This window comes from Cibotium barometz, chromosome 14, assembly GCF_041138505.1.
Source record: "Cibotium barometz isolate CiBa-2024 chromosome 14, ASM4113850v1, whole genome shotgun sequence".
Lineage (NCBI taxonomy): Eukaryota > Viridiplantae > Streptophyta > Polypodiopsida > Cyatheales > Cibotiaceae > Cibotium > Cibotium barometz.
The window spans coordinates 26,776,650-26,837,597 of record NC_141059.1 but is presented as its reverse complement, the minus strand read 5'-3'; the positions used below and the strand labels follow the sequence as shown (position 1 = coordinate 26,837,597).

Genomic DNA, 60,948 nt, shown 5'->3' with positions numbered 1-60,948 from the left:
ATATCTCTCATAAAAAGCAGGGGAAGAAGAAGCTAATCAAAGAGGGAAACCTATTTAAGTATGCATACATCAAGCAAGCGTGAATTCAAAAGTATAGCGACGAGAAAAGGGAAGAAGGAGAGCTCGCAAGAAAATTATTGCAAGGGAATAATTGTGTATTTCTTATTGGAGCTCATAATAGAAATAAAGGTATTGTAGGGGGAAGAAAGTAAGTAACATAGCATGAGAATCCCATCACACAAATCAAACTCATTTATTTGTGGTACTATGTTGACAAAAACAAAAGTATTTTTCCAAGAAAGGACATGTTCCTTGGGTCTTGAAATATTTTTGGAGAGGAAGTGTTCCAACTATATCATATATATAAATAGTTATATTTATGTGTGTCACACATACATTAACTATGTGTTTACAAGAAAGTGTGTGTGCACTTTTGTTCCTACCACCATTAATGAAAGACATATTATAAAGCTTTAAAATCAATTTGTTGAAAAAAACAATTGTAAATTTACAAAATTCGAGCTTACACTCCACTAAACTCAATTGTTGACTGATCATTTCTTGTTTAGTATACTTTTTGTTTGATTTGAGAGAGAATCACAACTATTAAAAAATATCCAAAAAGCCTAAAAACGTGCAAGCAAAAAAGCAAGTGTATTAAGACCTCTTGCTCAAGAGTTCAATGAACTATCAGCTCTGGGACTCCAACCTACAACCCTTAGTCATGCTCTAAGAAAAAAAGAGGCAAGTCCAGCTTCAAAATTTGAGGTAAGTCCAACTTCAAAACTTGAAAAAAGCTAACTTGGAAGTCTCAAAATCCGGAAGTTGCAAAGAAAAACCTCAAAAGAAGTGTCGGAATTGGAAAACCTTTTACTTAGGAAATTTCTCCAAATTTTACACAAACATACATAATGTGAAGGCCGGAACGATTCGGATTACCAATTGTTGTTATTATTATTTTGGTGGGGTGCGCGTGCGCCGCGCGTGTGGATTTCGAGAAAAGCTGCGAAAGTCTCGACTCTCGAGGTAGAGTTTGCCTCAGAATTCATTCCGTGCAAAGCAGCATCAATTTTGATGAATGCGAAAGCACAGAAAAAAAGAAATAAGTAAGAAATTACCCTACGAAAACAGAAATTTAATTCAGATTGTTCCCGCTTGTGATGATGAGCTCGCTACATTTTGTAAAATAGGAGAAAAATGAACATTATTCAACCATAAAGAGAGAGAAAAAAGGCTCTTTTTTTTTGTGTAAGAGGAGTCTGCTTGTCCTTCACGAGAAAAAAAATCAGAAATTAGAGTTACAATGGTGCCCCAAAAACAAGAAAAATTAGAAAAGTATGCTTTTGATCTTGCTCATGATGATGGGCTAATGAAGATGGGTACATGATGATGTGCTCATAACGGTGCGTAGATGATGATGGTTCAACTTTCAAGACTATGGGCTCATCTCTCATTTGAGTATGAGAGGGTGTCTGTGCATGTCCAAACTGTTGAGCAAGAGGAGCTCTTCCAGGGTGTTTGTCTTGCGGTTGCGGTCACGGCCGGCCTCCCTCAGCAGCTGCATCAGCCTGTGCCTCTCCTCTTCCACCTCGGGATGCACTGTGCCCAGCCTCTCCTCTTTCACCTCCAATATGTTCTCCAGTAGATCAATGGCCTCCCCTGATCTGCACATTGAAGGAATAAAAACGGATCACTATCACACATTTAAGGACTAAACCAATGTCCTCCACAGCTCTTAGGAATATGACCCCAAGGAGGACCATGTTTGTGAAGATGATTTACCTGCCCAACGCGTCATAAACACCAGCTAGATTGCTCGAGACAGCCAGAGTATCAGCATGCTGGGTGCCCCAAATCTCCTCAAAAATGCTCTTGGCCTCCTCAAATAGGTCCGCGGAATGCCAAATTTCATTCAATCCGACACATGCCAGCCCCATCTGGTTAAGCAAGATCCCCAATAGGGCCGATCGCCGCTCTCCGGCTGCCCTCAGCGTGGATACAGCATTCTTAAAAGCCATAAAAGCTTCCTCATGTTTGCCCAAAATGTAATACAAAACACCCATTTGCCCTTCTATACCTGCAACAGCACTCTGATGCCCTGGGAGGCCTTCCAGGATGTCACGGGCCCTCTGGAGAAGCATAAGTGCTTGCTCTCTCTCATTCATACTCTCATAGACTGAAGCAACCTCTGTCAGCCCAGTTGCAAGATCCTCTTTTGAGTGACCTGCATTCTGCCGCCCATATATCCTCAGTGCACTCTCACAATGTGACTTGGCCTCCCTATGCTTCCCTGTCTTCATGTATTGCTCTGCAAGACTGACATACACAGAGGCCACCTTCGTATGGCCTTCCCCATACGTGGATTTGAAGAGGCTTAAGGCCTTTTGGTACGAGAACACGGCCTCATCATACCTTCCCAGAGCCACATACATGTCCCCAATGCTGGAATCTACAGCTGCCACATCAGCATCCCTAGAATTTGCCATCAATGCTACATTGGCCAGAACTAGGTGCTCTAATGCTTGTTCATAATCACCATTGCCACTCAGAATGAGGGCCATGAGCCATCTGTCCATGGCTTCTTCAACTGAGCCTGGCTGTCTATGTTCCCCATGTGTGACTAGGGCCCGCTTGCAGAATTCAGCTGCTTCTTCAAACTGCAATGCCTGCAAGGAGAAAGAAATGTGAGGTATTGAGGATTGGATTTTCAAGTGCAATCATAAACACCCGCCGACAAAGGGATTGATTCCAGGCTGCCGACTTGTAGACACAAAACATACCAACCAACACACAGCTATATAGGAACACATCAAAGATGATAAACATCCTATGGTAATACCTGCAAGTGTGCTTCTGCCAAATAGCTGCAAGTCTCTCCAACTTGTGCATCCATCTCTCCAAGAGCCCTTTTTTGAATATCATACGCTTTGTGATAGGATGCCAAGGCGCTGCCCTGTTGGCCAAGCATTGCCAAGACGTCCCCAAGCTGCATATTGCCAGCAAAAGCAGCGAGGGCATGGTCGACATTGTCCACGGGGAATGGAACACTGATGGCTCGCTGCAGAACAGGTACCGCCTCTTCCCACTGTCCCAACCTGCAGTGAATGGCTGCTAGTATGTGCAAGCTCATCACAAGCTCTAGGCTCGGATTGCCACCTGATGCCCTTTCAAGAAACTTTGCAGCTCTGGAAGCACACTCTAATGCTTTGAGGGGATTCTCGCCAGACAAGTGCATGGCACTCGCTAGCTTGAGAAGCAGAGGGCCAATATCTAAACTGCTGGCAATGGACAATGCATCTTCTTCAACATAGGGCAAGTAATCAGTTCCTACCATTCCACTCTCATTGCTGTTGCTTTTCCTATGTTGTTGAGAAGTTCGCGTCTTGGTTTTCCTGCTTTTATCAGAGGTTGAGCTTCTTGGAGGCTTCTCAAAGCTCCTTCGGTCGCCCCCCGACCGGTCCTCATCTAGCCCTCTGCTGTCCACACTTCTCGGGGAGAACTCATTTGCATTCTTGGAGCTGATAATCTTGTTTCTGCTTGTGCTTGGTTGTGGTGAGGCAGCCTGTTGCCTGGCTGGGCTGCTTGGTGCTGTTCTGAATGAAGCTCTCCCAAGCGAAGGGGGCGAAAATCTTTTCACAGGTGTTGCTGCTGTTTGCTGCTTCTTGTTATTGTTGATGTTTTGTAAAGGGGAGTCTCTCCCGAGCCTCGAGGAAGATTTTGAGAAAGGGCTTCCGGCATGTTTTCGGGGGCTCTGAGGTGCACTCGCTGCTCCTTCGCGTGGGTTTGCTTGTTCCATATCTTCCTCTTGCTTCTCAGACAGATACACTCATACACCTGAGGTACTACAAGAGAAGATCACCCTTTCCCAACGTTGCCAGGAGACAATACAGTGATTTATAACCACCTTACTCCACTGCTTGTTATTGAAGGGCACACACCCACCAGCAACACAAGCACACGCACACGCACATGCACACACACACACACACACACACATGCATACACAAGCACCTTAGTTTCAAATGCTTAGAGTCACCCCTAAATACAAAAGGGGATACTGCAATACCATCTTGACTACATGCCAGAAGTGTACCACACCTGATACATAACAAAGGGGGTACTACTGCCCTTTCAAATATTTGTCAACAAAGGCAACAAGAGTGGAGCTTCTTTGTGCTGTATCGTGTCGGAGCTGCTAGTTGCTTCGAAAATTTGCTACAGACCACAATGCAGACTCACTCATCAGCTTGTTACCATTCACAATGCAGACTCACTCATAAGCTTGTTACCATGTCTAGCCATATTTATGAGCTCCTGTTGTGCATTCCCTTGGCTTTACCTTTGCGTCTTTAACAGAGAGCCCCTCCCTGGACCACCGTTGCTACTGCTGCGGTGACCTGTCTGTATCTGAGCTATCCTTATCAATTGTATAGATCCACACCATAAAACGAAGGCTGTCACATGTGCCACAAAAGGCCAAAGTTGAAGCTTTCCTTCGAAAGGCTCTGCTATGCCATGTGGAGAAACCTGGCCATTAGGGGGGACTCAGATTTAGGAAGGACGAATTGATAAGCAAAGCTCTCAACACAATGCATGGTAATTCATCAAGACACCATAGCCAGGAAGCTCAACGTTCAAAGATCAGAACACCATAGCCAGGAAGCTCACAGAATTAATCAAGACATTCATCGAGAATACCATAGCATAGCCAGGACCTTGGATATCACACATCTAAAGGGAGGTGCGGTGCGGGAGTGTACAGTGTACTGTGAGATTAAGCGGGCGGTCACATGCTGGCTTGCGTGTGACGCGGTAACTTCCAAAAACGGACGCTGCAACCCATAATTGCTGCGCTCATTGGCCTCCATAAAAGCTCGAGCTTGTCGCTAGCGTGGCACACTCGTGCCAGCTCCCTTTCTGTCCGTGCTTCTACATGACACACGTCAGCCAGTAGATAATGACTCGCCGCTCCAGGCTGCCCCACTAGCCCACGTGGCAGACTCCCCAAACCTAGCAGCTTGGGTTTTTTTTTTCCTGGGAAGTTCTGCATATAATTCTACATTATTTATACGGCTAAATTCTTTTCTGAGTTCATATTAGTTGATGGTTTTTGAAATTTCAACCAGCCCTAGTATAAGAAACTTAGACACCTAGCCAATGGAGAGGTGCTGGGTTCAAAACCTACTCGTTGTTGACGGCGGCATGGAAGCACACATGCACACGAGCACAAAAGATCCCCCCAAAAAAAAAACTTAGACACCTTTCCTCCATCACTAGCCCTAGCCTCTAGGTAGTTCGAACTTATGGTGCTTGATGGGAGTTTTAGAGTGACAAAGATTAACTAGTGAGGAGCACAATTGCTCTAGGCTCTACATATGGAAGGGAGAGGTGAAACTTTTGGGGGGGGGGTGTGCATGCACGTGGGGGGGTGGGTTAAAGGGGGAACGTAGAACACAAGCAAGAGAGAGTGAATAAAGGAGGGAAAAGGCCCATTTCTAGAGATGTTAATACTAGGTGAACACATAGCCTACTAGAGGGTATGCCAAAAAGTAAGTCCATGGTTGATAATACTCCTAGCAAAACATTGATACGCAGGCAATTTGCCCATCAAGGAACTCTTCTCACGTAAAGGGGGTGGACAATTGGTAGCCTATTAATGTTATTTGAACCAAGTTGGTTCAAATAACACTGGAGACCTTTCTTTTGGATTGTGATGTGTGGATGAGCGCCTCTTCTAAAGCTCTATCTTGCATTTACTCCCACTGTTGTATACCATCGGTGGTAGATTTTTTATGAGTATGAGAATAGGCTCAGACATGGATTGGGTACTTGGAAAAGCAAGAAGCATTTACACGTGTAAAGGGTTTGTGAGGATTTTTCTCGATGGAAGTACAATATGCCTAAGTTTCCCAAAATTTTGATAGCAAAAGTATGGGTGGACATATGTGTGAGACCTCTTATTCCTCTTATGATGTGTAAAAGGCTTGTTATAGAACATGCTCTCCTTTGGCATACGAGTAATTCCAAGAATTATCTTTATTTAATCTCATTAGGAAAAAGGTTTTAGTGAGTACCAAAGCTTTCTGCATGCCAACCAATCTTGTGGTTTTTAATGGTTTTGCAACTTGAGCAATTCTTCATGGTAGGATGTACAACCATACTCATCTTTTACAAAGACCTCATAATGAGCCTAATTTATTGATAGTTTTGGCATGATGTAAGTTATAACCAAAGAAACTATTACTATTGGTTTACTAGCATGTGTATGGCAACTTGAAAGGCAAAAACAACCACCTCCTATAAAGTGGAAGATTCATAAATTCTAGACGACCCCATCTATGTGCACACTTTTTAATAAAGTGGAAGATCCTTGAGTTCTAGAAGACCCCATTTATGTGCACACTCATCAATAAAAGCTCCCTCATGGTAGGCCCCAAAAGAAAACAATGCTCTTAAAGTAAAGCACCAAATCATTACATATGTAGTGTAGGACTCACATAACGTAATAAGCCACCCCCTTTCCTAATGCAAGAAAGGTTTGCACTCATAATGGAGTACACACAACTTCTCAAGAGGGAGAGCTCACCATGAAAGCTTGCTCCAGGCAAGAAGATGACCAAAAATGGTAATATGTCAAAAAGGTATAAAATATTAGGGCTAGTGCCTTTTATAGCCCCAAGGCTCCCATATGCCCTACACAACACATGTGCAAATGTCCCTAAGCCCCATGTGACTAGACCCATCCCCCATATGTATGTTGTAACGTATGCATATGTACATATTTTTAGATCCATTTGATTCGGTGATTTTTAGCATCTATATTCAATGTCGAATAGTAGGAAATACTGAGACGACATAAAAGATTAAGTTTGGTCATAAATTTAGTAATTTAGATATGTCGATTTTGGGTCAATTTTGGGACTTTTTATGCATGTTTTGGAGTGTCATTTGTATGTGATTTCTATTCTATACTTAACCATGTTAGATAATGTACGAGAGGATCATAGTGAGTGGTTTAGCCTAAAGGAAACTCATATGGGGATTTACATGATAAATATAACCGCACAACGAGCGCCCGAAACGAGACCCCGGACACCAATTTGATCCTTAATTTTCAGTAATGGTTTCGTATGAGGGTGTAGATAACTTTATTTGTCAGAGAGGCGAATTAAAGAAAGTTAGTTCATCACAGGACGAATAAAGTCCATGTTGAGATAATTGGGAGATTTCGCATGGGGGGCCAGTATTCGCGAAACGAATCTGACACCACTTTCTAGTGTTTAAAAAAAAGCGTATCTTCTCTAATTTGGTTCGAACGCATGTTTTTAGAAAAGATTTTCTATCTTTGATGATTTCGTGCATCATAATCTACTAATTCTCGTGGGCTATTTTTTTGCGGCTTCTTCGAGAGCCTTGAGGATTTTCTGTGCAGAGGAGAGAGAGAGAGAGAGAGAGAGAGAGAGAGAGAGAGAGAGAGAGAGAGAGAGAGATTTGAGCCAGTCGTCCTTAGATAGGGAACGCCGGACAGAGATTGTGATTCATGCCCTCTGGGAGCCATTTGGTAGAACCCAGAGTGGACGAGATTTACTAGAGGCATACCCGGGATAGCGCGATGTCGAGAGTGGTGGTTGGGTGGATGGGCATCGATGGGCATCGATTTCCACTCTAGCAATTGGTATCATAGCAGGTTCTCTTGGCCCTCACCCCCTTGTTATCGCCCCCTCGAGTTGCTTTTATAATTTTCTAAGATTGAGCTATCCTCTTACATTAGGGAAAATTTGGACTCGAATTGGCCCCTTTAAGGATTGTTACACATTCTCTCTCTACCAAAATGGGCTCATGGTGAAATTTTTACAAATCCACTTAGAAGTGAGTGAAGTTTGGACATTTGGAATCTCCTCTTCGAGACCATTCCGATTATATATAGCATGATGGGCAATTTTTCATATTTAAGAAGTCCCCAAATTTGGTGATTACGTGCCACATCATTACCAAATTCGGGGACTTCTTGAATATGCAAAATTGCCCATCATGCTACATATCATGGGAAGGGTCTCAAAGAGGAGATTTCAAATGTCCAAACTCTGCTCACTTTTAAGTTGATTTGTAAGAATTTCACCATGAGCCCATTTTTGTAGAGAGAGAATGTGTAGCAATCCTTAAAGGGCCTAAGTTGAGTCCAAATTTTTCCTAATGGGTGGAGAAGGTATACCCTCTAGAACGTATATACCGTTCTAGCCATTTTGGGGCTCATTTTACACATTATAAGGTTTTGCATATTTCAGGGAGTGTCAGTTCAAATGTGGTTTTCTACAATGTAGAAGCATACATTTGGTGTGTACGTAGGCGGCCGTCATCTCACCGCTTCTTTATCATCATTGACATCGTATCCTCAAGTTCATCATACAACTTCGTCAGCATTGTCATTGTTATCATCGACTTTTGCATCATCCCTGCTGCTGCCAATAATATTTCTACACTATACTCTGCCAGTGACATTTCTACACTCTACAATCTGCACTCTGCACACTGCACTCTATTGCTTCTCATACACTTTGCAAGTTTCTTCATCACCAGTGATCTATTGGTATAGCCATCCAGTGGGCATTGAAGATATTTGAAATTTATGTCAGAGAATTATTATTTGCAGGCTAAAATGATAGGTAATGATGATGATTTGCAATGCTTTCTGCCTCGTTGAGGATAAGCTTGATGGGACCAAATACCCATTGTGGTCTTATATGATATGTCATGTATTCATTTGCCAAAGGGCTTTGGAATTTTGTTATTGGCATTGAGGCGATCCTTGTCTTGCTAGCATGGGACAATATGGATACTTTGGATTGTGATGCTAGTTTAGATATAACTATGGCATCAATTGCCTCTACACCTCCCACATCAGAACACACCAAGTGGGATAGTAGGGATGCACATGCACATGTCATATTTTCCATGTAAAACTGCCAAGTAGGCTTGGGAAGCACTTTTATGCAAAATAAGCCTTTTGTCTATTGCATTACAGTCGGCTTCTAAGTAGCAAGGTGAAAGTTATCACTGTTTAGGCAATCCACACTTTTTTCCTTCACATGTTTGTAAATTAGCACAATTCATTTGCACATAGTTCCACTTGCAAGATTCAATGGAGAGCTTTAACTTTACTTGCCAAGGGAAAGGTTTGTTCAACTCACCTCTTGCAAGCTTCAATGCAGTTCAACTTTGATTGCTTTGGCTTATAATCCACAAGGGAAATATTTGCTGAACTCACCTCTTGGCCAAGCTCTATGATTTGCTTTTGATTTCCAGATTTCCACTCCAATGGTGCTTTTATAGCTTCAATGGACCTTCACAGCTTCAATATCCAACCACTTGAAGTTTAGGGTTTCCACTTAATGTGAGAGCAACCTAAGCTATGATACCATGTAAATAGAAGGGGGATGTACAAATAACACTTGCATAAACCTAATTACCTCTCACTCAACGCGATAGACAAGAATAGAAGAAGCCATTATTGCCTTCCATTCTCCTTCATACACTCTCCATCTTTAAAATCCACACACAAATAATGATATGTTCACACCATACTAACACCAAATGTCCACAAACTTGGCCATGGGGCATGACCAATTATTGTCCACACACTCCTAATGCACACCAACGTTATCCGAACGACCTTGCTATCTCAACAGACGAGTGGCATACAAGCAGCGTACCACCTTACGTGGCTTGGCCTACCAAGAGGTGGACAAGATCCTTGGTGTTAGAGATTCCATTTTAGATCTATTTAGAGATGGCCAAGGAGCCCGTCTTGTGGTTGGGAGACCGCTTCTTATGTCTATATGCTCCTACCCCGGCTCTGGCGGCACATATCTATAGTGGCTAATATGTAGCCGCTTATGGGAGGATGCAACAGACAATGTAAAGAAAATCCTCAGAGGTAGAGCATATGAGGTTGGAGATGTAGTAGATGCGAGCACAAATAGGGGACCAGAGATGGAGGCTCCATGAGAAGGTTATGAGGCAGCACATATAGCAGAGTATAGAGTCAAGCATTTCTTCCAATAGACTTGATAGATATCTCGTAGTCGAGGAGTGCGTAATGATCCATATCTTGCTCTACATCCTCGACTTCCTTCCAAGATTCTAGCATGATGACCATTTGCTGCACAAGCCCTGCACATTATTTCACACAAGGAAAAGTGCTCAGTTTGTTTTCAACCCTTGGATGTGGCATGGGCATATACATTGGGATGTGACATTTCTTCCACCTCTCCTACATCTCCCTCTTGTTGTTGGTAGGGATGGGCTAGGTGCCTAGTGTTGTGAGACAATATGACATTGACTTGGTGTTGACCTATTGAGTGTTGGGCATTAAAGATCTCTTCTCTGGCACATCAAAGATTGATCCTCAGACATGGAGGCCACTCTCTCACACGATGCAAGAGGACTTGATGGCTATTGCTTGTTAGTAGGTCGAGCATTAAGAGGGCTTTGAGGAGCCAATAGAGATAGAGTGGGGTGAGGTAGAGTTTCAATAATTACAGGTTGTTCTAGAGAAGAGCAAGCACATACATGGCCAACACTTAAGCGTGTTGGTGATGTTGGTCCTAGAGACACATCGACTAAGTCTTATCATCTCCACAGAGAGTGTTGACTACTAAAAGAAGATTACATGTGTTGTGAGTGGGAAACACGTGTTGAGTGGGAGACATGTGTTTGCGTTGACTTTACTCTCTAGCTAGAGAAACATGCTAGATTGTGGGTAGCACGAGATGTAAAGACCGAGAGAGGGCTCTTGAGGTGGAGCAATTAGGCATATTACCACATGCACCCATGGTGTAGTCTCTATGGGTGTGGGAGGTTATTGTTGCCCAGTGAATCATACATGCTCCTCGATAGAAGCAAGGTCCTTTTAGAGACAATGATTGGTTAGATTGGATAGTGATAGTGACTAAACCCAAAGTAGCTGGGTTAGTACTTGTGTTGTAGTCATTATAGGATATTTTTTACTATTGTCTAGTGGCTAAGCCTAGTGTTATGGCTCACCCTTACCCTCCGTAAAACACATCCAATAAGAGATTACCTGGTGAACTGCAACTGTCGTGAGAGGATCTTTCCAATGGCCGAGCTTGTAACCCTTGAGGTCTCCAAGCTCTACAACTCCTTGAGAAGCAATTCCACCGCGCCTCCTGAGAGCATTGTCACATTGCCACGTTGCACTACGGGTACTTGTCTCTCCTCTCACCTCACATCACTCACACACACTTACTAGCATGCATTTGGGAGAGATTAGCAAGAGGATTAGCAAGAATCTATTGTACAATGGGAGAGCGTCCTTGTATTATGAGAGATATTTACTTATTATATATTCGTGAGTTTGGGAATTTCCTAACTCCCATTTTTTGAATACTAAAAAGGTGGGACCTGGATAACATGCCTATAAGTTTTTCAAAACCATATCATGTGACCTATTGTTGGAAAGCGCTTGGAAAATGGAATCTAGTGAGCTATAGAGCGCTCAATTTGGAGTAACGGTGTTCAAGTTATGATTAATCCAAAGATTTGACCACATGTCCCAAACTTATGGGAAATTCCCATATTCCCCAATATGGTGTATAATACATGGCCATAAGTGTTCACACTCACTTAAACTGTGGCCGGCCGAGCACTTTAGGCTCATAAGAGGCATAATGCTATTACAATGACTACTCTCATAATATATCCATGAAGTACATCACTTAGGACTTCATCCTAAGTTACTACCACATGCCCTTGAAGCGGGAATTGCCACATAAATACTCCGTCACACCATTATGGGGGACCATCCAAGTTGTAGATTTGGACACCATTGCTTCATATATTAAATGTATGACCATTTGGTGTATCCACCTTGACTCCTTGATGTAAGATAATGGTAGTAGCTCTTGTTAACCCTAGGATTGGGTTAACAATCCCCCCTTCCTGATGTCGATTGTGTCCTCGTGATTGATCGCGTGGAAGACCTTTGTGTGGGGAGAATTGACAAGCTTGTAGATGGTTTGTTATGTAGAATTGACAAGCTTATAGATGATTTGTTATGTAGAGTGACGTTCAATGGTATTTGTTCCTCCGGAAGGAATAAGAAAAGCTAGTTAGTGAATGAAAAGGTTAGTGGTTAATTGGGAATTCCTGCATGTGCTTTTTATGATTTTATGTATATTTAAGTGCTCTAATGAAGCAGATATATATGAAGTATAATAATTGAGTCACATAGACTCTTATTAAGCTACTGCTTTTTGTTGAAGTATCCACTTATTGGCGAAACTTGAAATAACTACATCGACTTACAAGGCTAAGATATATTCACTAAGGATTTTAGACCCATGCGTTGTTTGGAGAGGTTTGCAATTTGAAGGAAAGTTTCACGTGATGGGTTGTACCATTGACTAGGCTTTCGCCCACCATGGCCCCCCCATCCAGAGATGTACCTGAAAAGTTGTCGATGATGAGACCTTGGTGCAAATGTACACCAGTGCATGAGTATGGATATGTACTCATGAAGCAGCTGCTACATTAACTTACATTATATTGGCTATTGAAGATCATTGGGAGTTGATTATGATATTATACCTTTTTTAGGTAGGCCATATGTGTGACTCCCTAGTGTTTGTCCTTTTTTTTTATAGCTACCACCTTGTGATTAACAGTTCTTGTGTCTATTCCCTATTTTAGAGAATAGGTGCTTATGTCTGCCATGTAGCTTCTACACTTATACTTCACGTCCAGAGGGGTGAAAAGGGCATTGTGAGTTTGTCTTTGATGCACTCATAAGTCTTCGTTGTGCAGACGTGGGAATTGATTCTTGAATTATGGCTCTAATGTTGTCGAGGCAGTAGGTAAGACTGCTTGGTTACCATTGGGGTTGCTTGAACACACAAACTCTTGTGTAGGTGTGTGCTGAATGCACAAGAGTGGTTGAGTGACTTGCTTTGTCAAACTTTAGGTGAAACTATTGGGGTTGAAGTCGGTGGTGAGGCTTTCTTCACTTTGTTCAATTTTGGCAACCATATGATGGGATTACCATCATAGTATCCTTGTTGTTGAAGTGCGTTCACAGGCACCCATCTTTGATGAACATTATAATGTAGTGGCTGATGCTTTTGGTGCTGAGGTTTCTTTCTTTGTGCAGGCTTAGGTGACTTTTTGATACGCTTGGGAATCCAAGCTTTGGTAGTACTTTGGAAGTACCCTTGTGCTTGCAGTAAATTTTTTTGGTACCCACACTTGTTGACTTAGTGGAGTTCTTTGAGGAACTCACATAGGTTTTTGTGGACCGTGTTGTGGAGTATTTTTATTTTTCCTTGGCCTCTGAGTGCTGCATTGAGGAAGAGGCTGTGATGATCAAGGCACCCAAAATGGATTTGTGTCTTCGTAGTATCCTTGGGCTACAAGTAGCTTCTTCTCCACACCCACCTTTTGATACCATTAAGACACCTTGATTTTTGTTGTCTTGGTGGATTTTTCTTTTTGGTTGAAGTGGAAGGTTTAGGGCCCTCCTAGACGTTGGTTGGCATTGTGATTTCAGGTTTGAGACTAATGTCTGTTATTAACGATGAGGTTCGAGTCTCTTGCAGAGTGGTGCTTACTGATGTGGAGGCTTTTGAGCATGCAGCCCCCTCTTTTAGTGAGGTTGGTTTTAATGAAAAGGCATTTCCTCTCTAGGGCTTTTCCCTTAAGTTCCTTGTTAGATGGTTGCGCTTGGGGAACTTCTTTAGGAATAGTTTTTGATTGCGAGGTTTTGGCATCGAACTTCGTTGGTGAGGATAGAGTTGAAGGTGTAGATGCTTTATCGGAGTCGGTCGTTTGATACAGATGGTAGGTCATTGTGTAGAGGGGCTTTCGTGGAAGAGGCTTGTAACTTTCTGCGTTTAGCATCATAGAAATCCATTAGGGTTGGATTCTCTTCTTTGGCAGTATGGTATTGTCAACTTTGTGTTGACCATCATGATGACCCTATTGTTGGCAAAGCACAATGGTTCTTGGGTAGCAATACTCCATTTATGCCCCAAGATCACATCTGCTTCCAACACATACTCAACCACCAAAAACTTGCAAGTAAGGGGGTTAGTTTCAATATACATTGTATGTTCAAAGTACCCCAAACATGGCATGTTCAGGTCTTGTGTAAATGAAATTCTTTCAGGATGAGCTGTGAGTGGTGTTGGTTGGCCTAACAAATCCCATAACTTGAGGGTCATGAGATTCTGCTCTTGTGTTGGATAAAGCTGTGCTTGAACTATGGTGATTTTATTGGAAAGTTCTAATCCAACCATAATTCTTGGGATATTCTAAGTAAGATAGGTTGGAATTTCCAGCTCCTCCAAGGTGTCTTCATCCTGTAAAGAGCAATTGCACAATGCATGCAGGAGTGTTCAAGGTGACTGTTTGCATGTATTCATCAAGTGAATACAATGAGTCACATATCCAAGTTCCACCAAGGATGACATCATGCTCAAGGGGATCTGGAGATAACATGGAATGTAAATTCCACATCTCCACACCGATTGTTTGAGTAGCATAGCTAAAGTAACCTGGAACTTCAATGTTTTGTCCATTGGCTCCTCTTACAAGACCATTGTCTTTAGGGATGAGTTTAGGTTGTCCCAATGACACCCAAGTGTTTATTGTCATGATGTTATGACTAGCTTGAGGGCTAATCAACTCGAGTTTGCGCTTAACATCATTGCTTGTAGGGAAATCTAACCATACCATGATAGAATCTTCAAGAGGAACCATTGATGTTTCAGTTTTTGTTTCAGCTTTCAGATCCCGTTTTTGTTTCATATTCCCATTCACTTTCATCCTCTTTTTGGCTCTCAGATTTTTCAAGAGCACCCAATGTGTACAATAGCACACTTGGTCCTCTAACAATTCTAACTGAGTTATGTTTGGAAACTTGTGAATCATCACAATCTTGTTCTATGGAGCTCTTTACGTCTTGGTATAACTCATGTTTAGCCTTTAAAGGTGCAAGTGCTGACGCTATGCTAACTTCACACAGCTAGCTTCACACATGAGAGAAGGGCACTCCTCCAAATTAGGATTTGAGAGACTACTTTAATTTTGTAAGGGATTTATCGAATTCCTCACGTGCTTTTTCAACTGCATAATTCGTGCAATCGGCCTCTAATGACTCTTCCATAGAGAGTACGTCTTCCTCGTGAAAGGAAAAGCGATACTCCTCAGGTTCTTGTATTTTGGTTGCTTTTTTAGGATTGGCATTATGAGGAGGTTCAATCACAACTGGTGATTGTGTAAGACACTAAACAATGCTAAGCATGCTCTCTTGAGCTTACTTTTTGCGTTCCGCATATGTCATATGATCATGATTTTGAATTTGGGGTGGTTGGGTAGATTCTAGTTTCTTGATTGGTCTATGAGGTGTACCTAGTGCCAAATCATAACTTGTTTCATCCTCACTTATCGACGTACTAGAACTTGTTTCATCTTTTGACTTTTGTTGGATAGTCAGGTTTTCATTATGTTTGCCCATGCGATGAGATCAAATTCGGGTTTTTGTATCCTGTGTCGCACATGTGGGTGTTGTGGTTTCAGTGGTGGCCTTTGAGGTGGATGCATCATGTGTAACTTTTGGCTCTTTTGGGTCTATGTTTTTCCACACGTTCCTTTTCCCTGTCCTCTCTTTCAACCTTGGTTTTGATAGTTTGTTGCCCCTTGTTTTTCTTGGTTTTAGAAGGTTTTGCTTGCTCTTTTGGTTTCTGTTTTAAAGCATGCTCTTCTACCCAGTTCGAAGTATTTTCTTTGGCATTCTTTTTGACTGTTTCTCGTGCCTTGGCTTGTAAGCGTGTAAGCACATTCAAGGGTACCATGGATAATTGCTTGTTTTGCACACTTAAGATGTTAAGAGTTGTATTTTTTGAGACAGGTTACAGTGAAGCAACTCGCCTTGGGCAATCTTGGAATAGGTGATCGATGCCACATCATGCACATATGGGTTGTGAAGTGTCAGTGTGACTACGGGCATGTAACTATTCCAAACTGTGCAGTCTGCCACTTTGTGCAGTCCACAACAATAGAAACACTGAAGTGTTTAACTACTTCTTGAGCAATTTCTACCCTTTCGTTCGGCTGTTTCTATTTGGTACAGGACAGATGGAGGTTTTGAGTCATTTGTTGATGAATTGGGACATTGGGTAGTATTATGAGACCAAACGTTTTACAATATATATAGTATAGAAAAACAGGTGCCTTATATGCACAATGGGGATTGGGATGGTTGAAGTGATTGCGCTTAACACAAGGAATTTTGCTCATCACTTCGAGAGACATTAAGGATGTCTGGTTTTGAATGATCTCATCCTCGCTTAGAGAAGTTGATTGAAAGCTTTTAAGTAAGGCTGCATAGAATTCTGGGAATGACAATTCTAAGATCAATTTTTCATTAGCCATTGCTTCACTTCCTTTAGATGAGGAACATCTCGTAGCATGATCATCTTCCATCATGTTGTCATCTAAATGTATTGCTTCTTTACAACATTAATCAAATGTTTCTGGATTGGATACATTGATCAAGTTGTGTAAGCTATTTTGTGTTAAGCCCATCATGAAACATCTCTTTAATTGAGAATCGTTTAATTTTTTCCATGACTCACATTGTGAGTCCAAGAGTTTTATCCGAAGAATAAAGTCTCTAATGGTTTTGTTTGGTTTACGCTCAATTGAATATAGTTCGCTTGTTGCGCTCCACCGATCACCTTGTCTTGAAAAGCCATGGATAAAAGCTAACTTCAAGGTTTTGAAGTTTGTCTTGATCGCTGGCATCAATGTGATGAATCATCGACTAGCCTTTCCCACTAGGCATAGATTCAATGCATGTACCTTGGTGGGGCAGTTTGGATTTCCATTTTGGTTGATTTTTAGTGCTTTAAGGACCGTTTTGTCTCAATTTATAGGTCAAATTTTGAGGCTGTTGGTCGGAGGCCAAAACGATCGATTTTGACCTCAGACGGCGGTCCGACCAATTTTGAAGAGCTTGATGTTCGATGAGCACTAGAGCGTCTTCATTGGATTCACGGCTTACGAGCGTCCAAATAGGGTTGTTTTCTAGAGTCTCTTTTTTTTAAAACGTGGGGATGACGTGAAATAGTAGGGGTTCTCGATGTGAAACGTTTAGGACGTGAGATTTTTTTATTTTTTATTTTTCTTTTGCAGGAACTATTTCACGACGTGAAATAGTAGGGGTTCACATCGTGAAATGCTTTTGATGTGAACCAATTTTCAAATTGTTTTTTTCTTTTTGCGGGGACTGTTTCATGGCATGAAATTGTAGAGAACACGGTGTGAAATGCTTAGGATGTGAACTGATTTTTGATTTTTTTTTGAAGACTATTTCACGATGCGAAACAGTAGGGGTTCACGGCGTGATGCTTAGGACGTGAACCAATTTTTGATTTTTGATTTTTTTGCGAGGCGTGAAACACTTAGGACATGAACAGATTTTTGATTTTTTTAATGTTTTTTGTGGGGATTGTTTCACGACGTGAAATAGTAGGGGTTCACGTGTGAAATGCTTAGGATGTGAACTGATTTTTAATTTTATTATTATTAATATTATTTTTTATGGGGACTATTTCAAGATGTGAAACAGTAGGGGTTCATGGCGTGAAATGCTTAGGACACGTGAACTTTTTTTTTTGTGGGGTTTGTTTCACGACGTGAAATAGTAGGGGGTGCAGGGCATGAAGTGCTTAGAATGTGAGCCGATTTTTTTTTTCTTTTTGCACAGGGACCGTTTCACGACATGAAACAATAGGGGTTCACGGCATGAAACGCTTCAAACGTGAACCGATTTTTATTTTTTTATTTTTTTTTACGATTTTGAGGCCTTTAGGCGCGGATCCTTAAGGCATGAGATGCTTAAGGTATGAGCTATTTTTTTTTTGGGTCTACCGAAAAATTCAAATTTCCTTGTTTGGAGGGAATATTTTTTGAATTTCAAATTAGGGAGATATTGGCATCTTGCCAAAAAGGCAAGTGGGAATAAAAAAAGTCAACCTTTTTATGACACTTCCTTATACCCTTCATAAATGACCCCCAAAATGGACACTTTGATAACTCATGGGCATCTACTCATTCAATGCTCATTAGCCTTAATGTTTTATGTAAAAAAGTGATTAGGAATTAATCAAAGATTAATCCTTCCACTAATCTTTTTTCTCTTTTAGACTAATTAAGGACTCTAATTAACTCCTAATCACTAATTAATTCACACAATTGAGCACATCATTGGGATAGAGCAAGGAATTTCTAAGCTATGTACATCAACTAATGTATAATTAGAGATTAATCAGACTCTTAATTATGTTCTCTTCTTTTAAGGCAAAAGTAAGAAAAAAGAGTTAAATATCTCCAATTGATGAAGAAATTGATATAATTAGGTGTTTTGATGTATCTAGATGCTCTCAAAACACTCAAAAACACTAGTTTTGACTACTTACATGACCAAATTAAACCCAAAAAATACATTTTCTTAAATTTGTACCTCTTGAACAAGATTAATCACCCTCAATGGAAAAAACCAATCCATTAAGAGAGATTAGTCGATTTCAAGGGTTTTTTGATATTGTTGAGAAATTTTTTCAATGATTATGCTACTCCTAATGCTTGCTAACACTCTAATGCATATGATTCGAACTAAAAACACACAATTTAAGCTAAAATGAACGGCTCTAGCTCTATGTTTAACTCTAAAGAGAGCTAACATTCACTAAAAATTGCATTCTATTGCATTGTTTGATGTAATAGATGCAAACTAAGCCTAATACACTTTATGTGTAAGCCCTAGGAACATTGAAATTCACAACAACAAAAACAACAAATTAAGCTAAAAATTAAGAATAAAAGCATTCTTTACAAAACAAAAAAGAGAGCTATTTCTCACAAAATCATACACAAATCTCCATCAAATCCATATCTTTTTCATGGGAAACCATTAATCAAGATAATGGGCAATGGGTAATGCATAGATTAGAGAAAAATGATGGAAAAAGCCAAGGGATGGCTCCCCTGTAGAGCGGCACCAAAAATGTTGTGGCTCACCCTAATCCTCCTTGAAACACATCCAACAAGCGAGGATCTTTATAATGGCCGAGCTCGTAACCCTTGAGGTCTCCAACCTCTACAACTCCTTGAGAAGCAATCCCACTACGCCACCCCGCGAGCGTTATCACACTGTCGCGTTGCACTACAGGTACTCGTCCCTCCTCTCACCTCACATCACTCACACACACTCACTAGCATGCATTAGAGAGAGAGATTAGCAAGAGCAAGACTCTATTGTACAATGGGAGAGTGTCCTTGTATTATGAGAGATATTCACTTATATACATGGCCATAAGTGTTTACTCTCACTTAAACTATGGCTGGCTGGGCACTTTAGGCTCATAAGAGGCATAATGCTATTACAATGACTACTCTCATAATATATCCACGAAGTACATCACTTAGGACTTTATCCTAACTTACTACCACATGCTCTTCAAGCAAGAATTATCACATAAATACTCCATCACACCATTACGGGCGCTCGTCCAAGTTGTAGATTTGGACACCATTGCTTCATATATTAAATGTATGACCATTTGGTGTATCTACCTTGACTCCTTGATGTAAGATAATGGTATTAGCTCTTGTTAACCCTAGGACTGGGTTAACACCTAGATTAGTAGTAGCTAGCACTCTTATATTATAGTTTCATGATTTTTCCTAATAATGTATTATTTTCTTCTATTTATACATTATCCCATTTTAGTTCCATAGAAGTGTGTGATTTCTCTCTCTCTCTCTCTCTCTCCCTCTCTCTCCAAGGCGCGCACACATACACACACACACACACACAAACATTTACACACACACACACACACACACACACTCATGTGCATATATTCACACACACACACACACACACACACACACACACACACACACACACATCCACCTATATAATAAACATTCACATGTACACATGCACAAACTTATTTAAAAATGCCTTTTTAAAAAAGCATGTTTTGTCTCTTATGAACTTTCTTTTTTTAGTGTACTTGTTGCTTAATGATGTGAACATGCTTGGATGGTGTGACTAAACTTTGCAAGTGTCACATGTGGACCCCACTCTCACTCTTGTAAAGTTTGGTCCACCATCCAAGCTTATTTGGTTGTAATGTGTGGGCGAAAGGCCTATTTTCAATGACGAGGGGGCTCTCTAAGTCCAAGAAAGATTAAAAAGCACGCATTTGGCCCACACAACATTGCAAGCAAATGAGCTCGGATGGTGACCAAAATTTGCAAGAGTGAGGGTAGGGTCCACGTGTACACACTTAAAAAATTTGGTCACCTTTGGAGTATGTTTGGTTGAAATGTGCACATGAGATGTCTGCTTTTTAATGTGTCTTGGCCTTAGAGAGGGTAGGGTCCATGTGTACACACACAAAAAATTTGGTCACCTTTGGAGTATGTTTGGTTGAAATGTGCACATGAGATGTTTGCTTTTTAATGTGTCTTGGCCTTAGAGAGCCCCTTCTAAAATGGACCCTTGGCCCGTACATTGCAACTAAATGAGCTCAGAGGGTGACCGAAATTTGCAAGAGTGAGGCTCTCCTATTCACATGTATACACTTGTAAATTTTGGTCACCATCTGAGCACATTTGATTGGAATGTGTGGGCTAGATGCTTGCTTTTTACTCTGTCTTGGCCTTAGAGAGCCCCTTAAAATTGGGCCTTCGGCCCACACACTAGAACCAAATAATCTCAGATGGTGATCAAACTTTACAAGTGAGGGTCGGCCCACACACTGGAACCAAATAATCTCAGATGGTGATCAAACTTTACAAGTGAGGGTGGACTTGAAAAGTTTGGTGTACCATCCAAGCACAATTCGTTGGAATGTATGGGACAAATGGCTATTGTTGACTGTTGGGACAGCTACCGAACAGCCATAGGCAGCCGGGACTACCGCCCAACTGTTGAGCTGAAGCGGCATTCCAAATGTCAAAAGTGGCACATATTATCACTAGTTAATAGGTTATTACTCTGTAAATCCATCTCGTGTTGAGAACATGACGATATCTCTGTACCACACTATGAATGGGAGTGAGCAGTATAAAAGGATGTACGTCGAATATTGTAAAGGTTGTTGTTAATAAGGCTATTGTAAGATTATTGTCTCTATATATTCTCGTCTCTTTGAAATAAAGGAAGATCACTTTTGTATCATCTCTGTGTATCTCTCGAGTAAGTCCATCTGTTTGTTTAATCATCTTGTTTATTATCGATTCTATCTGTTAAGTCTTTCGGTATTTTCATGCAACAATCGGGATCATCTGCACGAGTTGATTAGTATTAGTAGTCGGTTCTGTTGCACAGTCGCCTCTGTAGCCGATAGGTTGTGTCTATTTGTCTTGTGCCTGATCCATATATCTGACTCGTGTATGATGGATGCATAACCAGAGCCACTTAGCATGTTTTGCGACAACGGTCAGTCCTCCCCAACAACACTTTGGCGACCACAATGCGTCTTGTTACCTCTTTCTTGTGCTATTTTGCTTGCTGCTTGATTGTTTTTGTGTTCGAATCAATTATTCATGTTCGCACATGAATTGTGCTACTTGGCACGGCTTGAAGCTCAAGAACTACACTTCGCCACACCCGAAGAAGCCCCCAGAGCATCTGAACCAAAAGACTCGGAATCCAAATCCGAAGAAGAACTGGTAACCCCACCTCCACCATTGTTCATACCACCACCACCACCCCCACCTCCACCACCACAACCCGCCTAATCCCACCCCCACCACTCTTCATACCCCCACCCCCACCACCATCTCCACCACCCCTACCCTGCCGTCTGGACTACAACATGCTTCCGTGACCAGCCGTCGTTTATGAAGTATCCCAAGTTCTCTAGGAAATCCTCATAGGATGCAGATTCTCACATCCTTCTTTTTGATAGTGCTTGGCACGTAAACGTCCTCAGCCCGGTGGACCAGAATCTCAAAAAAGCAGCTTTCATCCTGAACTTACAAAAAAGTGCCACTCTCTCTCGGTTTCTCAATATGAGTATGCCCATTTTCCCACCCATGATGCAATCAGAGATGCGTTCCTTCAAAGATTTAGGGAAGACAAGGCCTCTATGCATGTGATTGATAAGTTGTGCTAGATGAATCAGAAAAACCTAACAGTGGAAGACTATGTGGTCGAATGTTAGAAGCTTCTCTGTGGATTGGATGCAGCTAACTGACCCATCGGAGGAGATCCTCAACTCTTATTTCATGAAGGGCCTCAGCAAACAGCTTAAAAAGGTAGTAGTAGCCAATGCCGATCTTGCCACCATAACTCTAAAGCCGTTAATCGAATCAGCTTTGAGGGGCCGAGCATGTGTTGGTAGGATGCATCAAGAGCAAGGGTAAAACCAAGAGCAAAAAGAAGTCCAAAAGGTTCGCTTCCGAATCTTCAAAAGAGGAGGATGATTTTGATAACTCATCAATAAATGAGGAATCAGAGGAGGAGGAGGAAGATCGCAAGGCAAGCAAGATGGCATGAAAGAGTGAAGAAACTGGCTACCATGGCGGCTCAGTTGACCAGCGTGAAAGTGCAAAATATCCTAACAAGGTTCAGTCAGGCACAGTGTGCGAGGTTTTGCAATCATGGACACAGACATGAAAGCACAAAATGTCCTAACAAGGTTCAGTTAGGCACTTAGTGTGCGAGGTGTTGCAATCATGGACATAGACCTGAAGAGTGCAGCTTGAATGAGCTTTGGTGTGCCATCTACTGAACCACCACACACACCACCGAAGCATGCAGGTACAATGGGAGGAGAGCACCTTTGCAACCGGTGATCCAAGTCCCTATGGTGGGAGCCATCCAACCTGCCCCATTGATGGCTCTGCTTGATTTGTACCGCAAACCACAATTTCATCCTCGTGGGAATTTTCCTCCCCCAGGGATGTGCACAACGCCTCATTTTGACATGTTTTTATTACCATTCCCCAGGCCATTGCAAGTCGGAATGTGACATTTGGAGGAAGCACAGGGCTGACGTGGAAGGAGCCCATGCTTCAACATCAGGTCCACTGATAGTGAATGCCAGAAATCCAAGCTCTAGAGGAGCCAGAACTATTCAGGCTGACTATGGAGGCGACCGAATCGTCAGCCATGGCAGTGACACAATCCATGCAACCCAAGTCTCTAGAGATAGCGAAAGACCCAACCTTAGATAAGAGGGGCAAGCAGATAAGACCCAACCTCAGATAAAGACCCAACCTCAGATAAAGACCCAACCTCAGATAAAGACCCAACCTCAGATAAGAGGGGCAAGCAGATAACGACCCAACCTCAGATAAAGACCCAACCTCAGATAAGAGGGGCAAGCAGATAAAGACCCAACCTCAGATAAAGACCCAACCTCAGATAAGAGGGGCAAGCAGAAAGTTGTCACCAAGCAAGAGTAGAACAAGGTACGAACAAAAGTGTCCAATTGGGTGGAAAAGCAGCAAGCCCGAGAGGCGCTAACGGAAGAAGGAGCCAGAAAGGCTCAGGCCAATTTGTCATTAAGAACCCGAAGTTAGTTTACCGAAGATGAACCCAGAGTAGGAAGGCGAAGTGTCCTTGCTAGCGAAAACACCGAGGAGGCCGAAGAAAGGTGCGGAGCCACCACGGGCGGAAAGAGGTGCGGAAGCACCGAAGTAGGAAGAAAGCCGAAATCGGCTTGCGGAAGTAGAAACTCCGCAGTATGATGTGTGGGAAGATTTGAAGCAGCAGCCACTGATTCATATGTCGGTTGAACAGCTCCTCACGCTGGTACCAAACTTTAAGGAGCAACTACTGTGCCGCCTGATGCCTCAGGAAGAGAATATGGCACCGTCGTCGCGCAGACTTGCAGTTGGAAGCCATGCACATAGAAACATGCACATAGAAAAGATAGAAACCCTACCAAGGGAAGCCCCAATTTATGATGAAGCCATCCCAATGATCTAGGTCAAGTTGGCCAGAGTGGATATAGCAAAAGTTCTATTGGATGGAGGATCAGGATACAGTCGGATACAACATGCAGAATCCTCGATTTGAGCAGACGGGAGCCCGCTCAATTCTCTGTAAAATGGCAGATCAACGGGCAAGTGCAGCTACTCAGATTAATCCGCGAGCTCATGCTGGAAGCTGCTAAATTTAGTTTCCAGATCGCAGTGGTGGTGCTCCGAATGGAGGACATCAAAGGTGTAGGCAGGCCGTGGCTCAAGCAGGCAAGGATCAAGAAAGATTGGGATGTGGATAGGATAACTATTTGCCAAGGAAAAAATAAAGTCCGAATTTCCATTTCCAGTCGATGGGCGGAAGGTGGAGAATCCGTCACGACCAAAAGTCACCGAGGGAGTAATTATGCTAGAGGGATTAGACCTTAATGAAGAGGAAGAGTGTCTCTAGTAGAATGCTAACCTAATCAGCCTATTCAAGGTTAATGTAGTTCGGATAATGGAATGATATAGATCGGATCGTTAGCACAAAAGTGAAGTCGCCAGGGATCAACCTGATCCACTGAGTGTAGGGAAATATCGTAGCGAGGTTGAAGATTTTTAAAGCCTTAGTTGATGATGACGATAGTACCCCGAGTCTACAGTAGAGAGAAAGCTTTTGGCATGGACCTCAAGAAATCCAAAAGGGTGAAAGAAGATGAATTGATGGAGATGAACCTGGCAATAGAGGTCGACACGAAGATGGTCCGAGTTAATGCCAGGTTAGATGCTTCATTCCATGAAGAAGTGCGGGTGTTGCTCATGTCCTTCAACGATGTGTTTACGTGGAGCTACACAGAAATGAAAGGGATCAACCCCCACTTCTACAATCCTCGGACCAACCTGAAGGAAGATGATGCAGCCCCTATCCCCGGCAAGAGAGGTACCACATGAATCCCAATTATGTGCCAAAAGGGTCAAGGAGGAACTGGATAAACTGCTACATGTTAGATTCATAAATCCGATTGATCAAGCGACATGGTTGTCCCTGATCATGATTGTTCCAAAGAAAAATCATAAGCTGAGGGTTCGATTGATCAAGCGACATGGTTGTCCCTGATCATGATTGTTCCAAAGAAAAATCAGAAGCTGAGGGTCTGTGTAGATTACTAGAAGCAGAATGCCGCCCACAATCTCAGATCCTTTCTCTTTATTGTTCACAGATCCCCTGATTGATGTTGTAGCTGGCCATGAAATGTACTCCTTGAATAGATTAAGTGGCTACAACCAAGTCCAAATGGCACTCGAAGATTGGAGAAGATGGCCTTTATCATTGAATGGGGAGCCTTTGCATCCAATGTTATGACCTTCAGGCTCGAGAATTATCCTGCCATGTTTCAGTGTGGATGGTTTAGGAGATTTTTGCCGAATTTCTGACCTCCTTCATGCGGGTGTTCATTGATGATTTTAGTGTCTTTGGGAAACCATCCCAACATGTGTTGACGCACTTGCAGTTGTAAAGTGTCCAAACTGAGCCCAAATCCAGCTAAATGTGCCTTTGTCCTCTAAAGTGGTATGCTCCTTGGCCACATTGTTTCTCAGGAAGGCATTGCAATAGACCTAGCCAAGATGGAAGTGATCCGGAACGTTCTGATTTCGACGAGTGTGAAGGAGCTGAGAAGATTTTTAGGGTGTCAGATGACAGCCAAATGCTATGGTATCTTGCCCTCGTAGCAATCTCATTAAAACCAACAAATGGCCTAGATCAAAGTGCCATTGACCGATTAGTTTGAGACAAGCCAACCTCGACTGGTCGGAGGAATGTGACATCGCATTCTGATGCCTCAAGCTATTGGTGTCACAAGCACCTATAGTTCAAACCCCTAATTGGGAGTTGTAGTTTCATGTTTTTGTGAATGCCTTTGATGTGGCAATAGGCAATGTTCTAATGCAGGAGGCTGACAAGAAATGCTTCCGGCTTGTTTACTATGCCAGCCCGATGACTCTCAGATGTTGAGCGAAATTACTCCACCACTCACAGGGAAGCCCTTGGCATGATCTATTCAGTTAGCAAGTTTCTCCCACTACTTACTGGGAAACAAATTCACCTTCCATGTGGATCATTCCACCTTGCACTATCTTGTGGGTAAGCAGAGCTTGGCAGGCAAGATGGCACGGTGGATGCTGATCCTGCAAGAATTCAAGTTCACCATAGTGCACACCCTGAGCGTAAATCATACAATGGAATATTACCTATCTAGATTGGAATGTGGTGAAGCCTCGATTGATGTAGCATATGACCTACACAATGCATAACTGTTCACAGCCGAAGCAGTCATTCCGATTCCCCAAACATGGTATGGTGAAATGTTGGTGTTTTTCGCCACACTGGTCTGATGGAGGATAGCCTTTCTTGCAATTAGAGGAAACATATTGCTGTCCGAAGAAGCTGGTCTTTCCAAGTCATAGTTGGCCAGCTATACAAAAAAGGCAATGATCAGATCCTCCGGAGGTGCATTCCACCTCATGAACAAGAAGCCATCCTCAGAGAAGCCCATTAAGGAATCACCGGAGGTCACTTCGTAGGAGAAGTAACAGGATTCAATATACTTTAAGCTGGTCTCTGGTGGCCATCGGTAACTGGTGATGCCTACAAGTGGGCCATGCAGTGTGATGTTTGTCAACGGGGCTAGGCCAGCAAACTGACAGAGACCGTATGCCTCATAATCTGATCCTTCCCCTCGAACCATTCCAAAAGTGGGGTCTCAACATCATGGGACCGTTCAAGCCACCAACTCGCTTCACCTAACAAGTATATCCTCGTGGTGGCAACCAACTATAGCAGCACCACAAGTGGGTGGAAGCCCGAGATCTCTGAGATGATTTGGCCAAGTCAACCACCAAGTTTCTCTATGAAATGTGCTTACCCTAGTCACTGATCGAGTTGAAGTGTACCAGGGCAAGACCTTTGTCAATGATGTCATCCGCTAGCTAGTCATGTAGCATCTCATCATTCATAATAAGAGATCCATAGTGTACTTTTCACAGGATGCTAAGATCCGAAGAGTCCCTACATCATTGTTTTGGATTAGCTCCATGAGCTGGCTGAAGATCATTTCAAGAGCTTCTTTGTCACCAGAGTGATCCAGAAGCGGAGGAAGAAATGGGTCAACCGCCACTCTAAGTTTTGACTGTACAAGGAAGAAGATCCGATCCTATTGTTCCAATCATGGATGGTGGGTCCGCATCTGGGGAAGATAATGCTTAGGTGGATTGGACCTTTTTGGATCGTGGAAAAGTTCTATGATGGAACTTTCCTCCTTGGCAAACTCATAGGGGAGCGCTTCAAGAAGCCAATCCAATGGCTATCGCCTGCGACTGTACAATGGGCCGATGCTATCAAATCCATTCATTTATATGACAATTCCTTTAACCCACTACCTTGGAATCAATCACATTTATTCGATGCCCCTCTTCAAACCATCATTGCAGAGATATGCCTACGAAGTCTAGCGATGTGATCCACCTCCATCATGATTATTCAACGACGGGGTAGCAATCATGGGGATGATGTAAGATTCCTCCCTCCAACTTTTGAGGTGTGCAGATGTAAGAACTTCCCCTTTTGATCTTATAATTATTCCCCTCTCTGAAATAAAAGAAAGATCATGTTTTACCTTGTTTTGGCCTGGAGAGAGAAAATGTCTAGAGGAGGGAGGTAATTCAAAATTGAGATATTTTTGGATATAAAAATCCTCCTAGTGTCTAAAATGGTTTCCCTTGAAATAGAAATTCAAAAAAAACTTTCCAATGTGTAATTGGAATTAATTAAAAATAGGTATAAAGGACCTTAGCCTAAGGGTCCAGATTTTCAAAAATTTTTGGATTATGGTCCAATTAAGGTTCCTATGGACCAATGTAAGATTCCTCCCCCAAACCCCCTTTTTGATGTCTAGTATCTTTCCCTGTAATCAATCCCTCTTCAGAAATATAAAGACCTTGTTTCTAATTGTTTTAGCCTAGAGAGAGAAAAATATTCTAGAGAGAGAATATTCAGATTTTGAATATTTTTGGATAGAAAAATATCTCTTCTAATTCAGATGAGTTCCCCTGAAACAGAAATTCAAAAAGAATTTTCCAATGTGCAATTGGAATTAATTGAAAATAGCTATAAAGAACCTTAGCCTAAGGGTCTAGATTTTCAGAAATCTTTAGACTATGGTCCAATTAAGGTTCCTATGGACCAATAGCATCAATCCATGTGTAGGGAGGAGATAAATCCAACTTGTAAAAAGAAAATACCCAAAAATGAGTAAATGCTCACATGAGGTGAAGAGTTGAAAATGTACAAGGTTTATTAGTAAAAAAACTATGAGCAATATTAAAAGTATGACATATGTAAGGAAGAGGAGTTCTTTAAAGGAGGTGCATATTTCACATAAGATGAAGAGTTGAAAATGTACAAGGTTTATTAGTAAAAAATTATGAGCAATATTAAAAGTATGACATATGTAAGGAAGAGGAGTTCTTTAAAGGAGGTGCATATTTCACATAAGATGAAGAGTTGAAAATGTACAAGGTTTATTAATAAAAAATTATGAGCAATATTAAAAGTATGACATATGTAAGGAAGGGGAGTTCTTTAAAGGAGGTGCATATTTCACATAAGATGAAGAGTTGAAAATGTACAAGGTTTATTAGTAAAAAACTATGAGCAATATTAAAAATATGACATATGTAAGGAAGGGGAGTTCTTTAAAGGAGGTACATATTTCACATGCTTGAATGAGTTTTAAACTCATAAAAATTGAGATATTTCATCTCTCCTCTCTCCTCATTCAAGTCTAGTTCCAAAAAGTTAGCTTAACTGACCTAAAAATGGTCAAATATTGACCAAACTGATTTAGAAAATTCTAGAATCAGTTTGTTTGGTTAGGAGCTCAATTTTTCCTATAAATAGAAGCCTCACCCTTGTTGAAAAATATATAGTGTTTATGCATCGTTACTCTACTCCACCTAAGCCAAGAACTGTGAATTCATTTAATAATTCACTAGTTTTTGGAGCTTCCCTCTTTCTTCAATCCCCATTAGTGGCTCCATCAACATACTTAACCAATTGATTGGTTGGGGGCCTCTACCGTAAACAAAGAATCAAGCAAGTTGTAAGGTAATTAGTGAATATTCATCTTTCTATAATTTCTCAATGTTTCTCTCTTCTCAACCCCTCTCAAGCTTGAGAAGTTTAATTGGTATGGTTTTTTTTTTAAATGCTATTGAAGTTTGAATAGTAGTGAAGAGTTACATAATTTAATAAATGCTATTGAAGTTAATTTTCATTTATGTTTAAATTCTAATGATTCTTATGTAAATTCTCCCTCTCACTCAAGAAATGGTCATACTCATGACCCATTCTCAATCCAAATCAAGCTTTTCATAAAGCTTTTCCTTAACCCAAGATTAAGCTATGCTTGAGGCCAAATTAATGGCTTTTTCTTATGCTTTTAGTTTATGTATATTGATGATTCAATCCATTATGGATTAAGGATCCAATTAGAGAATCATTTTAATTATTTTCTTAATGATAAGCTTTATCCCTTAGAAAAATTGAGATTTATCAGTCATAGTAGCGGAGCTATGGCAAAATTTTTATAAAAATTATGCATAAAAAATTTTCATTCAAAGCATAAAAAGAGGACTTCCTACCATATTCTAGGAATCATCATCCTAGATTAATTGAAAGAATTTCATTATAATCATGGAGAAATTGAATTTTAATATTATGCATAAAGGATAAATTTTTATATCAAAAGTGTTATTTTTACCATTTTTATTTTCATGCATAGAAGTATGCATAATGGATAAATTTTTATATCAAAAGTGTTACTTTTATCATTTTTACTTTCATGCATAGAAGTATGCATAAAGGATAAATTTTTATATCAAAAGTGTTATTTTTACCATTTTTATTTTCATGCATAGAAGTATGCATAATGGATAAATTTTTATATCAAAAGTGTTACTTTTATCATTTTTATTTCATACATAAAAGTATGCATAAAAGAAAATTTTTATATTAAAAGTGTTACTTTTATCATTTTTAATTTTCATGCATAGAAGTATGCATAAAGGAAAATTTTTATATCAAAAGTGTTACTTTTATCATTTTTAATTTTCATGCATAGAAGTATGCATAAAGGAAAATTTTTTATATCAAAAGTGTTACTTTTATCATATTGGATTTCATGCATATAGGTATGCATAAAAGATATTCTTTTTATACTAAAAGTATGATTTTCCTCATAAATGGATTTTATGCTTAACTTAGATGCATAAGAGAAATTCTTTTATTCTAAAAGTATAATTCCCTACCAAATTGAAATCATGCATAAGAAGATGCATAAAAGATTGATTTTAATTTCGAAAGTGTTAGTCTCCTTAAATGGAATTTATGTATAAATAAATGTGTAGAGAAATCTTATATCAAATAAAAGAATTCTCTTTTTTAAAAAAAAAGATATGAAATGTGATAAGATGTGATAAGAGGTGTATGAGATGTGATAAGAATTGATAAGATGCGTATGAAAAGTGATAGGATGTGATAAGAGGTGTGATAAGAGGTGATAAGATGCTTATGAAATAAGTTAGGATGTGATAAGATGAATTAAGATGTGTATGGGGGGATGAGGTAAGAAGTGTATGTGATAGGATAAGATGTATATGGGTTGTGATAGGGCGAGAATGGATGTGATGTAAAAGATTAGATGTGAAGGTATATGGGGTTATATAAATGGGAATGTGAAAATGGATGTATGTATGTGGATGTGTGGATATGGAGATGGGAGTGTGGATGTATGAACATGAAAATGGATATATGCATGAAGATGTATATGCATAGATGTAAATGTGGATGTATAAATGAGGATGTGAAAATGGAGGTAAGCATGTAGATGTGGATGCATGTATGTGAATGTGAATGTGGAATGTGGATGTATGGGAATGTGGATGTGGATGTATGTGAATGTGAATGTAGATGTGGATGTATAGATGTGAATGTGGAATGTGGATGTGGATGTATGTATGTATGTGGATGTAGATATGGATGTATGGATGTGTATGTATGAATGTGGATATGGGATGTGGATGTATAAATGAGGATGTGAAAATGGAGGTAAGCATGTAGATGTGGATGCATGGATGTGAATGTGGATGTGGATGTGGATGTGGATATGGATGTGTATGTATGAATGTGGATATGGGATGTGGATGTATAAATGAGGATGTGAAAATGGAGATAAGCATGTAGATGTGGATGTATGGATGTGAATGTGGATGTGGATGTGGATGTATGGATGTGGATATGGATGTGAATATATGATATGTGATGTGAAGGAATCTGAAGTGAAGAGATGGAAAAGGAGGTGATTGGATGAGTACACATATACATGGAATGTGGAATAAGTAATGTGGATTAATGAGGGATAATGTGGAAAAATGAGAGTTAATATAGAAACTGTATTTGTAAACTGTTTGTAAATGCTGTTTGTAAATGGCTGTTTTATGTCAAGAATGCTGGGGAAGCATTTTGACCGTCTTGTGATTAAGGTCGTGGAGACCTAACTGATAAAGTTGCAACTGCTGACGGAGAGTCAATGGAGGACGTCTCGCGTAGCAAGGTCGACCGAGGTCTTGACCAGCCTCGGTTCGATTAAAATGGTGAGCTTCCGGTACGGTGGATGAGGGACCAAGGAAGCGGCCTATGAGTGAAGCGCTAGGTCACCTGCGAAGGATCCTAGAGGGTGCTGACCATACGGTGCTCGGGCTCTGGGTCGCCTAGGATACCCACGCGTGCGTCGAGGAAGATATTGGAACAAGGAGTAAGAGTTGTTTTGTGAAACTGGGCATGGATCTGGTTGACTGACCTTGCTGGTCCTCAACGGATGAGTCCATGGCTCTTTTATATGGATCTGTTGGTTGATCTTGCTGATCTTCAACGAGAGTCCATCTTGATAAGTGATTATATTGCCGAGTATTATGGGCTAGGAACTATGGAAACGGCCTCTGTGTGGACAGGTGGTGAGCGTTCTAGTTGCCAATGATGCCATAGATACTCTGATGAAGGAATGATGGGACATTATGAATCAACTGGATAAATTGGGAGATTGTGATCAGTGGTACTATGGTTTCATTAAAGGATTGTTTTAAAGTTAGCTGATGCTAAGAAAAAGGCAATTTTCATATTGGGTGTGTAAGTGGTGTGGCTAGTTTTATGTTTGCATGAAATTCCGGCTATGGGGCCTTGGAACTCTTTTCCTTGGTACCCGGGACAAAACCTAACCAAATTCCGAATTGGATCCCATCACTACAGTGGTTGGGCGGTTGGCTAACCCATGGGATCGGATGGGGTTAGGCTGGACTGATGGATCCGTAAACCGAGACTCAATTTCTGTTATTACGATAGATGAAGTAAGTCCCGGATAGTAATTGTTCTATGGATAGGAATCAACGGCTGTGCCTCTTGATGGGGAAAAAAGCGTTGATCCCAATGATCCAAGTGCAAGTTTCTTCCTTGATCCGACCGAGTATCTTTATAGGTGCAGTTGGATCAGCGTGATCAGTAATGATCTTGACTACGTTAGAGTAAAAAATTATCCTGGTGGAATCGCCCGTGCTTTCCGGGTAAGGGAAGTTTTTTCCGGGTTCGGTTTTGGAAAAACCGACGGATTAGTCTCTTGTCCGGATATCCGTGGACGAGGCCCCGAGTGTGGGACCCTGCCTCGCGTAAGAAGTGCTACTTCCACTGCTAGTACCCCGAATCCGTTGCGCGGTAGTCTAAGGGATCTCACAGTTGGTATCAGAGCGAATTGGTTAATAAAGATCAACTGAGAAGACAAATATGTCAAAAATTTATGTAGAAACACAAAAAGGTTGTAATTGTGTGATATAATTCATACAATTTGATATTCAAACTGAAATTCGTAATTTGGTAGTTGGGTCTTCAGATAGAAGTACCGCAATTATATAGAATCCCTGACTTGCTTGAGACCTAGACATGATGGTATTTACCTTATAATTCCAAGAGCCACGACTACCCGTATATACCGAGAGTATACTGCAGCTCTTTACTGACAGTATATACGAGTAAATCTAAGACTTGAAATTATAAGCGTTAATGCTATCCAGATGATGAATTCGAATGTGGTTGATATGATTTTTAATTCTGTTTGAGAATTGATGAATTGAATTGGATTCTGATTGAAAATTCTGATTGAAAAATGATGATTTCTGAAATTAGTTGAAATATAAAAATCTGAACAAAACCACAATGAGGATGAATGGGACGAGTCCCAGTGATGATATTCATAACTGGAATGATGATAATGAATTCAGCAAATCACTATGAGATTAGTGGGTTGTGCTGTCAAATTGTTACTGTTAACACTTGATCAGTAGATCAAGTTAAGGGATGACAAATTGAGAACTTGCTTGACTGAAATTCCCGTGGAGGAATGTTCAGAAGGAAATTTTTCGGTCTAATGGACCATTATCATGTTAAAGATATGAATGATATGATCTGAATATTAATGATGAGTTCTATATAAGGGATATTTATCCCAGTGTTCTGCTGGGTTGACCAGAATATAAGGAACCCCAAAATAAAATTGGATGTTAAGAAAAAGAGTTGTCCTCTACCTTGCGAGATAAGGACATCTCGCACTTTTTAAGTGGGGTAGAATGTAAGATTCCTCCCCAGCCTTCGAGGTATACAGGAGTAAGAATCTCCCTTTCTGATCTTATAATTATTCCCTCTCTAAAATAAAAGAAAGTTCTGTTTAACAAAGGAAGACCCTTTTCCTAGAATACTTCTCAAGAGTCCCACCTGTTTTAAGGATTCAGAACAATGAGTTCAGAAGTGAGAATCGATGTTTTGGATATCAAGGTTTTGGTCTTCATTCGAGTACGGCCCAAAAGAAGTTCTTTATCTCTTGGGGAGTATATGAAGTTATCCCCCAGATATTGTGAGCCTTATATCTGAATTCAATGAAAGTAGGTGACTTAGCCTACGAGCTTCTTTTATCTCTTCATCTCAAAATTCTTAATGCCTTCTATAGAAAAATGTGTCAAACCCAAATCATGGAAAGACGGTAAAACTTCAGTGGCAAGTTACCGTTGGCTTCTAAGTTACGCTAGCTCCTTCCTTTATATAAGTCGTAACTTTTACTTGTCGCTCACAGTAATCTTACTTCCATCGATCTCCTTTCTTTCTTAATCTCCTTCATGGCTTGGCAACAAGAACTAGTTTTATCCCTAATGATTTCTCACCTTCAAGACGCAAGGGAGTCTGTGAAGAAAGATTTTATAGAGCAGTATGAGCGCTCACTTTTCCCTCACTTGGGAACTTCTGTAGCGCAGACAAAATGGCGGACCTATCAAGACATAACTAGGGTAACACCCTGGGGTCAGCAGCACTTTCGTAACAATGTCCGCTTGGCCATGGTTATTGAAGCTTTGGGTTTGGGTCCCCGATACTACTGCGTCATGAGATCAAGGCATCCTGGGTTTTCTGAGCGGGTCTTCTTACTGGCGTGTTTTCTTCCTCATGAGAAGATATGCCTTTACCCCGTTTTTGGCTTGCCTCTCAGAGGTCCTTTTGTTAGAACACCTCATACCACTGAGATAGGCGCAGCAATAACCCACAGAATCATTCCCATAGATGAGTTACCTTATACTTGTGCAGCTTGTGAGGACTGCTTTTGTGATCATATGATGGACGGGCTTATGGAAGTGTAAAGAGTTCTTCTATCTTTACTGTATAAGTTCCGAGAATGAATAAAGTTTAAATCTTGTTCTTATTTTGAATCTTGCTCTCTTTAAGACGTTTCTTGGTGGTTAATCTTGATTAAAATTTTTCTCTAAGTCTCATATTCGTCAATCTTGCGAAATTATCACAAGTTGCGAGATGAGGACATCTCGCGTTTTTTAAGTGGGGTAGAATGTAAGATTCCTCCCCCAAACCCCCTTTTTGATGTCTAGTATCTTTCCCTGTAATCAATCCCTCTTCAGAAATATAAAGACCTTGTTTCTAATTGTTTTAGCCTAGAGAGAGAAAAATATTCTAGAGAGAGAATATTCAGATTTTGAATATTTTTGGATAGAAAAATATCTCTTCTAATTCAGATGAGTTCCCCTGAAACAGAAATTCAAAAAGAATTTTCCAATGTGCAATTGGAATTAATTGAAAATAGCTATAAAGAACCTTAGCCTAAGGGTCTAGATTTTCAGAAATCTTTAGACTATGGTCCAATTAAGGTTCCTATGGACCAATAGCATCAATCCATGTGTAGGGAGGAGATAAATCCAACTTGTAAAAAGAAAATACCCAAAAATGAGTAAATGCTCACATGAGGTGAAGAGTTGAAAATGTACAAGGTTTATTAGTAAAAAAACTATGAGCAATATTAAAAGTATGACATATGTAAGGAAGAGGAGTTCTTTAAAGGAGGTGCATATTTCACATAAGATGAAGAGTTGAAAATGTACAAGGTTTATTAGTAAAAAATTATGAGCAATATTAAAAGTATGACATATGTAAGGAAGAGGAGTTCTTTAAAGGAGGTGCATATTTCACATAAGATGAAGAGTTGAAAATGTACAAGGTTTATTAATAAAAAATTATGAGCAATATTAAAAGTATGACATATGTAAGGAAGGGGAGTTCTTTAAAGGAGGTGCATATTTCACATAAGATGAAGAGTTGAAAATGTACAAGGTTTATTAGTAAAAAACTATGAGCAATATTAAAAATATGACATATGTAAGGAAGGGGAGTTCTTTAAAGGAGGTACATATTTCACATGCTTGAATGAGTTTTAAACTCATAAAAATTGAGATATTTCATCTCTCCTCTCTCCTCATTCAAGTCTAGTTCCAAAAAGTTAGCTTAACTGACCTAAAAATGGTCAAATATTGACCAAACTGATTTAGAAAATTCTAGAATCAGTTTGTTTGGTTAGGAGCTCAATTTTTCCTATAAATAGAAGCCTCACCCTTGTTGAAAAATATATAGTGTTTATGCATCGTTACTCTACTCCACCTAAGCCAAGAACTGTGAATTCATTTAATAATTCACTAGTTTTTGGAGCTTCCCTCTTTCTTCAATCCCCATTAGTGGCTCCATCAACATACTTAACCAATTGATTGGTTGGGGGCCTCTACCGTAAACAAAGAATCAAGCAAGTTGTAAGGTAATTAGTGAATATTCATCTTTCTATAATTTCTCAATGTTTCTCTCTTCTCAACCCCTCTCAAGCTTGAGAAGTTTAATTGGTATGGTTTTTTTTTTAAATGCTATTGAAGTTTGAATAGTAGTGAAGAGTTACATAATTTAATAAATGCTATTGAAGTTAATTTTCATTTATGTTTAAATTCTAATGATTCTTATGTAAATTCTCCCTCTCACTCAAGAAATGGTCATACTCATGACCCATTCTCAATCCAAATCAAGCTTTTCATAAAGCTTTTCCTTAACCCAAGATTAAGCTATGCTTGAGGCCAAATTAATGGCTTTTTCTTATGCTTTTAGTTTATGTATATTGATGATTCAATCCATTATGGATTAAGGATCCAATTAGAGAATCATTTTAATTATTTTCTTAATGATAAGCTTTATCCCTTAGAAAAATTGAGATTTATCAGTCATAGTAGCGGAGCTATGGCAAAATTTTTATAAAAATTATGCATAAAAAATTTTCATTCAAAGCATAAAAAGAGGACTTCCTACCATATTCTAGGAATCATCATCCTAGATTAATTGAAAGAATTTCATTATAATCATGGAGAAATTGAATTTTAATATTATGCATAAAGGATAAATTTTTATATCAAAAGTGTTATTTTTACCATTTTTATTTTCATGCATAGAAGTATGCATAATGGATAAATTTTTATATCAAAAGTGTTACTTTTATCATTTTTACTTTCATGCATAGAAGTATGCATAAAGGATAAATTTTTATATCAAAAGTGTTATTTTTACCATTTTTATTTTCATGCATAGAAGTATGCATAATGGATAAATTTTTATATCAAAAGTGTTACTTTTATCATTTTTATTTCATACATAAAAGTATGCATAAAAGAAAATTTTTATATTAAAAGTGTTACTTTTATCATTTTTAATTTTCATGCATAGAAGTATGCATAAAGGAAAATTTTTATATCAAAAGTGTTACTTTTATCATTTTTAATTTTCATGCATAGAAGTATGCATAAAGGAAAATTTTTTATATCAAAAGTGTTACTTTTATCATATTGGATTTCATGCATATAGGTATGCATAAAAGATATTCTTTTTATACTAAAAGTATGATTTTCCTCATAAATGGATTTTATGCTTAACTTAGATGCATAAGAGAAATTCTTTTATTCTAAAAGTATAATTCCCTACCAAATTGAAATCATGCATAAGAAGATGCATAAAAGATTGATTTTAATTTCGAAAGTGTTAGTCTCCTTAAATGGAATTTATGTATAAATAAATGTGTAGAGAAATCTTATATCAAATAAAAGAATTCTCTTTTTTAAAAAAAAAGATATGAAATGTGATAAGATGTGATAAGAGGTGTATGAGATGTGATAAGAATTGATAAGATGCGTATGAAAAGTGATAGGATGTGATAAGAGGTGTGATAAGAGGTGATAAGATGCTTATGAAATAAGTTAGGATGTGATAAGATGAATTAAGATGTGTATGGGGGGATGAGGTAAGAAGTGTATGTGATAGGATAAGATGTATATGGGTTGTGATAGGGCGAGAATGGATGTGATGTAAAAGATTAGATGTGAAGGTATATGGGGTTATATAAATGGGAATGTGAAAATGGATGTATGTATGTGGATGTGTGGATATGGAGATGGGAGTGTGGATGTATGAACATGAAAATGGATATATGCATGAAGATGTATATGCATAGATGTAAATGTGGATGTATAAATGAGGATGTGAAAATGGAGGTAAGCATGTAGATGTGGATGCATGTATGTGAATGTGAATGTGGAATGTGGATGTATGGGAATGTGGATGTGGATGTATGTGAATGTGAATGTAGATGTGGATGTATAGATGTGAATGTGGAATGTGGATGTGGATGTATGTATGTATGTGGATGTAGATATGGATGTATGGATGTGTATGTATGAATGTGGATATGGGATGTGGATGTATAAATGAGGATGTGAAAATGGAGGTAAGCATGTAGATGTGGATGCATGGATGTGAATGTGGATGTGGATGTGGATGTGGATATGGATGTGTATGTATGAATGTGGATATGGGATGTGGATGTATAAATGAGGATGTGAAAATGGAGATAAGCATGTAGATGTGGATGTATGGATGTGAATGTGGATGTGGATGTGGATGTATGGATGTGGATATGGATGTGAATATATGATATGTGATGTGAAGGAATCTGAAGTGAAGAGATGGAAAAGGAGGTGATTGGATGAGTACACATATACATGGAATGTGGAATAAGTAATGTGGATTAATGAGGGATAATGTGGAAAAATGAGAGTTAATATAGAAACTGTATTTGTAAACTGTTTGTAAATGCTGTTTGTAAATGGCTGTTTTATGTCAAGAATGCTGGGGAAGCATTTTGACCGTCTTGTGATTAAGGTCGTGGAGACCTAACTGATAAAGTTGCAACTGCTGACGGAGAGTCAATGGAGGACGTCTCGCGTAGCAAGGTCGACCGAGGTCTTGACCAGCCTCGGTTCGATTAAAATGGTGAGCTTCCGGTACGGTGGATGAGGGACCAAGGAAGCGGCCTATGAGTGAAGCGCTAGGTCACCTGCGAAGGATCCTAGAGGGTGCTGACCATACGGTGCTCGGGCTCTGGGTCGCCTAGGATACCCACGCGTGCGTCGAGGAAGATATTGGAACAAGGAGTAAGAGTTGTTTTGTGAAACTGGGCATGGATCTGGTTGACTGACCTTGCTGGTCCTCAACGGATGAGTCCATGGCTCTTTTATATGGATCTGTTGGTTGATCTTGCTGATCTTCAACGAGAGTCCATCTTGATAAGTGATTATATTGCCGAGTATTATGGGCTAGGAACTATGGAAACGGCCTCTGTGTGGACAGGTGGTGAGCGTTCTAGTTGCCAATGATGCCATAGATACTCTGATGAAGGAATGATGGGACATTATGAATCAACTGGATAAATTGGGAGATTGTGATCAGTGGTACTATGGTTTCATTAAAGGATTGTTTTAAAGTTAGCTGATGCTAAGAAAAAGGCAATTTTCATATTGGGTGTGTAAGTGGTGTGGCTAGTTTTATGTTTGCATGAAATTCCGGCTATGGGGCCTTGGAACTCTTTTCCTTGGTACCCGGGACAAAACCTAACCAAATTCCGAATTGGATCCCATCACTACAGTGGTTGGGCGGTTGGCTAACCCATGGGATCGGATGGGGTTAGGCTGGACTGATGGATCCGTAAACCGAGACTCAATTTCTGTTATTACGATAGATGAAGTAAGTCCCGGATAGTAATTGTTCTATGGATAGGAATCAACGGCTGTGCCTCTTGATGGGGAAAAAAGCGTTGATCCCAATGATCCAAGTGCAAGTTTCTTCCTTGATCCGACCGAGTATCTTTATAGGTGCAGTTGGATCAGCGTGATCAGTAATGATCTTGACTACGTTAGAGTAAAAAATTATCCTGGTGGAATCGCCCGTGCTTTCCGGGTAAGGGAAGTTTTTTCCGGGTTCGGTTTTGGAAAAACCGACGGATTAGTCTCTTGTCCGGATATCCGTGGACGAGGCCCCGAGTGTGGGACCCTGCCTCGCGTAAGAAGTGCTACTTCCACTGCTAGTACCCCGAATCCGTTGCGCGGTAGTCTAAGGGATCTCACAACCAATAAGATTAATCCAAATGTAGGGAGGAGATAAATTAAAGAATAAAAGGAAACCCCCCCAAAAATGAGTAAATGCTCACATAAGATGAAGAGTGGACTAAGGACCAAAGAAAAGAATTAAAAAACTGAATTTTGACACCTTAGTGTGGGGATCTCCCCTCATGAAGTAGGCATCTTTTTTTCATCATTACCTCCAATTTTTAATCAATAAAATGAGATATTTTCATCTCTCCTCTCTCCTATTTTAAAACTAGATCCAAAAAGTAAGCTGAACTGACCCAAAAATGGTCAAAAATTGACCAAACTGATTTGGAAAATTCTAGAATCAATTTGCTTGGTTAGAGGCTCACTTTTTCCTATAAATAGAAGCCTCCCCCTTTGTAAAAGCTTAATGGTGTTTATGCACTGTTACTTTGCTCCTGTCGTCCTCCTTGAGAGTCATCTACATTGAATTTTTTAATAATTCAATTATTTTTGGCCTAATCCTCTCCAAAGTGAAGTGGTGGCCACTCTTGCTTCAAACAAGAGTAGAACCCTCAATCCCTCAAGCCAAAGGAGAGCTTACAAGCTCCATGTAAGCTAATTTTCTTACTTGTTTAATGAAGAATCTATGGTTTTCTTAATTTTTATGTTTTGCAGATGTTGAATTAAATTCAAATGCTATGCCTTTGATAAAAAGGCCACCCCCTTCTCCTCTTTACATTCCAACCTTTCTCAAATCCTAGAAAGATTAACTAAAAGATTAATTAAACTCTTCTTATTGTTTACTCTCTTGAATTTAGAAAATTATGTAGATTAGAGTTCTATAATCTAATTTGGGTTAATTTAAGTTAAATAAAGAATAATAAAAATGAGAAATGGTCAGGCATACAAAGGAGTTTATGGCAAAATTTTCCAGAATTTTATGGAAAAGAAAGGTTGTTTTTATGTTATTCCAAAAGAGTAATTCTTACCATTTTTGCATCTAAAAGAAATATTCTAACTACTCCATGTACATATTCACCTATGAATATGCATGGATATCACTGATATTAATTATTAAAATTGATTTCTATGCATAGAAAGATGCATAAAGGAATTTTTTTAATTACAAAAGTGTTAGTCTCATTAAAATTGATTTTTATGTATAGAAAGATGCATAAAGGATTTTTTTAATCACAAAAGTGTTATTCTCATTAAATTTGATTTTTATGCATAAAGAAATTTTTTTAATTACAAAAGTGTTATTCTCGTTAAATTTGATTTTTATGCATAAAGAAAATTTTTTATTACAAAAGTGTTATCCTCATTAAATTTGATTTTTATACATAGAAAGATGCATAAAGAAATTTATTTTATTACAAAAGTGTTATTCTCATTAAATTTGATTTTTATGCATAGAAAGATGCATAAAGAAATTTATTTTATTATAAAAGTATTATTCTCATTAAAATTTGTTGGAATTAGGGTTGCAGGAAAGCACACAAAGCTTGGAGAAGAAGAAGCAAGAATGCACACAACACAAAGTGTATTAGATTGTGTCAATGTACAAAAGATAAGTTAGCCCTAGAAGGATGGGCGTATATACAAGCCGGGGGAAAAAACCTCCTAAAGAGGGAAAAAGTGCCCCGGCGGTCCTAAGTGTGTTCACACACATCACTTGCCTATATATATGGCAACAAATCCCCCCTGGGAGTGATGGTGTGAACGAGAGCTAGCACTCATGTATAGGGGAGTGCCATGCCCGAAGTAGATCAATCCACAAAGGGGAGCAAGCCCAAAGCTTTGCGGAAAGCTTCGAACTTCTCACGAGGAAGCGCCTTTGTGAAAAGATCGGCGAGGTTGTCCTGTGTTGGCACATAGGCCAAGTTGATCTCTCCTGCTGAGAGTCTCTCCCTAACATAGTGATAATGCACCTCAATGTGCTTTGTATGAGCATGAAAAACTGGGTTTCTCGCAACTGCCAATGCGCTCTGACTGTCAGTGAAGATAGCCCCCTTGGGATAAAACAACCCAAGATGTATGGTGCCACTCAAGTAGCGAAAGATGCATTTAACTGCCTTCCAATGCTGAGACCCTGGGCTATGCATAAACCTGCTCACCTGTGAGACTGCAAACTGAATGTCCGGCCTCGTAATGCATACATAAATGAGGCAACCAACAGCTGTCTGATAGAGTGTGACATCAAAGTGATCTCCAGCATCATGAAGACTCAACTTCAAACCTGTCTCCATTGGAGTAGCAATAGGCTTGCAGTCTTCAAGGCCAAATCTCTGCAACAATGTCTCAATATACTTTGTCTGACACAAAGCAATACCTCCATCACACTGCTTAAATTGTATCCCCAAATAATGATGCAAATGCTCCAAATCTGACATCTCAAAAGAGGCATTCAAGTCAGCCTTAAAATCAGCAATATGACTCTCATTTGGTCCTGTGAGCAGCGTGTCATCGACATAGAGAGCAATGATTAGATGTACACCATCCACACGTTTAACATACAAAGTGCTTTCTGTTGGACTATTCTGAAACCCATGTGCAATCAAATATGCATGTATCTTTTCATGCCAAGCTCGTGGAGCTTGCTTTAAACCATATAAAGCCTTTTTCAACCTGCACACTTTGTTTTCCTGCCCTCTTTGAACAAAACCACGAGGCTGCGATACATACACCTCCTCATGCAAATCTCCATTCAAGAATGCAGTCTTTATGTCCAACTGATGTACATTCCAACCATTATGAGCTGCCAATGCACAAATGCTACGAATGGTAGTCATACGACAAGTGGGAGCAAAGGTCTCATAAAAATCAATGCCCTTTTCTTGAGCATAACCCTTTGCAACAAGTCTAGCCTTATAGTGATCAACATTGCCATCTGGCTTTCGTTTCAACTTAAAAACCCACTTACATCCAATGGCCTTTTTACCAATAGGCAAATCCCACAAAGACCATGTACCATTCTTCATTATAGCATCATATTCACTTTGCATTGCAGCCAACCAATTTTTTGAATTTTGTGCCTCATCAAATGAAAGAGGTTCTTCCTCTTCACACATACTAGACACAGCCAAAGCATAACAATCTGATGCATAAGAGGCATGCTGAAAACCTGAACGAGTACGACTAGTCATAGGTGCATCAATCTTACTATCACGCAAGGTTTGCACCAGCCATTTAGGCATACCTCTAGCCTGCTCATTTTCAGCCCTATCCTCATGAATTACATCCTGTAAATCTGCATCAGAAATAGGCTGATTTATGATGTCGTTTGAAATCCGCATAGGCTGAATATTTACCTCATTAGGACTTACATTTGAATTCCCACCTGTAAAGAGAGGCAACAACGTATCAAATACATCCCGTGAGCTCACACCTGTCTCTTTGGTACATGATAACAAGGGCTGCACAGCATCTTCCACAAAAACAACATCTCGACTAATCAAGATACGCTTTGACTACGGATGATACAATCTGTAACCCTTGCTCTCAGCACTGTAACCAACAAAAAATGCATTTGACAGCCTTATCATCTAATTTTTTGCGTTGTTGCACAGGCACTAAAGCATAGGCCAAGCAACCAAAGACACGCAAGTGAGCAATAGAAGGTTTCCTGCCATGCCAAGCTTCATATGGAGTAATAGACTGCAAGGCCTTAGTGGGACACCTGTTGAGTACATATACAGCACACATGACAGCCTCAAGCCAAAACGCGTGTGGCAAAGCTTGGCTCTTGACCATACATGGTGCCATCTCCATAAGTGACATGTTCTTCCTCTTAGCAACACCATTTTGCTGAGGGGTATACGGCACTGTACATTGGTGTTTTATCCCACGACTAGCCAGAAATGCATCAAACTCTTTAGACATGTACTCCCCCCCCTCGATCAGTACGGAGGGTGCCCACAGTACAATTGGATACATTTTCAACCATAAGAAAAAACTGTTTGAAGCACAAAAACACTTCGGACTTTGCCTTCAGTGGATATACCCATGCATGCCTTGAGTAATCATCAATGAAAGTCACGAAGTACAAGTGTTTACCAAATGACGGAGTTTGCATAGGCCCACATACATCACTATGTACAAGCTGCAATTTGCGAGTGGCCCGCACAGAACTATCCTTTGGAAACGTAGAACGCTGCATTTTGCCCAAAATACAGTCTTCACAAACATGTTTCAATGGTGCCTCAAGAGGGGGCAATGAAGCAACCATATCAAATTTTTGCAAACGCAGCAAACTAGCAAAGTTCAGATGACCAAAACGAGCATGCCGTAGTTTTGCATCTGAAACTGCCTTTTCATCAGAAACTGCATTTGCTGAATCTTCCACACACTTGTCATAAGAATTGAGCCTATACAGCCCATGAAACAAGGTGCCAGATACAATAATCGTATCACCAGAAGTCAAATCATGAACAGTACATCTGTCATCCACAAATTTGACTACAAGTCCAAGTCTAGCAAGTGCAGAGACAGACAATAGATTCTTCTTTATCCCTGGCATATACAAAGCATCTGAAAGTGTGAAAGCGTTGCCATTTGCAGCAGTAAGCATAATTTTACCAATGCCCTTCACTGGGTAAGAAGCATTATTGGCACATGTAACAGTATTCCCATTAGGGACAACCTCAAGAGAAGTGAACATATCACGATGCGAGGTAATGTGCTTTGTAGCACCACTGTCAAAATACCAAACATGAGAGTCAACAGAAACTGCCAAACATGCATCATGTACAGATGGGTTATACTGGCAATACACGCTAAACGCCCATTCTGTATCCTGCACAACATTTGCAGAATCTGCATTTGTAGAAGCATCCGCTATTGTGGCCGCATTTGACTCTCTCTTCTTTGCCTCTTTAGCCTTTAGCTTAGGGCAATTCTTAATGACATGATCATTTGCCTTACAATAGTTGCACCTGGTCTTTTTCTTGCCTTTATCAAGAGCCTTCTCAGACTTATTGTTGCTACCTGTGGAAGGAGAAGAAGTTGCAGACCTACTAATAGGAGAAGAAACAGGGGAAGGGGCTGCCTTACCACTTCTTCTCTGCTGCTGGGCAGCAATAAATGCTTGATCAACTGCACGCTGCCTGGCCCTATTTTGCCTGGACTGCGCTTCTTGCAAGAGCTTGTTGACTAAAGTATCATACTTGACAGCATCAGGTCTGTCCTCATTAAGAAGTCTCCATGTGGAAGCAAAAGTCTGATATGTCTTAGGTAAAGCATCAAGAACAGTCTGCACAAGAGAATGATCAGGAATAATCTCACCTGCAAAAATCAACTGTTCTTTGAGATCTTTAATCTCAGCAAGAAAAACATTCATGTCATCATCTTCTTGCATAATCTTCAATTCTAGCTCTTTATGCAGGTAAGCGATTTTTGCCTCGTTACGACCTGCATACAAACCAGCTAGAATATCCCAAGCTTGTTTTGCTGTTTTAGCTGAACGAATATGTGGGGTGATGTTACGTTTGACAGAAAGTGCAATCAAGGCATGAGCCTGTGCATCTTTACCATCCCAACGAGCTTGTTCAGCAGTGGGTAAAACAATAGCAACAGTAGAGCTGCTAGAACCTGCAACATCCTCAACAGATCCTACATCCACAGAACCTGGACGTACATCCATACCCTGCACAATGTTCCACACTCCTTTTGCAACCAAAACATGCTGCATCATGTATGCCCAAAGTGGGTAGTTGCTGCATCATGTACGCCCAAAGTGGGTAGTTGCTGTCTCCATCTAGTTTGTCTTCAGCAGACAACATGCGAAATACATCATTGCTGTTATCAGCCATGGCCACTGACTGAAACTGATGCAAAAGCTGCCTGTAATGAAGCAAAGACTGAACAGAAAACAACTCGTGCTATGTAGCACGGTCCACAATAGAGTACGTATGCCTTAATCGGAGAACGTGAGTCGGAGGGTGCTGGCGGCGTAGCCCTGGGAGCCGATGCCTGCTCTGATACCAATTGTTGAAATTAGGGTTGCAGGAAAGCACACAAAGCTTGGAGAAGAAGAAGCAAGAATGCACACAACACAAAGTGTATTAGATTGTGTCAATGTACAAAAGATAAGTTAGCCCTAGAAGGATGGGCGTATATACAAGCCGGGGGAAAAAACCTCCTAAAGAGGGAAAAAGTGCCCCGGCGGTCCTAAGTGTGTTCACACACATCACTTGCCTATATATATGGTAACAAAATTGATTTTTATGCATAGAAAGATGCATAAAGGAATTTTTTATTACAAAAGTGTTATTCTCATTAAATTTGATTTTTATGCATAGAAAGATGCATAAAGGAATTTTTTTATTACAAAAGTGTTATTCTCATTAAATTTGATTTTTATGCATAAAAAGATGTATAAAGGAAAATTTTTAATTATAAAAGTGTTATTCTCATTAAATTTTATTTTTATGCATAGAAAGATGAATAAAGAAATTTTTTTTTATTACAAAAGTGTTATTCTCATTAAATTTATTTTTTTATGCATAGAACGATGCATAAAGGATTTTTTTAATAACAAAAGTGTTATTTTCATTAAATTTTATTTTTATGCATAGAAAGATGCATAAAGGATTTTTTTAATTATAAAAGTGTTATTCTTATTAAATTTGAGTTTTATGCATAAAAAGATGCATAAAGGATTTTTTTAATTACAAAAGTGTTATTCTTCTTAAATTTGATTTTTATGCATATAAAGATGCATAAATGAAATTTTTTATTATAAAAGCGTTATTCTTATAAAAATTAATTTTTATGCATAAAGAAACTCTTTTTATTTTAAAAGTGTTATTCCTATTAAATTTGATTTTATGCATAAATAGATGCATAAAAGGACTTTTTTAAAAGAGTTATTCCCACTGAAGTTGATTTTTATGCATAAATAGATGCATAAAATTTTTTTATATCAAAATTAGAATTCTCTTAAATTCTATGAGTATTTGATAAATGAATAATTAAATACTCTTAGAGAGAAATTTCTATCGTTTTATATTCACACAGATTGTAAAAAGAGAATTCAAGAAATCTATCGAGATCGAAATATTTAGATAAATGATTAATCTATTCCTCATTGGAATTCGTAACTAATTTAGAAATCAGTTAAGTGAATATTCAAAGAAAGAAATTCAGTAAAATAGTAAGTGAATTATCAAACCTTTTCGTGAAAGATAGATCAAGAAAAATCCCATCCGACTTGAACCTTGAATCAAATTACGAAAGTGTTATTCTCATTAAATTTGATTTTTATGCATAGAAAGATGCATAAAGGAATTTGTTTTATTACAAAAGTGTTATTCTCATTAAATTTGATTTTTATGCATAGAAAGATGAATAAAGGATTTTTTTTAAATTACAAAAGTGTTATTCTTATTAAGTTTAATTTTTATGCATAGAAAGATGCATAAAGGAAATTTTTATTATAAAAGTGTTATTCTTATAAAAATTAATTTTTATGCATAAAGAAATTCTTTTTATTTTAAAAGTAATATTCCTATTAAATTTGATTTTATGTATAAATAGATGCATAAAAGAAATTTTTTTAAAAGAGTTATTCCCACTGAAGTTGATTTTTATGCATAAATAGATGCATAATGAATTTTTATATCAAAATTAGAATTCTCTTAAATTCTATGTTTAAATTCTATGAGTATTTGATAAATGAATAATTAAATACTCTAAGAGAGAAATTTCTATTGTTTTATATTCATACGGATTGTAAAAAGAGAATTCAAGAAATCTATCGAGATCGAAATATTCAGATAAATGATTAATCTATTCCTCATTGGAATTCATAACTAATTTAGAAATCAGTTAAGTGAATATTCATCAAAGAAAGAAATTCAGTAAAATAGTAACTGAATTATCAAACCTTTTCGAGAAAGATAGATCAGGAAAAATTTCATCCGACTCAAACCTTGAATCAAACTATGACCAAGACCAAACTCTTTCGTCTCAGTTTCGAGGAAAGAAGGTGTGACCAGTTTAGAAAGATACACTTAAAACTCCCGCCAAATTTGAAACTAAGTTTGAGACCCTTCGAATTGATCTGTGAATCAAGGTTATAGAATTCGAGGAATTCTGGTATGAAATTCAGAATTCCGATCAAGAAGTTTTGGGGATACTGATTCAAGAAAATACTCCTTGTATTCAAAAGAAAATAAAACTGAAAACTTGCATAGAAATGAGATGTGATATGATGATATGTGATGTGAATAGATGTGATAAGATGCGATGTGAATCAGATAGATGTGAATGAATGGATGAGATGAATGAGATGTGATGACATGTGAATTAGGATAGATGTGAATGAATGAATGGATGAGATGTAATGTGATGTGAAATGGGATGTGAATGAATGAGGTGTAATGTCATGGAAATCGGGATGTAAATGAATGATATGAGATGTGAATGGATGTGAATGTGTATGTGAAATGTATGTGGACGTGTATGTGAAGAATGGATGTGGATGTGTATGTGAAAATGGATATGTATGTGAAAATGGATGTGAATGTGTTTTGTGAAGAATGGATATGGATGTGTATGTGAAGAATGGATGTGAATGTGTATGTGAAAATGGATGTGAATGTGTATGTGAAGAATGGATATGGATGTGTATGTGAAGAATGGATGTGGATGTGTATGTGAAGAATGGATATGGATGTGTATGTGAAGAATGGATGTGGACGTGTATGTGAAGAATGGATGTGGATGAGTATGAGTATGTGAAAGAATGGATGTGGATGAATGTGAAAGAATGGATGTGGATGTGTATGTGAAAGAATGTGATGTGATGTGACATGAATATATGTGGATGTGAAGTGATAGATATGAATGTATGGATAGATGTGAGTAGTCATACATGTGAACGATTGGATGGATGTGGATGAATGAGATGAGATGTGTATGAATGAGATATGATGTAGAAGTGATGTGATATAATGTGGATAGAAAGTATGTGATGGGATGGTTATGAGAATGAATGTGGTGGATATGAATGAATGAATGTGATGGATATGAATGAATGTGATGTGATGGATGTGATGGACGTGAATAGATGTGATGTGATGTGAATCGGGATGTGAATGAATGAGATGTGATGTGAATCCGGATGTGAATGAATGAGATGTGATGTCATGTGAATCGAGATGTGAGTGAATGAGATGTGATGTAAATTGGGATAGATGTGATATGTGATGTGAATGAATATGATGTGATGTCATGTGAATCGAGATGTGAGTGAATGAGATGTGATGTCATGTGAATCGAGATGTGAGTGAATGAGATGTGATGTAAATTGGGATAGATGTGATATGTGATGTGAATGAATATGATGTGATGAGATGTGGATATGGGTAGATGCGAGTGGATGAGATCAGATGCGGAATGAATATAATGTGATGAGATGTGGATATGGGTAGATGCGAGTGGATGAGATGATCTGATGCGGATAAATGAAAAAAGATGTGATGAGATGGAAAATGCTGTGATGAGAATGGGAATACATATGAAATAAATGAGGATTGATGTGGAACAATGTGGAAAGACGAGAGTTCGTTATAGAAACTGTATTTATGGCCTGTTTTTAAATGACTGTTTTATGTCAAAAATGTTGGGGAAGCATTTTGACCGTCTTGTGAATGAGGTCGTTGGAGACCTATCTAATAAAGTTGCAACAGCTGACGGAGAGTCAATGGAGGACGTCTCACGCATAGCAATGTCGACCAAGGTCTTGACCAGCCTCGGTTTGATTTAAATGGTGAGCTTCCGGTATGGTGGATGAGGGACTAAGGAAGCGGCCTATGAGTGAAGTGCTAGGTGACCTATGAAGGATCCTAGAGGGTGTTGACCATACGGTGCTCGGGCTCTGAGTCACCGAAGATACCCACACGTACGTTGTGGAAGATATTGGAATAAGGAGTAAGAGTTATTTTATGAATTCGAGCATGGATCTAGTTGATTGACCTTACTGGTCCTCAACGGATGAGTCCATGGCTCTTTCATATGGATCTGCTGGTTGATCTTGCTGATCTTCGACGGAGATTCCATTTTGATTTTTATAAATGAAAATATTGCGTGGTACTATGAGCTAGGAACTATTGAAAAGGCCCCTGAGTGGACACGTGGTGAGTGTTTTGGTTGCCAATGATGCCATAAGTACACCGATGAAGGAAAAATTAAAAATTAGGATTCAACCGGATTAATTTTGGAGGATTATGATCAGTGATACTATAGTTTCATTAAATGATTGTTTTAAAGACAGCTGAATCTGTGAAAAAGGCAATTTCATATTGGGTGTGTAGTGGTGTGACTAGTTTTAAGTTTGCATGATTATCTGGCTAGGCCTAGGAACTCTTTTCCCTGGTACTCGGGACAAAACCTAACCAAATTCTTAAATGGATCCTATCACTACAGTGGTTGGGCAGTTGACTAACCCACGGGACTAGGCTGGACTGATGGATCCCTAAAATGAGTCTCAATTCTGTTATGGTACGATAGATGAAAAATTGCTCTATGGAAAAGAATCAATGGCTGTGCCTCTCAATGAGGAAAAAAGCGTTGGTCTCTATGATATCCAAGTGCAAGTCTTTTCCTTGATCTGACTATGATACTTACATGTTCGGTCAGATTAGTTCAGTTAGTTAAGGCTCTTGACTACGTTAGAGTAAAAATATCCTGGAGAATTGATCAGTTTGCTTAGTTAGGAGCTCAATTTTCCTATAAATAGAAGCCTCTCCCTTTGTTGAAGCTTAATAGTGTTTTATGCACTGTTACTCTACTCCTCCCAAGAGCTAAGAATTGTGAATTTCTTAATAATTCACTAGTTTTTGACCATTCCCTCTTCTAAAGATTTGGTGGCCACTCTTGTTGCAAACAAAAGTAGATCCCTCAAACCATCAAGCCAAAGGAAAGCTCCCAGAATTCATGTAAGTTAGAAATCTTATATTTTTCTTTATTGTTTTAATGGTTTTCTAATTTTTGTTTTGTTTGAAATGATAATCTGATGCTATGCCTTGCTGGAAAGGCTTTCCCCCTCTCTCATTCTTAAAATCAGCCCTTCTTTATCCTAGTTAAGTGATCTAATAGTTGGAATTAAACTTTTCATATTGTTTCTTTTTTAAAAGTGAAATTTGATTAGTTTAGAGTGCTTAAAACCAATTGGGGATAATTTTTAAGTAATTTTAAGATAGGAAAAATTAAAAAAGTCAGCCATACAAAGGAGGTTATGGTAAAATTTTCTAAAATTTGGTGAAATAAGTTTTATCTTTTATTATTCTAAAAGAATAATCCCTATCGTTTGTGTATTCTAAAAGTGTCATTTTCATTCTATGCATAGTAGAAATATATTATTCTAAAAGTGTTATTTTCATTAGATATAAATTCTATGCATAGAAAGATGCATATTGATTATTTTTTAATTATAAAAGAGTGATTTTCATTAGATTTAAATTATATGCATAGAAAGGTGCATATTAGTTAATATTTTTTTTAAAAATAAAAGTGTTACTTTCATCATTATTGATTTTTATGCATAAAATGATGCATAAAAGATTTTTTTTATTATAAAAGTGTTACTTTCATCATTATGGATTTTTATGCATAAATAGATGCATAAAAGAAATTTTTATTATTACAAAAGTGTTACTTTTATCATTATTGATTTTTATGCATAAAATGATGCATAAAAGAATATTTTTTATTATAAAAGTGTTACTTTCATCATTATTGATTTTTATGCATAAAATGATGCATAAAAGAATATTTTTTATTATAAAAGTGTTACTTTCATCATTATTGATTTTTATGCATAAAATGATGCATAAAAGAAAATTTTTTAATTATAAAAGTGTTACTTTCATCATTATTGATTTTTATGCATAAAAGAAAATTTTTATTATAAAAGTGTTACTTTCATCATTATTGATTTTTATGCATAAAAGAATTTTTATTATTATAAAAGTGTTACTTTCATCATTATGGATTTTTATGCATAAATAGATGCATAAAAGAATATTTTTTTATTATAAAAGTGTTACTTTCATCATTATTGATTTTTATGCATAAAATGATGCATAAAAGAATTTTTTTTATAAAAGTGTTACTTTCATCATTATGGATTTTTATGCATAAATAGATGCATAAAAGAATATTTTTTTATTATAAAAGTATTACTTTCATCATTATTGATTTTTATGCATAAAATGATGCATAAAAGAATTTTTTATATTATAAAAGTGTTACTTTCATCATTATTGATTTTTATGCATAAAATGATGCATAAAAGAATTTTTTTTAAATAAAAGTGTTACTTTCATCAAAATGAATTTTTATGCATAAATAGATGCATAAAAGAATATTTTTATAATAAAAGTGTTACTTTCATCAATATTGGTTTTTATGCATACAGAATTTTTATATCAAAATAAGAGTTCTCTTTAATCATTGTTTTTAAATCCCATGAATATTGGTAAATGAATTAAGTAAATACTCTGCGAATTTTTTTTTTATCGTTTCATATTCTCTAGGATAGTAATGAGAAAATTTAGAAAAACTATCGAAGTCAGAATTTTAGATAAATGACTAATTTATTCCTCATAGGAATTCGTTTTTAGTTTTGAATTCAGTAAAGTAGTAATTGAATTATTACCTTCGAGAAAGATAGATCAGGGAGAACCTTTCCAGACTTAAACCCTGAATCAGACTATGACCAAGACATAACTCCTTCGTCAGTTTCAAGAAAAGACGATGTGACCAGTTCAGTAATCTACACTCAAATCACCCACCGAATCTGAAACTAAGTTGAGATCTTTGATTTTGATCTGAGGATCAAGAATTCAGAATTCAGGAATTCTGCTTGGGAATCCAGATCTGTGATCTAGAAGTCTTGGGATACAGAATTAAGATATACTCATTGTATTCAAAAGAAAATCAAAACTAAAAACTTGCATAGAAATCTTGTTTTCTTAAAGAACTGTCTTACGTGAGAATGCTGGAGGGAGAATTTGGTATATGTGTTTTTCTAAGGGAAGTTTGGTTGCAACAGCTGGCGGGGAGTGTTCAAGGGACAGCTCACGCGGCAAAGCCTGCCCAGGTCTTGACCAGCCTCGGTATGGTTAAAATGGTGCACTTCTGGTACGATGGACAAGGGCCGACGAAGCGGTCCCTGAGTGAAGTGCCAGGATACCTAAGGAGGATCTTGGAGGGTTCTGACCAGGAGATGCACAGGTTCGCGATGCCGAGGATACCCATGCGTATGTCATGGAAGATATATATGAATGATGATGTGAAACTTATTGTTGTTGTAATCTGTTACTGGATCTCGTTACTGACCTACTGGTCTCAACGGAGAGTCTAGAGTGATACTATTTTGTGAGGAAATTTTGAGTTGCGACATCTGAGTTGCGACATCTGTACCCAATAATTGTTTGTTAATGGATTGTTTTATGAATTAAAGTTTAAAGAGGAGTGTGTGAGTATCTGTATTCTAAAGCAAAAGTTAAGAAAGGCTTTCAATCATGGGTGGGTGAGTACTTGTTTGGTTCTAGTATTCCAGTGGTTGGGCGATGGCTAACCCATGGGCCGGCGGATGGGGTTAGGCTGGAATCAGTAGAGTTTTAATAATAAAATTGATCAATAGGAATACGCTTAGAACTCGAATAGTTAAATAATAACCTGAAGACTTCTCAAATGAATAGATCAACGGCTGTGCCTAATTCAATTAGGAAAAAAGCATTGATTCCTTCAAGTTAAGTCTGTTATAGTTTCCCTTCTATTTGGTTTATTCAGATGAAGGTTAGATCAGTCTTGACTTCGTTAGAAAAATCGTTAAGAAATTCAAAATGGTGGAATCGTCCCCGTTTTTCGGGCATGGGAAATTTTTTCGGTTTTGGTTTCGGAATGACCACCAGCTTAGTCTCGTGCCCGGACATTCAAGGGCGAGGCCCCGAGTGAGAAACCTCGCGCAAGAGGAAGCTACTTCTGCTGCTACCATCCGAGAATCCGGTGCGCAGAGGGGGCAGTGGGATCTCACATAGTGTATTTACATGCTAATGTAAATTTCAATTTAGTGTAATTCCATTATCCCTCTACCTTGCCTCTCCATTGTGAAGCTTTGGAGCTTCACTAATCCTCTTCTTCTCTTGGAGATTACCCTCTTCGTCTTGGTGGCCAAGCTTCTTCTTTGAGAGCTACACATCTCCCTAAAGAATCAAGCCAAAAACCAAGGGTAAGCCTAAAACCATCATGTTTTACTCTCTTCTTGAATGGTAATCTTCTTCCCAACCTCTCTACATGCTTGGGAAGCATTCCAATCCATGGTTTCTTCTTAAAACCATGCCCTTATTGATTTATGTTGTTTTTACTCTCTTCTTGAATGGTAATCTTCTTCCCAACCTCTCTACATGCTTGGAAAGCATTCCAATTCATGGTTTCTTCTTAAAACCATGCTCTTATTGATTTATGTTGTTTAAATGAATTAATGTTAATCTCTTATGCTTAAATGCATTATTTTTGATTTGTAATCTCTTTTTTTTGAAAGAATACTCACTTTCATGGTTAAATCCTTCTTGGAAGGATAAGCTTTAATTCTAATCTCATTTTCTTACCCAAACTCTAGGCCTATCAAGCTAGAGATGGAGATTAAACATTTTTAATGATTTTTAATCTACTTAAAAATGAGGCTAATTCATTTAAGCTTGTTTTTATGTTAAGAAAATTTATATTTATTCATTCTAAGATGAAAGAGAGCTTACGCTAACATTCTTATAATTATTTTCATAAGGAAGTGATATATGGGTATTTTTTTAATAAACAAGATGCTTAGATATAATTATGATTATATTTATGCATAAAGAATTTTTATATTAAAAGAGGAAGTCCCACCATATTTTTATGTAATTATGTTTATGCATAAAATTGATAATAAAAAAAGAGAAATTTTCATCATATTCTATGCATAAACATTTTAAAATACAAAAGAAATATTTTTGTTACATTTTTGAATATACATTTATAGTATGTATGCATAAATGTCTAAAGGTTAAAAAGAGGAAGTTTTGTCATATTTTAAATAGGTATATTCATGGTATGTATATACATGGGTATTTTTATTTATCAAAAGAGGAATTTTCATCGTATCTTTAAATAGAAATATGCATAGTTAATTTTGGTATCAAAAAGAGAATGTTTCATCATATTTCTATGTAGATAATTATGGCATGTTGATGCCTAGGTTCAAATGGAGAAAAGAATATTTAGGTATATTTCTATGTGAATATTTTAATAAAATGATGTATGCATATTTATTATAGAATCATCTAGAAAAAGAAATATCCTTATGAAATTCCATTATTCACAAAAATAAAATTATTTATAGTTCTATTATGTCCAAAGAAGAATGAATTTTCATAATTTTGGATATTTACCCTTACGATTAGAAATCATAGTTATTTTTTGAGATAAATAGAGAAATATCTTTAGGAAATAAATCTAGGAATAAATTCAAGTAATTATGTGCTAAGACCATGACCACGTGAGAAAGGTGGGTCAGTAAGATGCTTGCTTATCTCTTGATTCGTAAATTAAGTCGACTTGTGACTATTCCCATTTCTTCAGTATACGAAGAAGGGATAACTGTTTGAATTAGAGAATTTCCTGTAAGACCCGAAATCGTCTAGAAATAAGTATACAAAGGTTTGTGACTATTTCCATTTCTTTAGTATATGAAGAAGGGATAACTGTCTGAATTAGAGAATTTCCCGTAAGACCCGAAATCGTCTAGAAATAAGTTAGAAATTGATGGATGGATGACTCGAGATACGAGATTCGTGTCATTGAGGAAGTCTGGATTTGAAAAAAGGGTCTTGTGAAATCAACACTAGAGATGTTTTCTCGTGAAATGGCTTTTCGTGTGAGAGGAAACTCAATGGGAAAATCTTACTTGCATAGAAACTCTATTTTTGTAAAGGATTGTCATATGCCAAAATGATGGAAGAAGCATTTGGCCTATTATTTAATCTAAGGAGAGTTTACGTTGCAATAGCTATAGCGAGAGTCATCAAAGAACGTCTCTTGTCTCGCGGGCAAAGCCTACCAAGGTCTTGATCAGCCTCGGTACAGTTAAAAATGGTGCGCTTTCGGTACGATGGGCGAGGGCCGACGAAGCGGTCCCTAAGTGAAGTGCTAGGATACCTAAGGAGGATCCTAGAGGGTTCTAACCAGGCGATTCACAAGCTCGTGGCCTGCTAGGACACCCATGAGTATGTGGAGGGAGATATTCATGGATTAGCGAGAAATTTATTTAAGTAAACTAGAAACTATGAAATTAGATCTCATTGGTTGACTAGCTGGTCTTCAACGGAGAGTCCGGATGACACTTGTTTGTAAAACCATGGAACTGGAATATTGAGGATTATGATGGAAACACTGTGGTTCTATTCCAATTTTGTCTTGAAGAATGTTGTATCTAAAAAAAGGTAATTTCATATTGGGTGCGTAAGTGGTGTGTCTATTTTATATTTTTGCATGAGTGCTGGCTAGGGGACTTGGGAACTCTTTTCCCTGTGGTACCCGAGACAAAACACAATTAATTTTTATAGAGGGATCCCACCAATACAGTGCAGTTGGCTAACCCATGGGCCCATAGGCTGGATTGGTGGATTCCTACAATAAAGTTCAGTTGTGTTTAAGTCACGATAGTTAAAGTAGGTCACAGGGTAATTCTTGTTCTATGGGAAAGAATCAATGGTTGTGCCTCGCTTGAGGGAAAAAAAGCGATGATCTCTATGAACCAAGTGCAATATCCTCCTGGATTTGGCCATGTGGCCCGTGGGTTCGGTCGGGTTACAAAGGATAGTTAAGACTCTTGATCCTGTTAGATAAATTCTTGTTAGAAGATTTTCCTGGAGGAATCGTCTGTGCTTTCTAGGCGAGGAAAGTTTTTCCGGTCTCGATTTCGAACGAACCGCCGGACTAGTCCCTTGCGGCGCGGACATTCCTGGGCGAGGCCCCGAGTGGGAAGCTCTATCCTCCATCGCGAGACGTTGCTACTTCCGCTAGCACTCCAGAGTTTGATGCACAGAGAGGGCAGGGGTCTCACAGAGAATGGGGAGCCTTTGCATTCAATATCATGACCTTCACGCTCAAGATTGCTCCCGCCACGTTTCAGTGGTGGATGGTTTAGGAGATTTTTGCCGAATTATCATTCTCCTTCATGTGGTTGTTCATTGATGATTTTAGTGTCTTTGGGAAATCATCCCAGCATCTGACGCACTTGCAGTTGTGTTTGGCCAAATGCTGAGTGTCTAGATTGAGCTTGAATCCCGCTAAATGTGCCTTTGTCATACAAAGTGGTATGCTTCTCAGCTACATTGTTTCTCAGGAAGGCATTGTAGTAGACCTGGCCAAGGTGAAAGTGATCTGGAAAGCTCTGATTCCGATAAGTGTGAAGGAGTTGAAAAGATTTTTGGGGTAAGTCAGATGGCATAGCCGAATGCTCTGGTATCGTGCCCACGTAGAAGTCCCATTAAACCAAGAAATGGCCTAGATCAAAGTTTCATTGATCAAGCAGTTGAGACAAGCCAACCTCGACCAGTCGAGGGAATGTGACATCGCATTTTGATGCCCCAAGCTGATGCTGTCAGAAGTACTTGTGGTTCAAGCTCTTAATTGGGAGTTGCCGTTTCATGTTTTTGTGGATGCCTCTAATGTGGCAATAGGCATTGTTCTAATGGAGGAGGCTGAGAAGAAATGGTTCCAGCTCATTTATTACGCTAGCTGCCGCAGTGACTCTCAAATGCCATGTGGAATTACTCCTCCACTCACAGAATAGGGAAGCCCTTGGCATGATCTATTCAATTGGCAAGTTTTGCCCACTACTTGTTGGGCGAAAAATTCACCTGCCATGTGGATCATTCCACCTTGCTTTATCTTATGGATAAGAAGAGCTTGGTAGACAAGATGGCATGGTGGGATGCTGATCCTGCAAGAATTCGAGTTCACCATAGTGCACACCCCGAGCACAAATTATACACCTGTAGATTACCTGTCGAGCTTGGAATCTGGCGAAGCCTCGATCGATGTAGCGGATGACCTACCCAATGCAGAGCTGTTCAATTTTATCATACTCGAAGCATTCATCTCAATTCCCTAAACATATGATAAAATGCTGGCGTTTGTTGCCACCGGTCTAATGGAGGATAGTCTTTCTCACGCACGCGATCAAAGGAAACGAATTATGTTGTCCGAAGCCAGTCTTTCCAAGCCTCAACCTACACTGCCCATGATGAACTCCTTGGCAAGATGGACCAGCTGCTGGAACAAGAGCTCGCCGAATGCAAAGCACAGAACACCAAGATCTTAGGCAAGAAGCCGACCCACCCAAGTCAAGCCCCGAGGCACCGATCAACATGGAGAACCTGCAGCAGAGCTGACCATGGTACCCTACTCCGGGGGGACCATGTCCAAAGAAGATTTGGCCATGGCTCTCTTGAAGGATCATGTAATGGCCTTATAGAAGAATTACGATGAGCTGCATAATCGAATGACCACCATGAAGATGCCCTACAAAGAACAACACCAGCCACACAAGAACAAAAAGTTCGAGATGCTCACCCACATTGAGGAACTCCAAGCCAAAGTTGCTGGGAAGAGGTCGGTCACTTGGAGGTAGAAGAACTAGGGCAACCACAAAGATATCCAGCTCTCGCCCATCACGAGCATCGAAGAAGCCAAGAATGTCACCCTCCCGCTTTGAACTCGCCTCCGCCAGAATTGAGATCATGAACTTGTAGAACGAAATGATCTAACTCTAGGGTGACCTCACCCAAACCATCCACCAGGGCTGTTACTACCTCCAGATCCTCGTCACCCGCCGATATCATCACTGCCAACCTACCCAAACCCCGTGCCTAAACGGATGCCTTTCTGGCATGGCCTCAACCCTCAACCTTTCCCAGCCTTTCCCGCAACATGAACAACCCCAACCAACCTCCCAGCAATGATGATGATGAGCTTGGAGTAGATTAAAGCTACCGGCCCGAGAGATCGAAAGCAATTGTGGGCACCTCGGCCAGCCCGATATAGTGGTAGGTTGTTGGCTATTCTGGCATCAATGTTCCTTAGTTCAAACTTAAGAAATTCATCCTTCATCTCTCGGATCCATTATTCCTTATCACCGTCATTCACGGATATGCCTGTCAATGGGTTCAGGAGTTTGGGCACTAAGGTTGCAGAGGCGGATTCTTCTGCACACTATGATCAAAACTTGCCTAGGCTGAGAGCAAATGCTAAGGAGCATCTAACATGGTCCCCATATCTGGGTAATTGACTCCAACAACATGCTAAGGAGTATCTAACATTACAAGACTCGAAGATTTAGGGTTTGAGTCGTCGGATTAGGAATCCGATCCATCGGGCATGCCAATTGTTGGCCTGCTGAACAGCCACCGTAGTTAGAGACTACCACCCAGCCGTTGAGCTAACGCGACACTCCCAAATGTTAGAAGCGTCGCACATAGGTTATGACTGTAAATCTACCGTGTCAGAACACAGTGATATCTCTGTACCACACTATGACTGGCGAATGAGTAGTATAAAAGGATGTAAGCTGAACATTGTAAAGGTTGTTTTGTTGATAAGGCTATTGTAAGATTATTGTCTCTATATATTCTCATCCCTTTGAAATAAAGGAAGATCACTTTTGTATCATCTCTATGCATCTCCGGAGTTAGTCCGTCTGTTTGTTTAATCATCTTGTCTATTATCATTCTCGAGAGACGATTCTATCTGTTAAGTCTTTCAGTATTTTCACGTAATGATCAGGATCATCCGCACGAGTCAATTAGTCTTAGTAGTCGGTTTCATTACGCAATCACCTATATGGCTGATAGGCCGTGTCTGTTTGTCTTGTGCCCAAACCGTATGCGACTGGTGTATGTTACACGCATAACCAGAGCCACTTAGTAGGTTGCTCGAGACAACGGTCAGTCTCCAACAACACCTACTTTTTAATGTGTCCCTCTCAGAAATCGGGCTTTTATCTGCACATGAACAAATGAGTTTGGACAGGGATTATGGGGTCCACATGTACACATTTGCAAAGTTTGGTGACCATCTGAGCATATTTGGTTGGAATGACTTTACTGAGATCTCTCAAAATTGGGCCTTTGGCTTATATATTGCAACCAAATGAGCTCTCAAAACGTTACAAGAGTGAGGGTGGGGTCCACTTGTACACACTTGAAACGTTTGGCCACTATCATAGAACATTTGGTTGATGCAGGCTAGACACTTACTTTAATGTGTTATAGCCTTAGAGTATGGCCTTAGAGAGCCCCGTCAAAATTAGTCCTTTGGCCCAAACATTAAAACCAAATGAGATTGAATCGTGATGAAGAAACTTTATAAGAGTGAGGGTGAGGTTCACATGTACACACTTGCAAATTTTGGTCAGTATATCGGAGCACATTTGGCTGGAATGTGCAGGTAAAACATCTACTTTTTAATGTATCTTAGAGAGCCCCCTCAAAATTGGGCCTTTAGCTCGCACATTGCAACTAAATGACCTTGGATTATAACCAAAATTTGTAAGAGTGTGGTAGGGTCCACATGTACACACTTTACAAAGTTTAGTTTACCATCCCAACACATTTTGGTGTGGGCTAGATTGATGGACATGCTTTTCTTTTCCCAGTATGCAACTCTTGCTTTAACTGCAACTTCCTTACCTTTGTGTTAGTCTAAAATATCTGAACCATATTATGCCATGCAACTGCTAGAGTGTTTGCATCCTGTATGTGTCCTATCATAGTGTCTGTGAAACTAATTGAAAGCCATTACATGACTTTTCTTGCACCCTGATTCCAATCCTTGAATGCCTTTATATCTACAGGAGTGGCATTCTCCTCAGATAACTTTGGAGGCTCCTCATTGTCTCCTTCTACATAATCCCAAAATCCTGTATCCATTAGGAAATTGGTCATTCTGAATTTCCAGGCATGGAAGATATTCTTATCCAGCTTCTCACTAACAATCTGATTAATTCCGTCAGAC

At 39.1% G+C, this 60,948-nt stretch overlaps 1 protein-coding gene across 3 annotated transcripts; it reads right to left on the bottom strand.

Moving 5' to 3' along the window:
* Positions 1 to 1,177: 1,177 nt before the first annotated feature.
* LOC147631868 (protein KINESIN LIGHT CHAIN-RELATED 1-like) lies at positions 1,178 to 4,901 on the bottom strand. Of its 3 annotated transcripts, none has more exons than XM_086808421.1 (4): positions 4,340 to 4,901; positions 2,840 to 4,215; positions 1,783 to 2,666; positions 1,178 to 1,664 (listed from the first exon to the last, which is right to left on the bottom strand). In XM_086808421.1, the coding sequence occupies exons 2-4, from the start codon at positions 3,794 to 3,796 to the stop codon at positions 1,451 to 1,453; spliced, it is 2,055 nt and encodes a 684-aa protein (XP_086664547.1). In that variant the 5' UTR covers positions 3,797 to 4,215; positions 4,340 to 4,901; the 3' UTR covers positions 1,178 to 1,450. The 3 variants fall into 3 exon arrangements, with proteins under 3 accessions (XP_086664547.1, XP_086664548.1, XP_086664549.1); XM_086808422.1 differs by having other exon boundaries at positions 2,840 to 4,527; positions 4,669 to 4,901; XM_086808423.1 differs by having other exon boundaries at positions 2,840 to 4,527; positions 4,699 to 4,901.
* Positions 4,902 to 60,948: the final 56,047 nt, after the last annotated feature.

Excerpts from the sequence above, each read along its gene's own strand:
- LOC147631868 (XM_086808421.1), bottom strand. The coding sequence starts at position 3,796 with ATGGAACAAGCAAACCCACGCGAAGGAGCAGCGAGTGCACCTCAGAGC. Across the intron at positions 2,667-2,839 it reads TGGCAGAAGCACACTTGCAG|GCATTGCAGTTTGAAGAAGC; the intron begins GTATTACCATAG and ends TTCTCCTTGCAG. Across the intron at positions 1,665-1,782 it reads GTTTATGACGCGTTGGGCAG|ATCAGGGGAGGCCATTGATC; the intron begins GTAAATCATCTT and ends TTCAATGTGCAG.